The 72,089-nt window shown below is 36.6% G+C and overlaps 1 long non-coding RNA gene across 1 annotated transcript; it reads right to left on the bottom strand.

Moving 5' to 3' along the window:
* Nucleotides 1-40,646: 40,646 nt before the first annotated feature.
* On the bottom strand, nucleotides 40,647-70,962 carry LOC145996921 (uncharacterized). The gene is made up of 4 exons (XR_014442832.1): nucleotides 70,727-70,962; nucleotides 52,098-52,216; nucleotides 46,207-46,284; nucleotides 40,647-41,697 (listed from the first exon to the last, which is right to left on the bottom strand). It is a non-coding gene; the product is annotated as an uncharacterized LOC145996921 (long non-coding RNA).
* Nucleotides 70,963-72,089: the final 1,127 nt, after the last annotated feature.

Genomic DNA, 72,089 nt, shown 5'->3' with positions numbered 1-72,089 from the left:
GAACTGTCTTACTGATCGCTTTTTGGAAGAGATCCCCGGAACTGTCTTAGTGATCGGCTTTGGGGAGAGGAATACCTAGAACTGTCTTAGTGATCGGCTTTGGGAAGATAATCCCTAGAATTGTCTTGGTGATCGGCTTTGGGAAGAGATATCTCCAAGAACTGTCTTAGTGATCGTCTTTGGGAAGAGAAATCTCCAGAATTGTCTTTGCGATCGGCTTTGGGAAGAGATATCCCCAAAACTGTCTTAGAGATCGCCTTTTAGAAGAGAAATCTAACGAACTGCCATAGTGATCGATTTGGGATGAGAAATCCCTAGAACTGCCTTAGTGATCACCTTTGGGAAAATAAATCCCCAGAACTGACTTAGTGATCGCCATTGTGAATAGACTTTCAACCTTCAATTTTATGTTAACAAATATTTCAAATATTCTCAGGGCATTTAAATTGTAAATTCAGAAATATTTGGAGTAAAATTTAATTACATAATCACCAAATACTGCATTTAGTATTTTAATTTATTTAGAAGGCAAAAATAAGAAGGGCTCTTACAAAAATACGATTTTTTTACTAATCCGTTATTACTTGACAGTTTCTAATATCGAAAAACACAAGTTAATCTTAAATATATAATATATATATCTTAAGATTTGATTTCAAAAATATACAATTGAAATCGGACCTTTGGTTTAAGAGATATAGTATTTTATTCTAAAGTCAACATCCGCCATGTTGGAGTGGGCTTTATTTCTGTTGAAATGGCATTCATGTTTCTATTTGTTTTGGTGTTCTTACACACCTATATAAATGTGGAATTAAGGGAAAATTAGTACCCCGAAATTATATCGAATTCTTGATTTTGGTCACTTTGTCCATAGACTAATTTGCCTATTTCTTACGCTGCGTTCGTAAAATGTCGGCCGTTCGAAACACTGACAATGAAGAAAATCGTTCAAAATATTAACGTCACAGTCTCTTTGTAAAAAGAAGCATACGTTCTTCTTTATTTTAGTTTACTTTGGGATTTCACACACTTCTTGCACACCCAGAGAAAACGCCACTGTATAGCATGTGTCATGTGTATGTGTGCTTATTTGTTTATTAGTTTCTTAAAATTTCCTTAGATAAACTATAATCATTCATAATCTTACACATTATTTACTACAAACTAACTCAGTTTTCGTCTTTATATTTTAAACTTGGACTTTTTTATTTAAAAAGCTTCATATATCTAAATGCTATGTAGTTCCAGGCAACAGCTTAAATACTTATATCCTTTATGGGAAAAGTAGGAAATTCATTAATGTTTCATTGCAAATTTCATAGTTGCTTGTTTATGGAATATTATATTTCTTACAATATACTACTTGGATTATCCATTTTGTCCTCTAAATATGTCAGAAATCAAAGAAATGATTTTCATTCCATCTGGCGGTGATTATCAAATTTAAGAATTAACGCTGTGCTTTGAATTTTATATATCGCCGGCTGAATACTGTTTTGTCGTGTGCTCAGTGGCGTAAATAACACCCGCGGTGGGCAGGCTTCGGTCGCGCAATTAGAATGAAAAATTAATCTTGTTTCCAAGTTGACATCTACAGTTTAGTCTATCCACGTTGTCCAGGTGATACTGGTTGCCTGTGTCACACCGAACAGTTGACAAAATAAAAATGCTAATATGTCACGTACCGAAGCGGCATATCTGGTTGTCAGGCGACGTGAACTATCAACAATAATAAAATGTTTGTTCAAGTCTTGTAGAGCATTCCAAATCCCCATAAATAAAATTTTATCAGTATTCAGCCGGCGATATTGAGACACTGGACAAATTTTGTATCATCCTAGTGGAATCCGCTAGGGGCGCTGGTGTCTGTGGAATGGTAGAGTCCCTGGATGTATGTCTTGACGTCTTATACGAGTACTCGCGACCGCCATTTTGTGGGTGAAAATCCTTGGTTGGCCTTTCAAATAGCAGGGCATCACGAAACTTTAATTTTTTTAATTGTCTTGAATGTAATGGCCAAATTTTGGGTATTACTTCAAAGTAGAAGAAATAATAAATATGTAAATATTTAAAAAATAATGCTTACAATTTTTTTGTTAAACGTGTGTGAAGTTACACAAAGGGTTACTCGCTCTCCGATACACATTACACGTAATTACATGTACGGAGACCTGGAAATTCGATGTTTCACACACACAGAATGAATTGAAATACGGTCTAGGAACTTTTTCCGGATGAATTTAAATACGGTTCAGGTACCTTTACTCTGGCTGAATTTAAATTCGCTCCAGGAATCTTTCTTGCTAATGAATTGAAATGCCGTCCAGGGACCCTTTTTCAATGAAACAATAGGTAGCTTGAACCGAATTTAAATTGTGCGAGAAAAAAGTTCCTACAGCGGGAACCCAATATAACCCATTATAATTTATATTATATATATATATTTCCTGGACTTTTTACAATGCTTTATCTACCAAGAGACTATAAACTGTCTTTGCCCCTTCCAGTTTTGGCACCTTGCCCTCCTAGTTTTGGAAACCAATCGCCGCCACTGAGCCAAATGTGCCTGTGACTAGATCGTAAATAAGTGGCCCTTACACTTCGAAATATACAATTTTCGACAACATATTACAATATTACGGACGCACAAATCACAATCAACATTCTTTGTCTTAAATAAAGCAATATTAGATATATTTGCTATCACAAGTTCCACATTCATGCCAATCAAATAGGCTCACAAATTCTCAAAGGTCGTATTTCTCGCTGGTTGAACTACAGGTGGTTGAACACATATTTTGCACTAACATGTAATTGAGTTTTGTATTACATAGAAATTCACAAATGTACGTTCAATTGACTAGGAAATAATCATTTTAATTTTGCCATCATAATTATTATTTTTACTTTGAAATAAAGAAACTTACAGTAATTCTTTTCTTGCACTACCAGAATCAGCTGTTTGTAGACGACGCCATATTGCAGGTAAATCTCAGCTCTCCATAAGGAGAATGGATCGCGAGTACTTGTATATGACGTCAAGTTATACATCCAGGGACTCTATGGAATGGACACTAAGACTTCATAGCGTGCATTCGTAGTAAAGAGAGTTTCTTTGTTACAACGTGTGATTGCTCTCAATATAACATTTGTAATGCTAATTTACGAGTCGCATTTCAAAAGAAAGGGTCGATTGATTATATCAAAGAAGAAAAGAAGTGTACCAACACTGCATTATTGGTTACAAACGCCTACATATCTACTTCATTTTTGAACATAGTCACTACTATTTTCCAAGCATTTTTGGTAACGTTGAATAAGATTTTTCATACTCTCTCCATAGAAGTTCACCGTCAGGGAGTTCAGCCAATGCAACACTACCGTTTTCAACACGTCAGTTTATCAAATCGTTCAGACACATGTCACTTTATGAGGGGCAGAAAGAGATGATAGTTACCAGGTACAATGTTCGGACTATACTGGGAGTGATTCAAAATTTCCTCTCCGAACTTCTCAACCGTCTAGAGTGTGTGTGGTTTAGCATTGTCATGGATAAAAACCGTTCCTGACCACAGCATTGCACGTCGTTGATTTTGTATGGCACTTCCTCATCTGATAGTGTTTCACAGTACGATGTGATTGCATTTTCCGTCTCCATGAAATTCACCAAAATAACACCTTGTTGCTGGCAGAAAACGGCTGCCATGACTTCTCGTGCAGATGGAATTTGCTTGAACATTTTTGTCTTTGGTGAGTGTGACATCATTACTGTACTTTTCTTTCACTCATTATACTCTCACCAAACATTTTACACAATTCCCGGTGAATTTCAGCTGCATTATTACCTTTGGCGTTAGGAAATCGAATCACAGACAGCATTTCTCAACTGGTGGGATTGTGTAATACCATTGTAACACGCTCAAACTCACAGGTAATTTACAGCGAAAATATTATTGTTGGGTCACTAAGGGACCAGTTGATATTTCTGCGCAAGGGGGAACCGATAACTGTTGCCAGTCACTTTTTATAAATAATGCGCCTTATGTTCAGAGGTCACCTTAAAATAATAAAGAAAATTTTGAACTGTGCAAATGTAGTTATCTTGTAGCTCAGATGAATAATACATGAGAGTACGTAAGTTATGATTTATCTCTTTTACCTTAACGTGATAATTACCGCGAAATTAAAACCATGTAAACTATATTACAGAAATAGGTTAATTTGTCTATTTAATATTAAATTTTAAAGAAATTCACATGAAAAGAACAGATTTTATATATACTATATATAATTACATCAGTGCCTATGTTATCTGCATTTTAACGAAGGCGGAAGTCAACATTTCGACTTCTAGAGTTCGAAAAGTCCCCGCACATAAAGTTTGAGAATTTTTTGCTGATAATTTATTGAACTTGTCAACGTAATGAATACATATATTTGTTAACCATATCTTAAAACACACAAAAAATAATTTGTAAACCAAATGTGAGTAACACTGCAATCTCTGAGGTCGGTAACACACTTACAAACAGGGTTGTTAAAGGTCCAGGAATATTAAATAAATTCAATTCCTGTCCAGGAGAGAAAATCAGGAAGCGTAAATGGGTTCTGGACCGTAAGGAACCTTTTTATATGTAGAGTATTTCAATTCGGTCCAAGAACCTTTTTTCCGGATGAATTCAAATACGGTCTAGGAACCTTTTTTCCGGGTGAATTTAAATACGTTCCTGGAACCTTTTTTTCAAGATCAATTAAAATACGGTGCAGGAACATTTTTTTCAATGTAACAATACGCAACTTGGACCGAATTTAATAATGCGAGAGAAAAGCTTCCGTTCCTGCAGCGGATCCCAATAGAACCCATCATAATTTATGGGGTCGTGGACCTTTAACAACCCTGCTTACAAGACGGCAAACCACTTTCCGTGCGTTGAAATACACAGAAAGAATATTGAAACTAAATTTGAAACATAGACTGCACTTTTACCTGGTGCCTGATCATCCAAAAATGGCCTTCTCCACTTCATCACGCACTTTTCATACGACTTTATTAAACTAAAGATACCTATGCTTCAAACAAAGCAATTCGCTGTGCGCGCGTCAAGGCAAAGGCATTGTAGACGAACTGTGATTCTACGTCTCACACCGAGGACTGCTCTAAATCGTATCACGCCAAAGACGTGATTCGAACCAGGGACCCCTGGCGTCATAACTCAATAGTCTAATCACTTCGCCAAGGGCTCCGGCTGAAGCGCTGGAAGTAGCTTCTTACGAGCATATTACACCTTCAGCGAATCTTTAAACACCGCTGACACGGGAATCGACAGGAAATCAAATGAAGCAAAGTCAGCTTTATGCAAAAAGTGCCGTTAACGACAGGATAGAACTGCCTCAACGGTTTTAACAATCGAAAATTTGAATCCCCTTTAAATAGATCGCGATAACAGATCTCGCCCAAAGTTATAGTCCCAAAGTTATAGAGTTGTCTCCGAGTGATAGATTAAATATCGGTGCTACGCTAGAGTTAGAAGCGGGGAATTGGCTCCATAAAGACTTTTCATTTCAGGACCGTGCCTTATCTATCAAATCAGGGGAGACGATCATCTCTACAGGATTCTACAGGTAAACGAACATCCTTCCTATTGTTATCATGACCCCGCCCTGTCCAGTCAATAGAAGTGTTAAACATTGAATGTCGTTCATGTTCTCCTTATTTCACAGCGGTAATTCCCCTTACATATAAAAGGCACCTCTCGTAGAGGCGAGTTTCCTTAGGCTGGTACAGCTTAAATTCGATCCCGAAAACCCAGTGTGCGGTTTTATACATGAACTCGTTCTTCAAGGTCATACCAATTCTAACTGACAAGCTTACGAACTCAACCAGATGAATGCACTAGTAACAAGATTAGACATGGTCAAATATAGATGAAAAATAAATAGGAGGAGGATGAATAAATGTAGTTAATGTAGAAAAACAGTAAATTTGGAAAGGAAGATGTATGAATATTTATCTTTAATAATCTATACACGGACTTTTGTACATAATTAATATATAAATGTTTAGAAGAGCCCACGAAAGGAAAAAAAATAGAAGTAGATCTGTTATTGTTTTACGTACCATCGCTTCCATTCTAGGAATGAAAATCTTGTTTTGGCACCCTACATCGCTGCACCAGCTTGGATAGCGCTTTACAACCGTTGCACCAAGATGGCGCTTGTCAGTCGACACCCCCAAGGAAGATTTGATTGATTTGGTGTTTTAAGTCCACTTTGTGAAGAATAAGGGTTATCGGGACCGAACCTTCAGCTTAAAGTGGGATCCGAACCCCTATGTGCCTCCACCGGGTGTCGAACCCTTGATTACAAGGCGACGACGCTACTACTGCGCCATCGGGGAGGTCCTTCCCAAGGAAGAAAACAGCAGCTTAACTAGGAAAAAGTTAGATGCCAAGTTATTGTTGAGAAGTCGAGTCGTTTCGTAAGACGTCGTAGATATATATACAGAACTTAATAACAATATAAATATTTAAAACTTATGTTTCTAGATAAATGTATCTAATATAAAAATAATATAGTATTAAAGCTATCCCTTTATGTGGTCCTTGTCTATAGGCCACGATTTTCTTTTGCAAGCCGACTTTCCCAGGCATCACGTGTGTGTTTTCATCCATTGGGAGAAGTCTTGGAGACAGCCGTGCTAGGTTCAATCCTCTGTCCTTTAGGGTATTATTCTCCTAAAAAGAGAACTCTACTTGAGATCAAATTGTGGTATATAGAAGGTAACGCAACAAAAGATAGGATTAATTTTGATAAAAATTGAGCAATTCACTAGATTATAACGTTGAATTGTAGACATTTTCCGAAGGAAATTTTAATGAGAGATTTCGAAAATGAACTTACGTAATCAAAGATTAGAATTTTTATGTTAATGTATCTTATCAATATAGAAGGTGAATTAAATGCTTATTATTCTATGTTCATGTATAGTTCAGGATTGGAGGATTTGTATTGTAAAAATACAATATTTTACCACCATCTAAAGAGAGCCATCTATTGGTGGAATAATGGAACTACACATTTAATAGTGAAATTAAGACAGTTAATATATTTCTATTTTCTGAAAAAGCTACACGTGATGGGTAAAAACGAATTTCATTTTTGGAATCAGCATGCTGAAATTATTGAGAGACAACAGTCATCTGTGAGTCATCCAAACCCATGCAGGCCGGTGTTATGTATATTTGTGTCAGTTTTGGATTCTGTGTGTACAATATGATGATGTTGTTTATGGGTTCTACCATCTGGATAATAACAAGTTATCATTACTTAATTCATGAAGGCTACTTTTATCAATGAAGAGATTAAATATCTCTTCTTTTCAACCATTGTATTAGTCACCTAACAACTTTCCTTTCAGGTTTTGAAATTTTAACTAGTACCAATTACACTCAGTATAAATATCGTCTTAAATATCATCCTTCTCATATTCTGTTGTGCATGAAAAACTTTCTTTTAGTTGTTCCTCAAATATCATTATGTTTTCGGCAATATTTCACGTATTAGAATTGTAAATACGATCAAAAGCAACCAAGCCAACCGAGTTATGTCTACCCCTAAACTCCGCTCGAATTCCCTCACAGTCTGTTTCAACCCAAAATGTCGGTCAGAAATTTACACCTGCCGCCTTATATGTAGTGATAGAATTGTTATCATTACACCTACACACTTGGAACCAACGCCAGTCGAAAGAAAAATCCTCTTAGAATGTAATGATAACGAACAAATTGGTCTTTTCTTTGCTGCTGTTATTACACAGAGCGTTCGAAAAGTGCCCGCACTCATACTTGAATAAGAATCTACTAAGACTTTACTATTTGCTCTAGTGCTACCATCTGTCATCACATTTCGGAAACTTCCCTTTTTTTTATGGATTGTTGCCCGACCCTGTGGCCGAGCGGTTAGCACATCGCGCTGCGAACGCCAAGGGTCCCGGGTTCGAATCCTGGTCGGGCTTGGTTGTTTGTGAATGTCCATTCATCAATTTCATCCTTTCATCACTCATCCTCATCTTCGCAAATTAGCCAAGAGACACAAAACGCGAAGTAAAATAAACTAAATCAATCAATCAATCAATTTATGGATTGTTTCTAACACGGTATACCATGTCAAATCATCCAGAATTTTGTGAAAATGTCACCCACCATCTCCGATTTTGATGAAATTCGGTATACTTATAGAACTTTTGTTGCTGATTACAAAAATGACAACTTTTTTAGATTGGTCAAGGGGTTCAGAAGTTACGCGTTTTTAAAAATCTCCGTGTACCACTTGCGGCTCCGCTTTGAATGACACGCATTAGGTTATAAATGATAGTATCTTCTCTCAGGGTTGCCGTAGAAACTTCAAGTTTGTTTTCTTTTGCTCAGAATAGGATAAGCTTTCATTTAAATCAGGTTTCAGATCATTCTATCAATAATCATGTAGTATTTTATGTATAGTTTCATGTATTTTTTTAGAAAAATAAATAACTAACTTCAAGAGGAAATTTCTTGCAATGCCCCCCCCCTTCAATTTCCCCCAAATTTTATATGCAGGTAGCTCAGTGTGTATACTAATGGTTGATGGAAAAATTGGGATGGGCGGTTCAGAGACAGGGTGATAAAAAAATCATTTGCATTAAAAGTTAATCATATACAAAATGCTTATGGATTTAGCAAAAAGTCTGAAGTACAATATGCTTTGAGGTATAATATTCAAAATTTCTGTTCACTATGTGTGAAGGTAAGCATATGCATAACCTGGCGGGGGCAAAGGGAAGCATTTGCCCCCTCCAAAATTTATAGATTAATTAAAATTTACAAATAATAATTGCAGTGGAATCCCGATTTCAAGTTCCTCGATTTCACATTTTCCTGCATTTTACATTCAATATTGGTGGTCCCAACATAGCAATTTGCTAAGAAATTTTCCTCGGTTTTACATTTTCTCGCGTTTAAATTTTTTCAGCTTGGTCCACTGAACAACGTAAAATCGAAGTTTCACTGTATCTAAGTTAGTTGCAACTGTCTTCAATTTCTTTAAAAAATATAATCATCATCATTAGCATTCTCAAGTTTAGAAAATTTTCTTCGAGAACATTATTTTTGTGCATTTTATCTCAATATGGATTTCTTTTTGCTACTCTTCACGGGGAAGTAAAAATTAATAATACACATTTGTGCTGATTGAAGTTTTTCCAAATGGAGCTTTTTATGACACTTACCACAGAAAATCTCCTTGTGATGGGGTGGTTGGAACACTTAGAAAGCTTGTATTGACATCTACAGTATCAAATAACAAGTGCAGCAATGAAGTACCAATTCCTTAGAAATAATATTAGAAGCATAAATTTCTTATTAATCACGTAAGGTGAAATGACAACAACCCGTAGTACAATGTGTCAGCGATTGCAATTCCACCCAAAAAAATAATCGAGGAACGGCGCAGGCTCTCGGATTCGCTTTTACAATAGCACCAGGAAGATTAAGTATGCACTGTTTTGAGCTTAGGCTACAGGTTATTTACAGTGTTCGGTAAGTTACTTTTTACAAGTAACCGAGTTACATTCACTTATTTAAAAAGTAACTCAGTTATAGTTACTGGTACTTTGAAAGTAACTGTGAGTTACTTTACAGTTACTGTGGAAGAAACTTAGTTAATGATCATTGATTTGTGTATAAATTGCAAATGGTGTTTCTAGTACATAATATGTCTTCATATACTTACATTACTACTGCAAATAAATGATGAAACACAAGAGTCAACTTTGCTTGAACAATTATAATTAAGAAATCATTTGTATGCTGACCACGGTATTTTGAAAATGGTGTCATTGATTCCACTTGCACCTATTTCTTTCTCCTCCATTCAAAGTTCAACAAGATCCAAAGAACCACTACTTCGACAATGATTTTTTCCTAGCTCGACAGTCCACCTAAAACACTGAAGTTTTCGCATACAATTAGATATGAGTTGAAGTAAAGCGTGGATGAAGTTAGCATGCAACAAAGCATAGCTTCCTTGCCAGGCCAGCATTTCCAAGAAAATCCTTTTACGTAGCATCCAAAGAAGATACAGTTATATTTTTTTTACAGTTGGGAACAGAAAATGTGAATGTCATAATTTATAGTGCATGAAATTTTGGCAATGCATAGAGTACAATAGAGTAAATATTATTAGGTACTATCTTCATGGGCGTAACTTGGGAACTACTCGTATCTTTGGTTTGAGAGAATCACAAAGTTTTCCATCACATAAAAATTGTGTCGAAGATTATCTGCTAAATTCATTTGAAAACTCACTATAATTACTCTTTTTTGTTTGTTCCTCAGGTGCCAGGAGGTTAACTTGTAGGTTTTAATTAATCTATAAATTTTGGAGGGGGGAAATGCTTCCCTTTGCCCCCGCCAGGTTACGCATATGCTTACCTTCACACATAGTGAACAGAAATTTTGAATATTATACCTCAAAACATATTGTACTTCAGACTTTGTGCTAAATGCATAAGTATTTTTTATAAGATTAACTTTTAATGCAAATTATTTTTTATCACCCTGTCTCTGAACCGCCCATCCCAATTTTTCCATCAACCATTAGTATACACTCTGAGCTACCTGTACATAAAATTTGGGGGAAATTGAAGCGGGGGGCATTGCACGAAATTTCCTCTTGAAGTTAGTCATTTATTTTTCTAAAAAAAATACATGAAACTATACATAAAATACATGATTATTGATAGACTGATCTGAAACCTTATTTAAATGAAAGCTTACACTATTCTGAGCAAAAGAAAACAAACTTGAAGTTTCTACGGCAAACCTGAGAGAAGATACTATAACACAAGTATGCGACCAATTTGCTTCAGCGAAAGTAATTACATTTTCAGAAAGCTTACCGTCAGTGATGACAGAAATGACATTTCGTTCCTTTTCATCACGTCAGGATTTTTTTTTACGCTTTTTCAATTTCTAACGAAACTGCCTTTTTTGCTAGTATAAGACAATTAGTTAGGATATATCTACTTAGTAATTTGCAGTTAATTTCAATTTTGTTTTAAGAAACTTGGCGTCCAACAATGGCCTGATATTGACTTTCAATAATGCCCTGATATGGGCTTCAACAATGCCCGAGTATTGCTGATACAACAATGTCTACCTATTGTTTCAAAATGCACGTCAAGAAAATACTCATTTCTTCACTGGCGTTTGTTAATTTCATTTGGGAAATGCTGCTCACTTGTTGAACAGTTTTTCTGTCTTGGATTTAACTGCTTTCAGGTGGTCTATATGTGTTTGTGTGTGAGCTTATCGAGGAAACTTAGTTTTGAGATTGTAGTGTGAAGTGGTGCTGAAAAATGTCTCACCGGGCGTGTAGAAATCACCCCGATAGTTTCTGTTACACTTGTGGAAGTTATATGTTGCCAACACAGAGGAGAAATATTACTTCTTTCTGCAAAAAGGCCTACTTGGCATATTTTGGTGTTCGTCTAGGCGATCAAGACAAAGCCTGGGCACCTCATTACATATGTAGAACGTGTTCAGTGAACATGAATCAGTGGGTGAAAGGAAAACGCGCTTCACTGCAGTTTGGTTGTCCAATGGTGTGGTTGGAACCTCGAGATCACACAAGTGATTGTTACTTCTGTTTATGTAACTTGCAAGGCATAAACAAGAAGAACAATAAATTCGTGAAATATCCCAATCTTAGATCAACCATCCTCCCCCTTCCACACAGTGATGAATTGCCAATCCCTGCACCTACGCAGCTGGAGGATAACAGTGGTGAATCAGAAGAGATCTCTGAACACGAACATGATCCTTCATTTCAAACAAGTGGACCTTCTTCTCCTCATCTGTTCACTCAAGGTGAGTTAAACGATTTAGTTAGAGACCTGTATTTAACCAAAATTAGTGCTGAACTTCTTGGATCGCGACTCAAACAAAAGAATTTACTTGCTCCGGATACTACGTTTGCTTGGTACAGACATAGGGAAAATGAACTTGTACATTTTTTTTTCAAATGTGGATAAACTGGTGTACTGCAATAACGTGGTAGGTTTGATTGATGCCCTTGGAGACGAGTATAATGCTGTTGATTGGAGGTTATTTGTTGACAGTTCGGTGAGGAGCATGAAAGCAGTACTGCTTCATAACGGCAACTTGCTGCCCTCAATACCTCTAGGATATTCAGTAGTTTTGAAGGAAACGTACATAAACTTGAGGTTCATGTTGGAAAAGATAAAGTACAACGAGCATAACTGGATTATTGTTTGCTCTGATTTAAAAGTGTTAACAATTGTTCTTGGTCAACAAACTGGTTTTACTAAGTATCCCTGCTTTATGTGTTTCTGGGATAGCAGAGCACGAAATGAACACTGGACGAGAAGACACTGGCCAAGACGTACTGATCTTATACCAGGACAGAAAAATGTTGTGAGTGAATCTTTGATTCCTAGAGATAAAGCTGTCCTTCCTCCACTCCCATATTAAGAACAACTAAATATGCTGACCAAGGCAGTAATTTATTTTATTATAAAACATAAACTAACGTAACGTTTCAACCTTCTAGCAAGGTCTTCTTCAGACTCTGTATCAAGTTGGAAAGTGAAAGTCATCTGCTAGAAAGTTCCTAACAACTTTCTAAATAGTCTGGAGGGAGTAATGTTTGTGTATATATATTACCCTTCTCCTTGTATCTGGTTACTTTTGTACTTGATACAGAGTCTGAAGAAGACCTTGCTAGAAGGTTGAAACGTTACGTTAGTTTATGTTTTATAATAAAATAAATTACTGCCTTGGTCAGCATATTTAGTTGTTCATAATCATGGAAACAAGGCTTAATGGAGTTATAATCCCATATTAAGTTAGGTATCATGAAGCAATTCATAACAAGTCTAAGCCAGCAAAGCAATGTCCTTCAATATCTGAGGTCAAAGTTTCAAAATAAATCTGAAGCCAAAATTCAGGCAGGTGTATTTGATGGCCCACAGATACGCATTCTTATGAAAGACCAACATTTCCCTAAGTGTATGAATGAAGTGGAAAAATCAGCATGGATGTCATTCAAAAGTGTATGTGAAAACTTTCTGGGCAACAAGAAATCAGAAAACTACGAACAGATTGTTGACGAAATGCTACAAAACTTGAAATTGTTAGGGTGCAGAATGAGTGTTAAGTTGCATTTCTTGAATAGCCATATTGATTACTTCCCTGAGAATCTTGATGCAAAAAGTGATGAGCAAGATGAAAGATTCCACAAAGATATCAGAACCATGGAAACAAGATATCAAGGGCGGTGGAATGAGGCCATGATGGCTGATTACTGCTGGTGCCTCAAGAGAGATACTTCTGTCAATTACAGTAGAAGCTCAGTGAAACGGCGCAAAATATCTTCTGTTTGATCTGTTAGGGTTCACTCACACTCTATGAACTTCTCTTTATGATGGTGCACTGACATCAATAACAAAACTTGTATGAAATATGTAATTCCTATGACTGTTGTAATACTTCAGTTTCATTGAAAATACTCCAAACTTGATTAATGTACATTAATTTTAAAACCATATTACAAAAGAAATTGACGTGATAAGAGAAAACTGAAAGCAGATCTGAATTCAGCACACATAAGTTTATGTAAATCAGTTCTTACTTGCAGTGAAGCAGATAAAAAGTTTCAAAATGCATACTTGTGTAATTTATATCCTAATGCGTGTCATTCAAAGCGGAGCCGCAAGTGGCGTACACGGAGATTTTTAAAAACGCGTAATTTCTGAACCCCTTGACCAAACTCAAAAAAGTTGTTATTTTTGTAATGAGCATCAAAAGTTTTATAAGTATACCGAATTTAATCAAAATCGGTGATGGTGGGTTACATGGCCTGGATGATTTGACGTGGAATGACCCTCACTTAATTTTTCCTATAAGGGAGAGATATAGACAACGAAAAAGAGGGAGAAAAGGTGGTGAATAGAAAAATTAGATACACAGACAGTAAACAGAGAAAGAAAGGAAAGGAAGAGTAACAAACGAAGAGAAAAAGGGTTAAAACAGTAAAATTAGAAATTGAGATAGAGAGAGGGAGAGATTAAATTATTGATTTGGTTTATTTGCTTTGCTGTACTGTATTTTTCTGCTAATCACGAAGATGAGCGATAACATGATGAAATTGGTGAAGGGACACTCAGAAAGAACCATTGCAGACTTTCAAAATGTTTCGTGTGGTTCAGGCGAAACATGACACATGAGAGTACGCTGCCCTAAGTTAAATATTTTCTGGCCAGTAGATGGGTACACGTACACTTTCATAGCCGCACAAATTCACAATTTTCATATCATGTGACTTTTATTCTTCCCAATTTCTTCGCGGATAGTAAGTGTTCCGCGGGGCACAGCCTGGGAACCGCTGTTCAAAACCATATGCATCAACAAAACTATCCAAGTGTGCGAAGTGTATGTTAGTACAAAGGGCGTTCAATAAGTTTTGCACTGATGGTTATAATATTTTTATTACTTGCAATATGGTGAAATTTTAGGTGAACATACTTTGATCCTTTGGCTAGAAGACCATGTCACTCAATATAGTCTCCATCTGCTGTGACGCATCAGATGTGTGAGGCTTGGCATTGTCATGATGCAGTTACGACGTGCTCTCCAGACCAAGAGACCGGAGCTGCAAGGTAAGGTCACCAAACTCCATCATGACAATGCCAAACCTCACAAAGCAAAAAATCATGAAAATGGGTTGGGAAGTCGTCCCTCAGCCTCCCTATAGTCCAGACTTGGCTCCTTCGTATTTCTTCCTGTTTGGTCGTCTGGAGGCCCACCAACATTCGACAGTGACAAGGACCTCATTTCTTGTGTGAAACAATGGTGTAAAAGTCAGCCACCTGATTTTTACCAAAGTGCATTCAAGACATGGAAAGAACGTTGGACGAAATGCGTCACAACAGATTGAGGCTACATTGAGTGACATCGTCTTCTAGCCAAAGGATCAAAGTATGTTCACCTAAAATTCCATCATCATATTGCAACTAATAAGAATATTATAACCATCTGTGCAAAATTTATTGAACGCCCTTTGTACATACCTAAGGAGTACCACGGTGAGAGTCTACACCCTTCAACATGCCGTGGGATATATGGGGGGAATGGTTATCACAGCGCGCAACGACGCCAGGGGTCTCGAGTTCGAATCCCGGCCTGAGCATGGGTGTTGTTCTTTGTGACGGTAATCATATCATCACTCACGCTTATCTTGACAGAAGCGGTAGGACATCGAAGTGAAAGAATAAACCAAACCAATCGGCCATTTGTGGAGAAGATGTGATCAACATCACGCTTCGGCCGTCATTACCCTCAGGAGCTGCTTCAGGTATCCGTTTTTTAGAGGCTGGGTGAACCACAGACTCACCTTATGCAGGGAGGTCTGAAATTCAACCCCAATTGGAGTCACTCATCTCGGAAATCGAACCCAGAGGTCCCACTTGGCAGTCAGACGAGCTACTCACTGGATCACAGCACCCCTAAGTGGGTATATTTGTCAAGTAAAATATCCATATCATCTCATTATTTATTCGTTCTTCAATGATACCGGGTGGACACAATTAAATTTCCTCTCCTCAGTGCTCTCTGGAGACCGTTCGAAGCATTGACTGATTTGCTCTATTTTACTTCGCTTTTTGGGCCACTTTTGGCTAATTGGCGAAGATGGGGATGAGTGACGACATGATGAAATTGATGAATGGACACTCACAAACATACATGCCCAGGCCGGGTTTCGAACCGGAACCCCTGGCACAGTAGCGCGATGTGATAACCACTCCGCCACGGGGGCGGCCTTCGAAGCATAGAAGCGCTGAAACTTGGAGTACAGGCTATGGAGATCATGGGGAAGCGAATGGTGATGACAAAAATAATTCAACGTTTCACCACCAGGTGGAAATGTGGCGCTCGAGTAACAGGAACTAGTAATTTGATTTCATATCGGTACAGCAATGTACGCCATATCAATTTGAAAGACCATTGCGGAGTGATCCAGAATGCGAAAAAAGTTGGCAAAAATAGAAATTTTGACTTTTCAGTAAGGGGATAAAACATTACCACTTCTGTAAATAACTAAATGGGGCATGAAACTACCATAAAAAAAATTCTCTAAATTTATTATTTGTTCTTGTTTTCGGGCCTCAAAACGGCGGTTAGTGAAAATGGAATTTTCGGAATATATTTTATTGTTATTTTTAAAACTTCTTGTAGCAATTATTTTTTCGCCGGACTCACAACTTCTTAGTAATGCACAGAAAAAGGACACATATTTGAATTACAATAAAATATAATGTTTTTATTTTTGACTTGAAAATACAAAAGTTGTCTTGAGTTAACATAACATTCGCCGCTATTTTCCGCGACGATTTCTAAAGCAAAGGATACTTTAAAGTATTGTGAAAACGACACAGGAGAAAAGTTTTGCTACTTTTTGCTATTTTTGACAAATTTAGCTTATTTGTGAACGCGTGCTCCGTTGTTAATGGGTCAGCTGGCAACCCTGAATCAAACGTGGTCACGTGTGCGCGCGCTAGTGGAATAGGTCGTCTCTGATTTCGCTATCAGCTGATGCTTAACACTACTTAATATAGAAGTAGTGCAATGTAAAAAAAAACAGCTATTAAAACATCCCCAAGAACCCCTAACACCTTCCAAAACCTTCATCAACACTTTGCCTAAAATTTTCCCCAAAGACTCTCCTATGTAAATATTACCTAGAAGCAAAATTACTTCGTAAATCCTAGTTATAGTTAGCCTCCCCGCAGTGGTAGCGTCGTCGTCTTTGTAATCAAGGGGTCCCAGATTCGATACCCGGTGGAGGCACATTGTGGTTCGGATCCCACTTTAAACTGTAGGTCCAGTCCCAATTAGCCTTAATGTGCATAAAGTGGACTTAAAACGACAAATCAATCAATCAATCAACGTAGTTATAATTACATTAAAGTATTTGATTAACAATATTTTTATTGGGTAAACTGATGGTATTAATTTTGAACATCTTTATTGTATTTGACAATTGATAAAAATGAAGAAAAGATCATGTTTGAATACCAAGCTGAAACGCAGGAGTTCATGTGTGGGTGAAATTTACACAGGCGATGTTTCTATGGCCCTGTGTGAGCAACTAACGAAGCCTCATAGCTGATTCAAGGTCATGACATTAGAAAGTATTTACGGGAAAGGTACTGAGAAGGGTCGCCTCAGGCACAGTCATTGGTAAAGATTAAATAAATATTTTAAAATCTTTTGGGTCATTTTTACCCATTCACGTGTCCTTGCGGGTTAATGGGGATGGTGTGTCATAGAAATCCACGAAACATTATTCCTGAAAAATCTGATGAAGATAGAAATTATCAGATTAATCATTTGTTTCGTTCGTGTTATATTCTATAAATTTTGAAAATATCGCTCAAGATTGTGTTAAGACCTTGTAGTGTTGATGTGTCGTGGTGCTGCAGCAAAGTATTTTAAAAATATGAAAACTGTTGCTGAAAAGAAGATAATTTTTCTTAAAAATAATTTCAGTTGACTTTTAAAAAAATGTTATGTTTGTACTTGCTTTTTCTTCACACTATGCAATCTCAAAAGCAGATTATTAGTTTTGAAGAAAGTAGCGACAGAAATAATAGGTGATATACTGAAGAGCTACACCGGGAAAATTCGTCTAAGGAACTCGCATTCACAATCAAAGTACATTTAAAGTAAGAAAGAAAGATATAGCAACTAGCAAATAAATATTATTTAATGCTTTAAAAGATATTAATTTATCTTGAAAGTGATTTGATAGGAAGTCTGTTTTCCTCGCTTTCAACATTTATTGCGCATAAATTCATTTTAACGATACTTCTCACATTTATTATAATTATTATTGTTATTATTTTATTAGGCCTACTATCATTATAATCCTTAGTTTCATTATTTTTGTTATTTAATCTATTTCTGGAAATGTATTTCGGTTTCCAAGTGTATTGTTAAGTTTTAATGTGGTTTCAAGCGTGCATTGAAATAGGTCAAAATTATACTTTTTCTATAAAAATAAAAATAATCAATCTCATGTCAATTCTGTGGATCCAAAGTGTGATTTTTCCCTTAAAATTGATAATCTTACACATTTTTATTGATTTAGGGGTCAAATAGGGAGCTCCTGATTTTTGCCGAATTTTTTACGCATTCCGGATCACTGTGCATTGGAAAGAATAAGACAGTGTGTCAATTGTTGCAAGAAGCGTTTCCTGGGATGTTGTTCACACTGCACCATATTTCAGCGCCACATTTCGACCTGGTGGTGAAAATTTGAACTATATATTTTTTTAATTGTGGCCATCCAGGTAGTTCTTCCTTTCTCCCCTATTTGGATGATTTTTTCGGTTGTTTGGGTTGTAGTGAAATTAAAGTGGGAAATGTTTGCCATTCCCTGACATGGTAAAACCTCAAATTCTTCACGATATTTCTCCGTGAAGTGATTATTTTTGTATTACTAGAATGAAAACAGATAAATAACTAACACTTCAGCCTTCTTAAACCCGAAGGTTTATGGCTACAGTAACACAAACCATCCATCTGTTCCTATCCTGGACATCCAATCTTTTCCATTCCTACCAATTTCCTTTAGGTATATCTCACGTTATACCTCCCTCTTAACCCCACGATTTCTTTAAGTTACCCTCAGGGTGCTGGATAACACCGATATTTTGAAGGCCTTCCGGGATCGACTCTGAGACCGTTCGCACAAGAGGTACGACCGTTATCTATGAAATTCATATAATATGTTAATGAAACGTGAACGCCTTCTTGAAAAAGCCCAAACGAGAAGAAACTTTAACCTGAAATAGTAAATTTACTAGAAATTCGGCTACTGCTTTACGGTGGTTGGCCTAAAGAACTGTTGGGCCGCGAGGTTTAATTTTGTTTATTTATATTATCCTGAAAAAAATGTCGATAGGTGCCTGCCATACATTCCCATCAAAGGTTAAGATTATTTAAAAATATATAAATACATTACTTTTCATCACTCAGAACTGTGCACGGTTTCAATTGTAAACTCTCTCTCTCTCTCGCTCTCTCAACATTTGTTGAAATAATCTACACAGGGACGCCCGCAGGGAGGGGCCAGGGGTGCAGTTGCCCACCCTGAGATTTCTGGAAAGAGTTAATGCAATTCGAATGGTGAAATTGTAGAGATATTTTATAACAAAGAAATGTTGTTTTCTGTGACTTCTATAAGTTACAGAAACTATTATTATTATTTATTATTATTTGAAGTACGGTTACATTTAAGCTTTCAATATATTTTACACTGATTATCTGACTATAGATTGATTGATTGATTGATTTGGTGTTTTAAGTCCACTTTGTGCACAGTAAGGCTAATCGGGACTGGACCTACAGTTTAAAGTGGGATCCGAACCACTATGTGCCTCCACCGGGTATCGAACCCGGGACCCCTTGATTACAAGGCGACGACGCTACCATTGCGCCATCGGGGAGACCCTTATCTGACTATAGAAAACAGCTTTTTGTCAGTATACAGTTAGGCAAATTGTATATAGCGTAGACAGGGTCGGATTAACCTACGGGCAACTGGGGCAATTGCCCCGGGGCCCCCACCAATAGGAAGCTGTGAAGGGCCTCCACCAAAAAAATATTTTAACCAGCTGGCTATGCTTGTGAAAAATTACATAAGAAGATGTATTTTAAAAATAAAATAAAAAACTTCAATATTGTCGTATGTCTACACTCTTCTGGATCCAATTGTAGCACAGCTCTCAGTCGATCTGTTTGTAGATATCTGAAGCTCAGTATACTTTATACCATGGATTGATTTCGCTGTGGTGTGGAAATAAGGCACACTTATTCAAACAATCAATTCTCAGGTACAATTAAGATAATAAATAATCCTACGAAGTACATAATTTTCTGTCGTTAATAACATCGTATTAGAACTGTGAGTTTTCGTAGTTTTCTCATCACTCGCAGACAGGATTTTTCCCTATGAAACTGTCCAAAGAGGTTCAGTATTCTAAATGAACTTGCAGTGGCAACTCCATCACAAATTACATCTGGAGCTCGAGAGCTTGTGAGCATCTACGAAGAGGATCTGGAACCCTCGCTAGAGAATGAGCTGATACAGTTTGCACACCTAGTAAGCAGTAGCAATGTCAAACATCAGGAAGACATCACAATGGAACTGTCTATGTATAATATTGTATGTAAGGACGCGTTTCGCAGTACATTTTCCAATGTCGAAATTCTCTTTTAGAGTGTAAGTAGTGTGTTTTTTGGTACAACCAGCACCACTTACAAGTGTAGAAAAGGAGAGGCTATTTGATTGAACAGCCCGATTTGCCTATACTTAAAACAAAGCCAAGAGGGGCTTATACCCCAATTCTTCTAGTGTGATATGCTCTGAATTTTTAAGAATTTTGAATTCTAGTGTAGAAAAGGAGAGCCTCAATAATCTGATTTGCCTATACTTAAAACTATGCCAAGTTCCCATATCATTTTATTGTTTATAGTATGTTTTTCTGTCAAAATCCCGGGAATTTTGAATTCAAGTGTAGCCCCCTCAGATTGATTCTGCCATGTATATATTAATATAACGCTCATAGCTCCTGGGTTCTGAGACCCAGTGGAGTATGGTGCATAGTCCCATGGTTTTTATTGTCTTGTAATCAGGAGGCCTCTGGGTTTGAGTCCTGATAAAATGTGAGGCCTCCCCTGATTGCAAAATGTTAATATTGTTGCCTTGTAAACAAGAGGCTCGGGTTTGAGTCCTGATAAAATGTGTAAGATTGAAATACATGTGGCAAAATAATATGTCCACACATGAGATTTTGAGAATAATTATTGCTAGTTGATATACAACTGATAGCTCCCAGATCTGAAACCTGGTAAAAAGTGTTGTACAACAGCATAAAAGAACAAAATTATTTTATATTGGGGATCACCCGAGCCTAGTTATTGCTGTTATAATTGTTTTGGCATAGTTCTGTTTTTTTGGACCAAGAAATTTTATATAAATAAACAACAAAAATGCCAAAACAAAAATATTGCATTCAGTGTAATAAAAATATATCTAGTTCTCATTGGGCCAGGCACCGGCATATTTGCGACCGTAAGAAATGCAGAAAGGCCACAAAAATGTGTCCAAGATGCCACAAAATATTAAGCAAGGCATATTACAAATGGCATAAGTGTAATTCTTATGTACAGTCATCAACATTGCCCTCACAACCATCCAAATCTGGTCTGAAAAGGAAGCATGAAGCACCTGTTAATGCTGGACCTGCAAAGCAGCCACGCTATGCACCACCTATCCATAGCAGTTTTAATGGCCAATTAAGAGATTATCGGTTTGTATCAGAGCCAAGATGTGGTATTGAGAATTTTTTGAACAGTGTAAATCCTGATGTGCAGGCAATTCTAAATGCACAAAATGGCTCTTATAAGCTGTCTCTCAAATTGTTTGCACAATATAAGAAGCCAAATGGCACAAAATTTACACAGCCCCACATAACAGAAACTGTACCGGTATATTCAAATGCAAATTCAGACAAAATAATAAGCAGTTTGATAGATCAATTGAATATTAAACACTCTGAATTTGCAGCAAAAGAGTCTGGATGGAGCCTATGCGGATCTCCACACAAGTTATATATTAATATTTCTGAATTCAGAAATCATATCTGCCATTACCTCTCAATATTAAAAACAAAACAGCCGTGGTTAATATAAAAAAATAATGACCAGAAATGCTTTTTGTGGTGTAATTTAGCTGCTTTGTATCCAGTTTCAAGGAATCCTGAGAGAATAATTTATTATAAGCAACATGAACACAATTTCGATGAGGCAATGGAGGGTTTAGAATATCCAATGTCTGTTCAGAATATTAATAAATTTGAAAAAAAGGCCAGGCACATCAATGGAAAACAATTATCTATTAATGTATTTATTTGTTCTACTGGCCGTGACAATTGCTTGATAGATCCTCTCAGAATCAGTACACTTGATGATGAATCTGCTATTCCGATTGATCTGCTCTTAATTAAAGGGGATGGCACAAATCATTACACTCTGATACATAATCTTGAAGCTTTAGTCAGAACACAACTAGACAAAACTCATAAAATATTCAAGTTGTGCAGAAGATGTTTGTCTGTATTTGATGGTAGAAAAATGGTGAATGGTGTTTGTGAAGAGAATGCAGAAATTGCTAAAAACAAGTTAATTGAGCATCTGAAATACTGTGGGAATCATAAACCTGTTCATATGCTTATGCCTAAGCCAAGTGAAAATGCAAAATTCAAAACATTTGAAGCCTTGTTGGAACACCCAGCATATATAGTCTGTGATTTTGAATCAAATCTCAAACCTCTTGCATTCTGTAGCCCAGATCCTGATGAATCTTCAATTACACCATACCAGCTACATGAACCTTCTAGTTTTTATTATGTGGTTGTACAGGATGGGGTTGTTAGTAAAGAATATTTATACATGGGAGCAGATGCCATCAAAGAATTTGCACAAAGAATAGAAAATGAGTGCCATGACATAGCATCTAATATTTTATTAAAATCAAAACCTATGTTGCCTTTAACAGAGAAACAGATTGAAGATTTCAACAAAGCAGAAAAATGCCCGGTATGTGATTCTGAATTTTCAGATAAAAATATCAAGGTGAAACACCATTCTCATACAGATGGTAAATTCTTAATGGCCCTGTGTAAAAGCTGTAATATTGAGATCCAGAGACCAAAATTTGTCCCCATATTTTGCCATGGAGCATCCAATTATGATTTTCATCATTTGATCAGGTACGAGGGGTTTAACAAGCAGAATTTAAATATTGTAGCAGAAAATGATGAGAAATATATTGCCATTAACAAAAAAATTAAAGTTAATGGTGTTTCTATTCACTTAAGATTTCTTGATTCATACAGAATTTTATCGGCTAGCCTGGCTACACTGGCCACTCAATTATCTGATGATCAATTCAAAATCACATGTGCTTTGTTTCCAAATCAGGACCTGAAATTAATTAGGCGGAAGGGTGTATATCCATATGATTATGTTACAGATTTTTCTAAATTTGATGAGTGTTCTCTGCCACCATAACAAGAGTTTTACAGCAAAATCAGAGCATCTGGAATCACTGATGATGATTATCACCATGCCCAATTGATGTGGAACAATTTAAAATGCCAGACATTTGGTGATTATCACAAGGCATATTTGAAACTTGATGTGACCCTCTTAGCTGATATATTGCAGGCATTCAGAAAATCTTCCATGCAAAATTATAAGCTGGATCCAATGTATTTTTACAGTGCTCCGGGCCTAGCATGGTCTGCAATGTTTTTAAACACTAAAATGCAATTGGATCTGATCCAGGATCAGGACATGTACTTGTTTATGGAGCAATGTATAAGAGGAGGCATGGTGCAATGTTCTCAGAGATATGCCAGAGCAAATAACAAATATATTCCTGATTATGATCCAGCACTGCCATCAAATTATATACTGTATGTAGATGCAAACAGCCTCTATGGTTATGCCATGATGGATAAACTGCCATATGCAGAGCTTGAGTGGGTTGAAGATTTCAATATTGAAGATCTTAAGAATTATGATGACAGTAACTATGGCCTGTTCTTAGAGGTTGATCTGACAATTCCTAATGATTTACACAGCACATTTTCTGATCTGCCCCCAATTCCCGAGGTTAAGTGTTCACCTGGCTCTAAACAGAAGAAATTGATGATGACTCTAGAGCCGAAACAGGATTATGTCATATATTACAAAAACCTCCAGTTCCTGATGAATCATGGTGTTCAAGTGACCAAAGTTGGAAAACTTTTGAGGTTCAGGCACTGAACATGGTTGAAGCCATATATTGATACAAACACAGAGCTTCGAACATCAGCAATAAGCCAATTTGATAAGACCTTGTTTAAATTGATGGTCAATTCAGTGTATGGCAAAACAATTGAAAATGTCAGAAAACATATCGATGTTAAAATAATTACTGACCCCAGCCGGAGCAAAAAATTGATTGCAAAGCCCAACTTCTATTATAGAAGAATTTATGATGAAAATATGGCACTTTTCAACATGAAAAAAACAAATATTAAATTTGATAAGCCTATTTATGTAGGGGCTGTGATATTGGAATTGGCCAAATTACACATGTTAAAATTGTATTATGATGTGTTGAAGCCCTTTTATGGTGATTGTGTAAAATTGATGTACATGGATACAGATAGTTTTGTTCTTGATATTCAAACAGAAGATGTTTATCAAGATATTGCACAGCCTGAATTGTTTAAATATTTTGATACCAGTGAACATTCAAAAATTCAACACCACAACAAAAAGGTGCCTGGCAAGTTAAAATATGAGACACTTGGTGATGTTATTGTGGCATTTGCTGGGTTAAGAGCCAAGATGTACAGTTTTGAAACATGTAGTGGTGTTGTTGCCAAAAAGGCCAAGGGCATTGGCAGAGTGACTGTGGACAAAGAGCTTGAATTTGAGGATTACAAAAATTGTCTCAAATCATGTAGCACAATCAGAACATCAGAATCCAGAATTCAGAGTGTGGATCACTTATTGACTTCAAATATTGTAAGAAAAGTGGCTCTGGACCCACATGATGATAAGAGATGCATTTTGTCATGTGGCATACATACTTTGCCATGGGGGCATAGTGATTTGAAAAGTGGCAATCAATGCCCAATTACAGAGCATGATTTGAAATAAATAAACATGCCTATGAACTTATTTGGGTTCAAAAAACAGGCTATTATGGACCTGCCAACACCACAACCCTCTTCTGATATGATATCTAAACTAAGTGCTTTGTTAATTATTCATCTGAACAGCATACTTACAGATGTTGATGATGAAACAGGTAAAACATTGTACATATTTAACAATAATTTAAATCATTACCAATTACCTGTAGGTGGTCAATTGCAATTTATTACAACCCCTGAGGGTGATGTCAAAATTTCAGTGGGGAGAAATATTTATAGAATTAAGCACTCAAACATGATTTCTGGCACTGTATATACTGTTTCTGCTGGTGACTGCTTATATATTGAGGTCCCTGGATCCTATGACAAGCTTATACCTTTTTTTATAGAATTAAGAATCAGATATTCAATAATAAATAACCACTAAAACAAGAATGCCTAATGATATATTTGGCCATACAAGGCATGAAGATCACAGTGATGAGATTCTGATGCTTGATGTCAGAGTCAAGAAATTAAGAAGTGATTTACAAGCTTTACAAACCACACTCAATGCCAGTCTTCAACTAGAAATTACAAATTTACAATCACAATGCATGGACCCTCTTCTTAAAATTGACTCAGAACTTAAATTATTGCTTCAGAAATATACTGATTTGGCCACATTAGATAATTTTCAAAGTTTAGAAGAAGCTGTAGCAGCTCTTCAAGCCAAATTTAAGACCCAGGCTAACAACTCTGAGCAATTGAAACAACAATTGGAAGAGCAGATAAATAATGTCCAGACACAGCTCCAAACAATTGTCAAAAGCATAAAATCACAAGAAGATTTTGATCTAGTGATTTCCACTCTAAAAGAACAGATTCAATCACTCCAAATACCTAATCTGGACCCTCTGAACAATGCCATAGCCGAGGTTAAAGAAAAAATTGAGACACTTGAAAATTTTATGAACAACTTGCCATCTTCTGATGCTTTGAGTGCAATAACTCGGAGTGTTGCAAATATCAAGCTGCAACTTGAAACATATGAAGATTTCGGAAAAAATCAAAGTACCATAACCCATCTTGAGGGTACAATAGCAGCAGTGCAAAGTGATTTGACAAATGTACAAGAATCTCTAGAATCCCGCTTGCCTGGTATTGTAGACACACTTGTTAGTGTCCAGGAACAGATCACAAAGCTTGAAAACCTCAACACTGAATCTGAACTATCTCATTTTCAACACTTGATCGATGATATCCAAACAAAACTTGAAATTTTACAGCAATCAACACCCACTCAGGCAGATATAGCCCTGCTCCAAAATGCTATGCAAAATGTGGCTGATGCTTCTGAATTAAACAATGTGAAATTGGCACTTGAATCTTTGCAAAATACTGTGTCTAATCTGCCTACATCACAGGAACTTAAAAATATTAAGAGGGCAGTGAATAGGATATTGAAATCAGAAGATATCAAGAATATCCAGACAGAGATCAAACAACTCACTCAGACAGTGGCCACTCTACCAACTAATCAACATATTAATGAACTGCATGCCCTGTTTGAGGATATCAGAAGACAGGTCCATGATCTTACTGCTCAAAATTCAAAATTGGCAGTTATTGAAAATTTGCAACAAATTGTAGCTAATATCAAGCAACAGCTAGGGACCATGGAATCCAATCAAGCAAATGCTCTGTCTGTTTTTGCCACCCAGCTACAAGAAATTGTGCAGCAATACAAGAAACTTGTTGTGGACATAAAAATCAAGCCAGGCCATGATGATGTTGTTAGGACCATCAATGAGCACCTTGAATCTGTAACAAGCAGATTGCTTACAGCAGAAAAAGAAATAACAGGCATAATCGAGAATCCAAAACATACAGTAATTCTTGAATTGTACAGCATCCCCAACAAAGAATATGATTCACCATTTACACCAGGTGGCAAAATATATATGCTGTCCCCTGCACAATTTTATTACCAGTTTCTTGTTGGGGGCACACTGAGACCAATCAAGATCAAATATTGGCTACAACCACAGGCACACCACTACCCTACCTTATCAATAACAAATGCTGAGAACAAAGCAAAAATCACCAGTGTAGAGTTAGAGGATTTTACAGACCCCAATTCATTAGAAACAGCCTATGCTGAAGATGATGGCTCTCTGGAATTTAAAATACAAATAGGGGACAAATTATATTTAGAAAATCCTGTAGTATCAGCTGCTGAACACCCTATAGTTGCAATATTCTTGTTTTTATATTATGTCTAGACAAATTATTGTTGATGAATTACACAGACAAGCCAGACATAATTATAAGAGACTGCCAGTAGTCACAAAAGGCATAGATGATTTATGGCAGAGCGACTTGATTGAAATGGCAAGTGGACAGTTGAAAAACTTAGACAATATCAACAAGGGCTACAAGTATCTACTCACTGTAATAGACACATTTTCAAAATTTGCCTGGGCTGTGCCACTCAAATCCAAGACTGGAAAATGTGTTACAGAAGCCATCAGGACAATCATCAATCAGAGTGGAAGATCACCGCGCTATTTGCAAACAGATAAAGGCAAAGAATTTTATAATTCTGTGTTCCAACAATTTATTAAAAGCCAGTCAATAAAACATTATTCGAGTTACAGTGATCTCAAAGCCTCAATTGTAGAGAGATTCAACAAAACCCTAAAAAATCTTATGTATAAACAATTTACACTTCAAGGTAATTATAAATGGATTAATATTCTTCCAGAACTTCTACATAAATATAACAACTCGGTCCATTCTACAATCAACATGAAACCCTCTGAAGTAACTCCATCTGATGAGCAAAAATTGATCAGGACTGTTTATTATCCTAGATACCAGCCAACAACAAGAAAGGCCAAATACAAGGTGGGTGATCAAGTAAGAATCAGCAAATATAAGCACTTATTCAAAAGAGGCTTTACAAGAAACTGGAGCACTGAATTATTTACAGTGGTTCAAGTTAAACCTGGGTCCCTTAACACATATATAATAAAAGACCACCGAGGAGAAATTCTCAAAGGCAGATTCTATGAAGAAGAACTCAGCAAAACTAAACAGCCTGACACATATCTCATAGAAAAAATCATCCGCAGAAAAGGCAACAAGTTATTTGTCAAATGGCTAGGACTTCCAGAACACAGCTGGATCAATGCAGACAAAATAATAATATGAGCACCTGGGATGTTATAAAAAGGCTGCCAGAACCTGAACAGCAGATTAAGAGAAATGGCAAGTTGCTGCCTGAAAATATTAGATGTCTTATTGTTGGGCCATCAGCTTGTGGTAAAACTACACTAATGATTGATAATTTTTTATTGGCACCCAACTGGTTAGACTGGAAAAACAGGCACTTGTATGTCTTCTCTAAGAGCTTGGAACAATTAAAATATCAGCAGCTGATGAAGCTATATGATGGATTGGATAGAGCCACTTTTGAACCAGATGTTAAGCCACTCCATGAATGTCTCGATAATTCTGTTGTTGTGTTTGATGACATTATACTGGATAATCAAAACAAAGTTAGAAATTTCTTTACACAGGGCCGACACAAAAACATTGATTGCTTCTACCTTGCACAGACTTTTTCAAAAATACCCAAGCAGCTGATCCGAGACAACAGCAATTTTATATGTGTGTTTCATCAAGACCATACCAACCTCAAACACATACATGATGAATATATAGGTGGGGACTTGAGCTACAATAATTTTTCCAAGTTTTGCAGTAGGTGCTGGAACCAGGACAGTTATGGGTTTGTCACAATTGATGTGACAAGAAAAGCCAATAGTGGCAAATACAGAAATAAAATCAACAATTTTCTAGACATTGAAACATATATAAATAACCATGAAAAGGCCAATCATTGATGATCTTAAATTAAGAGATTATCTTGTAAAAAGATTTAAGGGATGGAAATCACAGAACCGAGGAATTTATGAACAACACAAACAAACAGAACAGCCTATTATTGATGCTATTAGTGAATTAGGTAAAAATATCAAAACTGTTACAAAATTTGATCACAGAGCTTGTACCTGTAGCTGCTAGGAACATATTAGATTATCCAATCACCCCACTTTCCAGTATTCATACACCTAGTCCTGTTGCTCCTCGAAGAATTGAAGCTACTCAGGATCCTATTGAATTGGGTCTTCTTGCTCAAAAATATTTAAGCACACCTAAAGACAACAAAGATGAGGTCTTTGGCTTATATGCTGACACAGAGCGTGATGGTAGCATCATACATAGAATTGGCAATTTCAGAGTAACATTTATGGGAGATGATATAATTGTTTATTCAGAATCTCATCTTGGACAAAGAGGTGGTTTTGTTAAATATCCCGGCACACCTGGGTTGTGGGAACTGATGACTAGAAAAAGGCCTGGCAGCTATACAGATCAAGATTATGAACATTACAAAGAAATATTAATAAAATCAGATGCTCTATACCAGAACAATGATCCCACACAAAAAAGAGTCAAGTCTAGCAGTGGAGCAAAATACAACAATTTAATCAAGCCCATATGGTCACAAATTAAAACAGGCAGTGGAATCAAACAATACAACACCCTGCCTAAAGAATTTGTGTGGGTTGATGATGTCAGGAAACTTGTAGATAGGTTATTGGTGATAGCTGGGGAGGAAAATGCTGGCAACCACAATTTTTACAATGAAAAGGTTGGAATTATGGACATGATAAGCACCAAATTGTCTAATTTTATAGTGAATGACACTAAGGGGATTGGATATCTTATAAAAATTAGTAATACTCTACCACCTAAATTTTGGAATATTTCTGAGGGCCGGGGGTTGGTTAATGACATTATAAACAAGCTGCCATTTGAATTACATATTCCAGGCTATCAGTATTGTGCTCCCGGTACAAAATTGGACCATAAACAGAGGGGACCCTGGTGTTAATCCCCTAGATGCTGCTTGTAGAGACCATGCCATAGCATACAACACACATTCTGATCTTGACAAGAGACATGTTGCAGACAAGAAATTAGAAGAGGCTGCATTTGGTAGATTTGTAAGCAAAGATGCTTCTTTGAGTGAGAGAATAGCAGCATTGGGGACCACCATAGCTATGAACACCAAACAAAAACTGGGGTGGGGGCTGTGAATATGTATATAATAAACCTACAATGAAGGCCAAGGGTGTTATGTATCAAATACCTTATGCAGGTCTTAAATCTCTTAAAACTATTGATAGTCTTTTAACCAAAAAGCAGCGGAAGAAAAAAAAATTCTTGTCTTGCAAAGGGCCATGGTATGAAATTGTTGCTTAGTACACCCCAATTAAAAAAATTACAACAATCTAGAAATAAATCACATGTGGGGGGTTTCATATTTACTATCCCGGCCATCTTAGCTGCTCTCGGGGCTGTTGGGAGCTTGGCTGTGGGATCAGCTGCCATAGCAAAAACAGTAATAGATGCCAAGAAGAATAAGGCAGAATTAGATGAATTGAAGCGCCATAACCTGGCCATGGAGAAACAAGGCAAAGGTGTTAAGAGAGCCATGAATAAGTTTAAAAAAAAACAAGAGCCGCTTACAAACCAAGATATTGAAGCTTTAATCAAGCCACTGGGCATCAAAAATTTTAGAGGTGTGTACATGTCTGATTCTTTACCAGAACAACCACTCAACAAAGAGTGTGGCATTGTTAATTTGGATAAGTACAAAAATCAGGGCACTCACTGGATCTGTTATCTTAAATATTTAAAAGATGAGGCATTTGTGTTTGATTCATTTGGAGGTGTTCCACCTGAAAATTTAATAAAATACCTAAAATCACCTAATCTTTATTACAATAATGCCCGTGTTCAAAATTTCAAAGATGTTAATTGTGGACATTTGTGTTTATCTGTTCTCAGATATATGTCTCAAATAAATAAACCATCAATTTAAAATTTTCAAAAAGCCTTGTGGTATCTGAAACATCATGGGGGTATTCCATCTCACCAGCCAAAATTCAATATTGAAACTCAAATTGCATGATGACATAGTGTATCCCAAAACAATAGCTCTCAGAGCATTTTATGGCATGTACTTGATCCCTAATATTACACACCACAACAACAAAATTGCAGTAGGGGATCAAAAAATTGTCATCACTCCAGGGCAGTATAATCTGTCCACTCTAAATGCTCAATTACCCAGAGGTATAGTATTAACTCAAAATTCTGTCACTCACAGAGTAGAGATTGTATCTGCTACAGAAACAGTGGATCTGGGTACTATAGGAGAGCTGTTAGGCTTTAAGAACAACACAAAACTTGAACCGGCCATCAAACACACTGCTATTAATATACCTAAATTCTTAGCCATAGAGACTCTGAATATTCACTGTAATGTGGCTGAGGGTATGATCACCAAATCAAATGGCATAGGCACTCACAAACAAACTGGCATCATTGCAACATTCAAACCTAATTCTGAATTTATGGAGCCCATCATCTACACTCCATCCCCAACATTATATTTTCCTGTGTGCCATAATAGAATAGATAACATTGAATTGATGGTCACTAATGAAAAAGAAGAATTAGTTGATTTTGCTGGAGCCACAACAACTGCAATCATAGAGATTAATATTTAAGTAAAAATACATACAAGAAAAAATGGAAAATATTGAGAGTTATGAGCTACAATCATTCCCCCCAAACAGGAGGACATTTGCAAATTTAAATCAACCCAACACAGAAATTGAGGTTGATCTTGATGTAGGGGATGGCTTTATACACCCCCACAGAGCAGATCTATACATCAAATTTGATGTTGTAAAGCTCGATGGAACAGATTATCCGGCAAATTCAAATATAAGATTGGTGGACAATTTTGTGCCGCATCTGTTCTCTGAAATTGAGATCAGAAAGCATGGCGTTGTTATAAACAGAGTAGATTATCCCGGCATTACCTCCACAGCTTTGGCCACACTAAAATTATCCAAGACCGAGGCTTCTTACTACAAAATAGGTGGATTTGAGGCTGGTGATAAAATTATATCTAAGAGCCACACAGTGCTGTTCCCTATGCGCCTGTTGCCAGGATTCTTCTCAGATTACAAAGATATTATGTGGAAGGGTGGTTTAAGAATCACATTTAGAAGAGCTGCCAATGATAATAATGCTTTGATGAGGTACAGTGCAAATATTCTACAGGGGAAGCTCTGCCCAATACCCTACCTGATGAAGGCAAATGCATTATTCAGACTATGGAGCTAAGAATCCCGGTTGTTGAGTATGAAGCCAGTTATGCTCTTAAATACAAAGCAGATATAATAAAAAATCCATAAATTCCTTTACAATTTTATACATATCAATGTGTACAGAAGCCCGCAACTGGTACTTATTATGAGTTTGATGCTACAAATTCATTCTCCAGTATACAATACGACATGCCGGATTTTGTGGTGGTATTGTTTCAGACTGGAAGACACAATAATCAGGAAAAAAATTCAAGTAGATTTGATAACTGCAACATCAAGAACATATATCTTAAAAATGGCAGAAATGAGGTATTCCCTAGAGAAAATTATAATTTAGACATGTCCAAGGATATGGTCTTAATGGTAACAAACTGCAGCGGAGAAAGATCTTTCTCAAAAATGAAATTAGTGAAAAACAGGCTTCGTGGTGCCATGGGACAGGATCGCTTATCCAATCTTTGTTTATTAAGCATTGAACATGAACTTCTTCGTGAATTGGACTTCGATGATATAGTAGAGGAATTGAGGACTAAAAGTGGTAAACGTTGTAAGTGCCAAAAGCGAAAGTGTTGGGAAATCGCATCGTTCCGCACATCAGCCCGTAAGAACGTACAAACTAATGACCTCTTTACACGCCCTTTGAACTACTTAGAGGGCTACCAGCCACATTTCACGTTTACCACATTATAAAGCATGACACACTTCACAGTGCTGAATATGCAGCGGCAAGATACAGTTACAGCGTGGGTAATTGCATTCCAGAATGATCGTGAACATGGAGAGACGTAATTTTAAAGTAACATTGTTACCGTCGACTGCGGGAAAGTGGAGAAAACGACTGCTTACATCAAGCTGTTGTTTAAGTCCATTACCGTGCACACGGCCCTCAAGAACTTGGAACATCAGAGGCCTTAATGGAAAAGAAGTTGAAATAGTAAAAGAAATTAAGAACACCAAAGTAAAATATTTAGCCCTAACTGAAACCAAGAAAAAAGGAAATGGAGAAATTGAGTTAGATGACGGATATGTACTGATATATAGTGGAGTACCGAGAATGGAAAGAGTTAGAGGAGGGGTGGCACTTCTGATCCACGAAGAAAAGAAAAACAATATAATAGATTGGGAATTCAATTAAGAACATTGCAATCTGGAAATAATATTTTGGGGTAAGACACCCCTAGGGGTGAGGTGGGAAGGGGTGATATGTAAAAATAATCGAGAACCACCGATATTAAATTCCGCACGTACAGACAATTTTGTTTTCTTAGTCCATTGTCTAGTATGTTTGTTTTGTCTTGTATAGTAGTTGTGGTGTGTAGTTTGTTTATGTTTATATTGTGTAGTAGTTGTGGTGTGTTTGTATTTATATTGTGTTATAGTTGTGATGTGTTTGTGTGTGTCTTGTGTTGTAGTTGTGCTGTCTAGTATGTTTGTTTTGTCTTGCGTAGTAGTTGTGCTGTCTAGTATGTTTGTTTTGTCTTGCGTAGTAGTTGTGGTGTGTAGTTTGTTTATGTTTATATTGTGTAGTAGTTGTGGTGTGTTTGTGTTTATATTGTGTTATAGTTGTGATGTGTTTGTGTGTGTCTTGTGTAGTAGTTGTACTGTCTAATGTGTCTGTGTTCGTCTTGTGTAGTAATTGTGCTGTCTAATGTGTTTGTGTTTGTCTTGTGTAGTAGTAGTTCCTCCATTCATATTGGGGGTTAGGCGTAGAGCTGACAACTCTGCACTGTAAAAAAAATGTCAAGAAACAGCAATATAAGGCCATGGATGTTCCCAAGGTAAAATATTCCGGAGGTAAAATAGTCCCCCGTTCGGATCTCCGGGTGGGGACTACTTTGGGAGGTCCCTGGACTAAGGATAAGATCTACGTTAGGAATAAGGATATTAAATTAGGCACCTGGAATGTTCTGAGCCTTTACCGGCCTGGGGCATTTCAGTGTACAGTTAATGAGATAGTTAAGTATAAATTAGATGTAGTAGCTGTCCAGGAAGTTAGGTGGCCAGGAGAAGGGAATTGTAAAACTAAAAATTATACTTTTTTCTATGGTGGTACTGAAAATCATAATTTTGGAACAGGCTTTTTCATAAATAATAGAATTATCTCGGCTCTTAAAACAGTAGAATTTATTAATGATAGGATATCATATTCAGTTTTACAGGGTAGGTGGTGTAAAATTATTTTAATAAACATACATGCACCAACGGAAGATAAAGATGATAATCCTAAAGATGATTTTTATACAGAGTTAGAACAGGTCTTTGATAAATTTTCTCAGTATGATATGAAAATTCTGTTAGGTGACTGTAATGCACAGATTGGCAAAGAAGAGACATTTAAACCCACGATTGGTAAAGAAAGTCTTCATGAATTAAGTAATGATAATGGTATAAGATTGATTACTTTTGCAACCTCAAAGAATTTAATTGTGAAAAGTACCACTTTTAAACATAAAGATATCCATAAATATACCTGGTCTTCTCCAGATGGTAAAACTCATAATCGGATAGATCATATTCTCATTGATAAGAGAAGGCATACTAGTATAATTGACGTTCGTACACATAGAGGTGCTGACTGTGCCAGTGACCATTATTTAGTAATTGCTAAATTAAGAGAAAGACTCTCAGTGATAAATCATAAGCAACAAAATCTAAAAGTTATAAAATTTGATACAGGAAAGTTTACTGATGAAAGAATTAAGAAAGATTACCAAATTAAACTGTCAAATAGATTTTATGTTTTGCAGGATATAAAATATGATGAAAATATAAACGAAACAGACGTAAATAAGAATTGGGAGCATATACGTAATGCAATAGAATCAGCAGCTAAAGAAAGTATAGGATACCATAAACCGAGAAAAAGTAAGCCATGGTTTGATAATGAATGTCATAATCTAATAGAAATAAGAAATCAGGCTAGACTTAGGTGGTTAAATAACTCTGATGATACAAATCTAAACAATTATAATAGAATAAAGCGAGAAGTTAACCGCACGTTTAGAAGTAAAAAAAGAGATTACTTGAAAAGCAAAATTAACGAAATTGAAACAAACAGCAAAAATAAAAATATCAGAGATTTATATAAAGGTGTAAATGAGTTTAGAAAGGGGTGGCAACCTAAAGTAAACTTGATAAAAGATAAAGACGGTGATTTTCTAGCTGACCCAAGCGATATTCTAAATAGATGGAAGAACTACTTTAATGACCTTTTAAATGTCCATGTAGGAGATAAATCAGAAGTAAATGAAGTCCAAACAGCAGAACCTTTAGTTCTAGAACCTAACTTGACTGAAGTTAAAGATGCTATTAAAAGGCTAAAGAATAACAAAGCACCTGGCATTGATTTAATACCAGCTGAGTTAATTAAATATGGTGGAAATTCATTAATATGTCAAATTCATAAATTAATTTGTTTAATATGGAATAAAGAAGAAATCCCTCAACAGTGGAAAGAATCCATAATTGTTCCTGTGTTTAAAAAAGGTGATAAAATGAACTGCAATAATTACCGTGGAATTTCTCTACTCTCAACAACATATAAAATATTGTCTAACATTCTTTTAACAAGACTAACCCCATATGCTAATGAAATTATACGTGATTATCAATGTGGATTTAAACGTAACAGATCAACTACAGATCAAATTTTTCACATCAGACAGACACTTGAAAAAAAGTGGGAATATAATCAAAATGTCCATCAGCTATTCATTGATTTCAAAAAAGCATATGATTCGGTCAAAAGAGATAAATTATATAATATATTAGTAGAGTTTGGAATACCTAAGAAGCTTGTTAGTATGATAAAAATATGCACCAGTGAAACAGAGAGTAAAATTCGCGTGGGTATTAATATGTCTGACAAATTTACAATTCATGATGGGTTAAAACAAGGAGATGCATTATCTCCATTGCTCTTTAATTTTGCCTTAGAATATGCTGTAAGGAAGGTAAAAGAAACTAAAGAAGGACTAAAATTAAAAGGTGTGACTCAGTTGTTAGCATATGCAGATGATGTAGACTTACTGGGGGATGATGTGAATACAATTAAGAATAATGCTAAAATATTTTTCAAAACTGCTAAAGAGATAGGTTTGGAAGTTAACAAAGAGAAAACTAAATATATGCTTACAGGCCGAAACCAAGTGTTAGGTAATAATCAAAATCTAATTATTGATAACAACTCGTTTGAACCAGTTTCCAAATTCAAATACTTAGGAGTAATATTAACAAATGAAAATTATATTAAAGAGGAAATAAAAAGTAGGCTTAATTCAGGAAATGCATGTTACTTCTCTCTTCATAAACTTTTGTCTTCTCGTTTAATATCTAAGAAACTAAAAGTTAAAATATACAAAACAGTAATTTTGCCTGTAGTATTATATGGATGTGAAACTTGGTCCCTTACCATGAAAGAGGAACATAAATTGAGAGTATTTGAAAATAAGATCCTTAGGAAAATATTTGGACCTAAAAGGGATGAGGAGACAGGTGAGTGGAGAAGGTTACATAATTTAGAACTACATAATTTGTATTCATGTCCAGATATTATTAGAATAATTAAATCAAGAAGACTTAGGTGGGCAGGCCATGTGGCACGAATGGGAGAGGAAAGAGGAGTTTACAGGATTCTTGTTGGGAAACCTGATGGTAAGAGACCTGTAGGAAGGCCAAGACGAAGATGGAGGGATAACGTTGAGATGGACCTAAGGGAAATCGGTAGGGATGGAAAAGAGTATATAGAACTTGCTCAAGATAGGGAAAGATTGAAGGCCTGTGTTGCTGCAGCCATGAACCTTCGGGTTTAAGAAGGCTAGGGAGTTAGTTAGTTAGTTAGACACACTTCACAGTTTAACGTGGAAAACGGTGTTTGAATTATTGTGGCAATTACAGCGTTTACCAATTTTAGTCTTCAATTTTCGACGAGAAAGGCAAGAAAAGTGTGTCTACTACAGTATAAATGTTAAGCCTTTGGGAATTTTCTTGAAGAAAGTGTAGTTACCACAATTTCCACAATGATCCTTGTCAGTAATTGTCCAGTGGGTGGACCGTACAGATGTAGTGACATATTTACTCTTAATTGTAAATAATATCATTTATAATAAATTATGTACGTAAGTACAATCTACTGCTCAGTTCTCTGTTTCCGTCTGAACCCCCTTAGTATTTACTATATATTGTAGTTACGGTGTTCACTCTTCCTAATATACTGTAGACATTTAGACGCAGAATTTTACTTCTGCTATAGTGCTACAATTTTCGTCCTGTAACTTTAATTTACTGCGCTTTTCTCCCTGCAAACCTATCTGCGATATGTTCTATTGTGAATGACTACTGATTCTACGTAAAATCAGGTCCCATTTCAACTGCTGAAAATTGGTGGTTAACATATTGAGGTAATAAAGCTCCTAGTAAAAAAAATAATAAAAGAAATGGAGGGGCCCCCACAAAACATTTTGCCCAGGGGCCTCCACAAACCTTGATACGGCCCTGAGCCTAGATATGAGGCGTTGCGGATACGAAGGGCGAACTCAACAAACCTGCATTGTGAGGGAAATGCGTTTCAAATTGTCAAGCACAGTGCGAACTCCACAAAAAACTTTGGAAATCACACATGAAACATTCCGATCTACTGTAACCAAGTTTTTGTGGAGTTCACACTGTGTTTGACAACTTAAAACGCATTTCCCTCACAATGCACGTTTGTTGAGTTCGCCCTTCGTATCCGCAACGCCTCATATACAGAATATGGAAATTACAAATCTATGTATATTTTCTTTAAGAAAAAAGAACATGACAAGTAGTACTAATAGTAATAACAACAACAACAAATAATAGCAACACTATAAGCAGTAATAATAAAATAATAACTAACTAACTAACTAACTCTCTAGCCTTCTTAAACCCGAAGGTTCATGGCTGCAGCAACACAGGCCTTCCATCTGTCCCTATCCTGAGCAAGATCTATATACTCTTTTCCATCCCTACCGATTTCCTTTAGGTCCATCTCAACGTTGTCCCTCCATCTTCGTCTTGGCTTTCCTACAGGTCTCTTACCATCAGGTTTCCCAACAAAATCCTGTAAACTCCTCTTTCCTCTCCCATTCGTACCACATGGCCTGCCCACCTAAGTCTTCTTGAATTTATCATTTTAATAATATCTGAACATGAATACAAATTATGTAGTTCTAAATTATGTAACCTTCTGCACTCACCTGTCTCCTCATCCCTTTTAGGTCCAAATATTTTCCTAAAGATTTTATTTTCAAATACTCTCAATTTATGTTCCTCTTTCAATGTAAGGGACCAAGTTTCACATCCATATAATACTACAGGCAAAATTACTGTTTTGTATATTTCAATTTTTAGTTTCTTATATATTAAACGAGAAGACAAAAGTTTATGAAGAGAAAAGTAACATGCATTTCCTGAATATAATTTTCATTTGTTAATATTACTCCTAAGTATTTGAATTTGGAAACTGGATCAAACTAGTTGTTATCAATAATTAGATTTTGATTATTACCTAACACTTGGTTTCGGCCTGTAAGCATATATTTAGTTTTCTCTTTGCTAACTTCCAAACCTATCTCTTTAGCTGCTTTGAAAAATATTTTAGCATTATTCTTAATTGTATTTATATCGTCCCCAAATAAGTCTACATCATCTGCATGCTAACAACTGAGTCACAAAGTATAATTTTAGTCCTTCGTTAGTTTCTATTACCTTCCTAACAACATACCTATTCTAAGGCAAAATTAAAGAGCAATGGATATAATGCATCTGCTTGTTTTAACCCATCATGAATTGTACATTTGTCAGACACATTATTACCCACAAGAATTTTACTTTCTGTTTCACTGATGCATACGTTTATCATATTAACAAGCTACTTAGGTATTCCAAACTCTACTAATATATTATATAATTTCTCTCTTTTGACAGAATCATATGCTTTTTTTAAATCAATGAATAGCTGATGGACATTTTGATTATATTCCCACTTTTTCTCAAGTGTCTGTCTGATGTGAAAAAATTGATCTCTGGTTGATCCATTAAGTTTAAATCCACATTGATAATCACGTATAATTTCATTAGCATATGGGGTTAGTCTTGTTAAAATAATGTTAAATAATATTTTAGATGTTGTTGAAAGTAGATAAATTCCACGGTAATTATTGCAGTTCATTTTATCACCTTTTTTAAACACAGGAACAATTATGGATTCTTTCCACTGTTGAGGGATTTCTTCTTTATTCCATATTAAACAAATTAATTTATGAATTTGACATATTAACGAATTTCCACCATATTTAACTAACTCAGCTGGTATTAAATCAATGCCAGGTGCTTTGTTATTCTTTAGCCTTTTAATAGCATCTTTAACTTCAGTCAAGTTAGGTTCTGGAACTAAAGGTTCTGCTGTGTGTACTTCATTTACTCCTGATTTATCTCCTACATGAACATTTGAAAGGTTATTAAAGTAGTTCTTCCATCTATTTAGAATATCGCTTGGGTCAGCTAGAAAATCACCATCTTTATATTTTATCAGGTTTACTTTAGGTTGCCACCCCTTTCTAAATTCATTTACACCTTTATATAAATCTCTGATATTTTTGTTTTTGCTGATTTTTTTCAATTTCGTTAATTTTGCTTTTCAAGTAATCTCTCTTTTTACTTCTAAACGTGCGGTTAACTTCTCGCTTTATTCTATTATAATTGCTTAGATTTGTATCATCAGAGTTATTTAACCACCTAACTCTAGCCTGATTTCTTATTTCTATTAGATTATGACATTCATTATCAAACCATGGCTTAATTCCTCTTGGTTTATGGTATCCTAGCTGCTGATTCTATTGCATTACATATGTGCTCCCAATTCTTATTTATGTCTGTTTCATTTATATTTTCATCATCACTTAAATCCTGCCAAACATCAAATCTATTTGACAGTTTAATTTGGTAATCTTTCTTAATTATTTCATCAGCAAATTTTCCTGTTTTCAATTTTAGAACTTTTAGATTTTGTTGCTGATTATTTATCACTGCGAGTTTTTCTCTTCATTTAGCAATTACTAAATAATGCTCACTGGCACAATCAGCACCTCTATGTGAACGAACGTCAATTATACTAGTATGCCTTCTCTTATCAATGAGAATATGATCCATCTGATTATGAGTTTTACCATCTGGAGAAGACCAGGTATATTTATGGATATCTTTATGTTTAAAAGTGGTACTTTTCAAAATTAAATTCTTTGAGGTTGTAAAAGTAATCAATCTTATACCATTACCATTACTTAATTCATGAAGACTTTATTTACCAATCGTGCGTTTAAAATAATAATAATAATAATAATAATAATAATAATAATAATAATAATAATAATAATAAATAAAAAGTTTCTATGACTCTTCCCCCTCTCCCGAGAAAAATCCAGCCGGCGCCCTTGAGCAATCATAATCTCCCCTAAAAGTTTCCACTTTCACTAGTTGTCACTACTTAAAAGCTTGGTATTGTAAGTAGTGACAACTAGTCACCATATTCGAATATATGAATCACTAGGAACTAATATAAAAATTAATTTATTTTTATAGTTCTTACATAAACAAAGTGAAACAAGCATCACAAGATGCACAAAACACATAATAATGATTTAAAATGCGATTACATTGTAACTACATTTCAATAATTCCTGACAATTAAAAACAGTTGGTTATGTACAATTTTTCATACATCGAACATTAAAATGACGCTTTTCCGAAAATGTGCACATTGTGTATCGTTCTTCACAAATGTGTTTGACGTTTGGTGTAACCAGAAACAATGGCTTTCTCCAAGGCAGATGAATGTAAGGTGAGTCAGTGAAGTACAGTTAACGGGCATTGGATGATTAACAATGACGTCATTTGGATCTTTGGAAAATCTAGGTTCGAGCAAAACCACGTCTTTTCCTAGATCCACAAGGAGGCATGTAAACAGTGCTAGTAATTGCGTTTGAAATCATTAACATACTCACAGAGGAAGTTGCTACCTTGTGCCTTAAGTATATGATTGACTCACTTTTTTTGCATCTGCTTTGGGCACGCCCTACCAAGCTTCGAATGTTAAGTATTAATGAGTGCTGCACACTTTCAACTGAAAGTTCATGTCGATATGTATCATAGATGTTTCGAAATGTACATGATGTTTAAGTAACAGCTGACTAACATTGCCAACGGCTATTTCCGAGTCCTTCGTTGCGTAAACAAATGATGTAAAAACTACTCTTGCACCAGGAGCTATTAAAGACCATTGCAGAGTGTAAAAGAACTAGGTATTATGCTGGAAGACATGTGGGCTTGACCTATTTTCACACACGGAGGCGCTGCAATTCACAGTGCTACTGTTTTTTTTCTTTAAATAAACAAAAAAGCGAACATGCTGGTAGAACCAACCACATAACAGTGCATCAACAAACAAGAAAAACAACGTGTTGAAAATAAAAGCTTCGTGTCATCGGACGGAGAGCATGTTTCTTCTCATTGTCCTTCTTCACTGTTTTCCCGCCTTCTCTGGCCTATCGAGTTAAGAGGATTCGTCAGCAAGGTGTTGACCGACTTCAAGATTTGGATTGGAATCTGAAAGGAAGGAAAAGTGATTTCATTATTGCGTGGATTTTTTTAGCGAAATGTAATTGGCACAAGTAGGCAAGGCACGTGTCAGAAATACATTTCTAATGAAAATGTTGAGAATATAATTGTTTTATAGCCGTTATATTGGAAAATTAAACATAATTAACTTGTGTTCGTATGGCAAAACATTTCATACAAACTGAACAAATGGCGTCTGATGAGCTATTCAACGTCTCAGGTTTTACACTTACCAAACTCACAGGCAAAGACCACAGACCATTTTGACATTTAAATACCACTAATTTGGAAACACAATTATTTAATAAATTCAGTACTTAGAGTATCTTTCTGTAAATAACAATTTCAGCATTTATTAATTTTGTTGTAATGTGTAAAATTAAATTGATTTGTTAAAATAAGTTTTTTAAAATTTCACTGAGATAATGTGTATTGCAACACCTATAATATTTTATGAAAACTTTACCTAGACTATTGAACTCAATAGGAAACACTTTCAAAATATTGCTGAGATGTTAACATTATGGAATTGTATTCAAAATATGTCGATTTTAATTCCTGGTGGAGGAACATTCCACTGACTCAAATTTCATTGTGAACTTCAAATAAATTTCCAATTAGTTCATTTCGCATAAATTTGGATTAAAGAAACTCCTTTTAATTTTAAGTCTTAGTTCCTGAAAATGCTCATTGTTGTCTATTAATATGAAATGATACGTACCCCCCCACCCCAACTTGAAATTTCAAAAAGGGAATTATTCCCAACTTACGACTATTCTAAAGACGTCGAGCTTTTTATATGGGAAAAGCCGAAAAATATATAACAGCTATAATTAAGAAACAAACGTACGGGGTGTTCCAAAATTATCTTTACAACTTTGATCTTTTGGAGAAATCAAAACGGTAATTTATTTGCACTTGCATTCCAGAATACATATCGTGCGCGCTGCTGCAGTGTCGCCATTGTGCTTTATGCGATTGTGGCTCTGCATAGTGAGAGAACGGCGAACTTCTAGGTCATGCAATAAAATTATTTGAGTTTCTCTTTCGTCTAGTACCACTCGCATTTCATTATAATTTCATAACCTTTTAGCAATAATGAATTGAAATATGGAGGTTTGAACGGAACACGCTGTACTACCAACCAAATATTCTCATATGGAGTTATTCTGTAGGATCAACAAACTGTGGAACTTGCTGTTCGATATACAGGGTGTTGCAAAATACCTGTTACAACGCTTGGGAGGTGGTTCGACAAGTAAAAACGAGGAAAAAATGTCATGTGAAAAAATGTCGAAATCGGCACCGTTTGCGAGTGACAGGCGTGCGAAAATCGCCTCACACCATGCGTAAAGTACAATAACTCAAGAAGGAAGAAAGATATCAATGTCGGAATAAAAGAATACAAACAAAATCGTGCCTGACGAATACAATGGTGCAGCAATTGAGGCCCAGTGTAAATTGCGCAAGGTGACTCTCAAAGAAAGTGGGGAATCCCGATGGAAAATATAGGAAATTTACTACTATTTTCTACATAATGTTGAGATCGGAATGTAGGCAGTAAAAAATGACGACGTATGTCCACATGTCCCACTACTGCTGGGACACCGTCCCACACTCGGGAAATAGGAAATTCACTCGAAAATGACGCTATGCCGTCAAATTACGCTCAGATTGATTTCAGCTAATTGGTACAGAAAGCTCCACTAGAGGCGCTGTGAGTGTAGGTCACCTGTTACGTATTAGTGTTGGTGGATACTACGTAGAGACTGTAGTCGACCGTTGTTTTTCCTGTCTTGTTCTGCGTCTCGCAGCGTGGAGTTTAGTCTGGCGTGTGTGTATGGTTGAATTGCGCTAAGGAATACTGTACGTAGAGTACGTATTCCCGTGTTCTTTCTCGGTTTGCAACAACTGCGTGGACACCTGTGTGACATTACGTGGGTGCTAATCACGGTAGTTGTGATCCGTCACTCGGAGGGAAAGTGCCCCTGTTTCTGGGCAGTTCTCGAACAAGACAATGGTGGAGTACTCTACCCACGAGCTTGCTGATATGCATCTCGTTTATGGAGAGGCAAACCGAAACAGCCGTGAAGCACGTCGTTTGTATCACGAACGTTTTCCCAATAGGCGATTACCAGCACATGCACTCTTTCAAAGACTTGATGCTCGACTGCGTGAAACTGGATCTCTACTACCCCGTAGGTGGGATTGTGGAAGACCCCGCACTGTGCGCACTGTGCAATTTGAAGAGGACGTGTTGGACGCGATACGAGACCGTCCTGACACCAGCACACGTGTCATTGCTCGTACTCAACAAACCCACCATAGCAATGTGTTCCGCGTTCTTCGAGAGGAGGGATTGCACCCATACAAATTGCATAAGGTGCACCACATACTGCCCACGGACTTTCCCCTACGCATGGATTTCTGCCAATGGTACGTGCAACAAACTCTTTCCATTCCAGAGTTCCCAACAATAGTTTTGTGGACCGATGAGGCAATGTTCACCAGGGACGGCATGTTCAATAGCCACAACACACACGTCTGGGATATGGACAATCCGCATGCAATCATTGTGCGCCATCATCAACATAGGTTCGCAGTGAATGTGTGGTGTGGCGTAGTAGGTGACCACTTGATAGGCCCGTACATTTTGCCATCTACTTTGTGTGGTGGGAATTATCGGGTGTTTCTACATGACGTATTACCTGAACTTTTGGAAAACGTGCCACTGGCAGGTAGACAACGTATCTGGTTTCAACACGACGGCGCCCCCGCACATTTCGACCGGGGAGCCAGAGCCTTACTCAACGATATTTTCGGCGATCGTTGGATTGGCAGGGGTGGACCTTTACCGTGGCCACCTCGTTCCCCCGACCTCACACCACTGGATTTCTTTGTGTGGGGAGAAATGAAAAGGCTCGTGTATGAAACCCCTGTGGAAAGTGCTGAGGATCTCGTTGCTCGTGTTAGTGCCGCTGCTGGGACAATTGGTGACATGCCAGAGGTATTTGCACGTACCAGACAATCAGTGCTTCGCCGATGTCATCTTTGTCTTGAAGTCAATGGCGGACATTTTCAACAACGTCTCTGAGTATACCGGTGTTTGTGTGAGCCCCTATCAGCACCACATAGTGTCCTTTAGTGAAAGGTACGAGTGAAGATGCTGGATATCGCTGTACTTCATACCGTCGATCTGCATGTGCGGAGGTTGTGCGCTTCTCAGTGGAATCCCTTCCAGATGTGCTGTGCCTGGAAATGTTACATGCCATTGTGTGCGTTTTCTCGCCATTCTCCGTCTTCATTCCTTCGAGGATTACCCATTTTCTTTGGGGAGCTCTCTTGTAGTATATGTACAGATTAACGACATGTGGCCATTCTTTAACTTTTGTTTTTCGTACTGCAAAGTAGTGTGTCAACATTAAGGGATTGAAAACTTTTTTTTATGATTTTCCAGTATTTTTTTCCATTTGGGATGGTGTCCCAGCAGTAGTGAGACATGCGACAAATTGGTTTCTTTTCTTCGAACCGCAATGTGAACCGTGTACAACAGGAGATTTGCAGTTATTTTCCTATTTCCCGGGTGTGGGACGGTGTCCCAGCAGTAGTGGGACATGTGGACATACGTCGCCATTTTTTACTGGCTACATTCCGATCTCAACATTATGTAGAAGATAGTAGTAAATTTCTTGTATTTTCCATCAGGGGATTCCCCACTTTCTTTGAGAGTCCCCTTGCGCAATTTACACTGGGCCTCAATTGATGCACCATTGTATTCACCAGGTACGATTTTGTTTGTATTATTTTATTCCGACATTGATATATTTCTTCCTTCTTGAGTTATTGTACTTTACACATGGTGTGAGGCGATTTTCGCACGCCTGTCACTCGAAAACGGTGCCGATTTCGACATTTTTTCACATGACATTTTTTCCTTGTTTTTACTTGTAGAATCACCTCCCAAGCGTTGTAACAGGTATTTTGCAACACCCTGTACAAGATAAAGATTAATCATTCTTATCATGTTCCGTTTCAGTTTTACTAAGGGAAAATTGTACAGATAACTTTAGAAAGCTCTGTATTTTAAAGTATACAAAAGTACTGGCTCATAATACGATTTTCTCTTTCAGACTTAAAAGTGGAAGGGTACTTTAGACTTTAAAAAATTATAACAGGTTTAAATTTCATTAGAATTGTTTCTTTTAAAATTAGCCATTGACGCTAGTGCATCTCAAGAAGATTTATTTAACATGAATCCTGAATGAATATGATGTCAAATGATGACAACATTGTGTATTGCAGTTTACTAACAGATAAACTCTACCGTTCTTTAACAGGGCCTTTTCATTGATCTATTGAGCTAGCATTTAGTACATGAACGATTAGATTTCAGGAGAAACCTTTGAAACTATTACAATTCAATTTGAAAATTTTAATTGATTTGTTGCACGTCCTAAAATATAATGAGCTGATGATCTTAATTTTAAATACACTTACTTGAAAAATGTCATTAATAAATCTGGACAAAACTTGTGTTCCTATTGGTTGATCACTGTTCGAGGAATCTGTCGAAGTCTGTAAGAAAACAAAGTAAAATTGTGTACAATCATTGCGAAACAATAGGAGCACAAATACGTGTAAACCTTGTTATGTAGAATCTTATTCCAGAAAATTAATATTATAGGTCTAAATTGTAGATGTTCAATTTATTTATGACTTTCCACGATGTTGGTTTATGATTTTGTGAATGAAAATTTCAATTCTTGTTATTGCAATTCTTTCTGCAGCAGGATGTGACTTGACAAATTTTAGTGGAACAAGGGCCTCCTCGATGGCGCAGTGGTAGCGTCGTCGCCTTGTAATCAAGGGGTCCTGCGTTCGATACCCGGTGGAGGCATATGGTGTTTCGGATACCACTTTAAACTGTAGGTCCATTCCCGATTATGTCTTTTTATGCCTTACTGTGTATAAAGTGGACTTAAAACACCAATTCAATAAATCAGTGGAACGAAATGTAAAGTTATGTAAATTCCTTCACCCTTTCAAAACCGTTTAAGTAATTTCTTCCTTTATCACAATCATAATGGTTGAGTGGATGAAAAGGCTTTGACTCCACCAGTTAAAACAATACCTTAATAAATAAATAAATCATAAACAAATTCAATTTTTATACTGTAGACAATCAAATTTTCTTAGAGGGCATGGATTTTGGTAACAATTCTTTCCCTTTCATATTCCAACTTGGAGGTGACGTTCACACACTCTTCAAACATAAGTAACACGGCCATATTATAGAATAATTTTAATACAAAACATCTCATAATAATTTTGCCAAAAATTTCATAATAATTTTGCAACAAAATGAATTAAGTATAGAGATTGATGTAGAGAATGCTTATATCCTTGGACCATAAGAATACTGCAATATTCAACAATAATTAGGCATTGTTGAAAAACTACAGCTGTAGCTGTGCAACTACAAAAATAATCATTTTTATTTTTAATGTGATGTGCATGATATGGCAAGGTAAGTATTAGGCTTAAAGTATTGATGATAGTATTTTAACAATTACTTGGTAAAGCAATATGCATGTTAAGCTATCATGAGGGCATATTACAAGTATTGTACACTTTCATGACCTGCATGTGTTCATGTTGTTGGGCTCTTATCATCTGTAAGTATTATTTTGTCTTCTCTTTGTTTCTACCTGTTCTGATGCATTTGAAAAATATCAGTACGCGTCCCCCTCCCCACCGATGGAATAGTATAAATGTCGGCTTGTAAGCAAGGGCTCCGGGTTCGAAACAGGTGGAGGAACATAGTGCTGATCCCACTTTCATCTGTAGGTCCAGTCCCGATTAGCCTTTCTGTGCCTAATGTGGAATTAGAAACAAACTCAAAGAAACAAATACGGGGTGAGTTGAGAATGTTTTTATGTTTTAATTTCTGCAGCTCTTAAATATTGCTATCGTACTATTGATGAAATGCTACGAGCAATACCTGTAGTTTCCCCGACCACTGAGAATTTTTATTACACCATGATGCTAAAACTTGTAAAGTTATTGCTTGTGTTTTTCGAAGCGTGTCAGTATTGTCAATTCACCCCGTATATGGGGTGAGTTGACTATATGTGCGGGGTCAGTTGACAGTATGAGTAATTCTACCCCATACATAGTTTGGAATATTTATTTCAAACAATATACTGCCTTAAAAATTACGGATTACAAAAATGTTTTCAAGTGAGCAGTATAACATGAGATATAAATGTTCCAAACTTTTTTTAAAAAAAAGTTTACAAAAGTGTTTACTAAATTCTTTACCCAGTGTTTATTTTTATTCTTATATCACAAATACAAATGCAATATACTGTCCTATAACCCTAATATAATATATATTATTACAAACAATGTGTCTATATGCTAAGATGTTTATGATGAAAAAATTAATTCAAGAAGAATTTTCTCAATACGCCTACAGTATTGTCAACTAGCCCCTTCCTTCCTATTGTCAACTCATCCCGATAGCCATATTGGACTTTCTGGTCATGCCGCTGCTAAACATTGCAGTTTCACAAAGTATCCGAATGTAGTATCGGTACAATTTACCATAGTCTTCTGGATAGCCTTAGCATAAACTATGTGCTTACTTACTTTCAAAACGTATAAGAAAGAATATAGAGTTGAGAAAATTTACTTCGCAAGTAAGAATTGATGTTATTTGTCATGCAATAGAAACATTGTGAACAAGACACTCAACTTCCTAGTTGTGAGTTGGTTCTAGAGATGACACATATTCACAGTAACCTGCAATGTTGCCAACTATTGACTGGTGGGAATAAAATTGACTTTGTCAACTCGCCCCTATGGGCAACTCCCCCCGGTCTCCCCTACTGTTAGTTCGTGGTTCACTGCATTGCAAGTTAGGAGCACAAGATTACAACAATTATTGAAAGGCGAAGACAACTTGTTAAATAGGTATATTTTCTTCCTTATTATTTTAACATGAGGCGTGCCTGACTATAAACACAACCCCGACAAAAATACATACATTCATTTTCATTTCTGAAATTATTATTAAAACATTAGTATTTAAGGATGTGCCGTAAAGTACAATAACCACTATCAAAACCTAGGAGTTTATAATAACATTTTCCATTTAACTGACATAACGAGAAATATTTTGGATTTCGTTTTATCTGCTTTATATCTTTCTAATTGTTTATTTGAAATTTATATTTCTTCCCTTTTATATGGACATATAATTGATTTCAAATTATAAAATTTGAGTGGTCCCCCATCTATCTTAGAAATAAAGTATTACTTCTTTCATTTATAGGAGAAACAACTGAACAAAGTGTTATTGAACTTGAAGCTTTACAGGTGGCTGTTTATGACCAGCATACATTATACATTTATAGGGAAGGCATGGCATCAAAACAAGATGGGTACATAGAGGTGAACCAATCAAGGATATTAAATATTTACTGGCTGATAAGAAACGTTGCTATCTGAAGTTTGGCACACGTATTCACACAGTTAATCTTTCGGAAATTGTGTAGAATAACCTCACGATATTTTTATACAGTTACAAACTTAGTTCTAAGTTAAGAAGAAAATATATAAATCACTTGAAAGATATAAAACTGACTTAACAAAAAATGCACCTTACAGATCTTATGGTTCTAAGGCAAAGTTTGTTCTAAGTTCACGTCATGCTCACATGGGCTAATCGGTACTGAACCCACAGGCTAAAGTGAGCTCCCTACTGGGGGATCGAACAAGTAATCCATTGATTGAAGGCCGCGTGGCTTCTGCTTACAAGAATATTTGTCCATGTTACAAAAATTAGTTTTTGCAAAAATATACACTGATGTGGCAGTTATTATACTAATCGGTGTGATTTAGGTGTTCCATTTTTTTGTCGGTGACTGCATAAAAACTGATAAATTATTATTATTAAAGAGACTGATTCTTCATTTTCAACCTGCAAAGTAATTTGTTATGTTAGGTTGCATGATGTGGTGCTTGGATTTGTAGTTTTTGCTAATCGCAGGTTCAAAATTCAGAATATACCATGATCCGTTACGTTGTACATTTTGTTAACGGGTTCAATGTGCATAGTTGCCAGGTCTGGCGTACAGTGGCGCCAATTAGCCATTGCGGCGTTCCTGGCAGTTGGTTCTCCGGCGCAGGGCTGTAAGGTACAAATGGCCTTGCGTCCCTCTTCCAACTGAAATAAAGAGGCCCTCGCAGATGGTAGAGACGTTGACGTTCGTTGTGAGGCTTTGAACTAACAACTACCTGTACCAATACAAAAACATCATCTCATCAGTTGGAGATTTAGGACCAAGGGCCAGAGCTGTAGTCGAGGTGATACGCCGAATTTATTTGTTTGTGTCAATTATTATTATACATATATTATATGCACAAATGGGCATTTGCCTGCAGTGGGAAGTTTTATAAATAAATAAATACTCATTAGTAGGGCTCGGAAGTTGATGCCTAATTAATCTCAAACAATGGCCTAGAGAATGACCTTAAAATTATAAAAATGACCTAAAAATAATTATCACTTTTAAAATAAAAGCTTGTTTTTTTTCATAAATTTCAAGAGAGTAGTTGAATCAGTCAACGTCTGTTGTTTGGTGTTTTAAACAACTGAAGCAAAGGGGAAAGTGATTAAGTGCTAATATAGTTTTCTTTATTTTCACTTCAAGGTTTTTTCTGTGTAAGTCATTCATTCACATGCTTTCAGATTGGGCCTTGCACGGTACAGTCAGTAGTCGGTCAGCATCTGAAAATACATGTGTGTTTCGCATGAGTAAAGCCACAGATTAAAGCGATTTAGTGGCCAACAAGGGAACCTCAAAATAGGCTTCACTCAAAATATTTTAAGTGCTGGAGGAAAAATAAATGTAGGCTACCAAAATTGATTATTTCATCCCCTGCCAAACATTTCAGTTAAAAATAATATTGTGCATTTCCATTGACCGTATTTTCGATTAGTGGAGAGCATGCTACAAGGACCATGTCAGGAATGCATAAATTATGCTAGCAAATGCATTTAAAATTCACGACGGAACAGAGGAGAAGAAGAATAAACCTCAAAAATAAAGAAAAATGCAATAGAAATGACAGAAAAATGACCTGAATGCCAAAAAGGCCGAAAAATTGAAAAAACTAAAAATGATTGTTTGATTGGCTCTATTTTACTACGTCTTTTGTTTCACTTTTGGCTAATTTGCGAAGATGGGGATGAGTCATGATATGATGAAATTGATGAATGGACACTCACAAACATCCATGCCCAGGCCGGGATTCGAACCCGTTACCCCTAGCGTCGTAGCGCGATTTGCTAACCACTCCGTCACGGGGGCCTGGTTCGAATCCAACTTTAAAGTGTTGGATCAGTCTCGATTAGCCTATTTGCGCATAAAGTGGACTTAAAACACCAAATCAATCAATTAACGCTTACTTCAGCCATTGAATAATTTATAGAATTTAGTATATGCAGTAAATTGATATTGTTAAGCATTGACAAAACCTCAATGAATGAGGCTTTCAAGTGCAGAAAAGCCGGTGCAATTATTTCGTACAGTTCGGATGTTATACACGATCAAAGTTTGGATTGCGCGACTTTTGAAACACTCTGAACGATTCGCTATCGTGTATCAGTTGTATTATGATATTTCCTAATAGGCATTCCCACTGTGCTGGCAGTACGTTCTGAGGTCAACTTTTATTTATTAATTTGGTGCATATGAAGTGTTATTAGATTAATATTGTTATTAGGTTATACTGTTTAGAAATGAAGAGGTCTGACTGCCCCGCCGGACACTCGAGTTCGATTCCTGGTATGATGTTTCATGTTGGAATATTTCCAGCAATATTACTGCATGGGCTCTGGGGTTCAGCCAGCCTCCAACAAATGGATACTTGGGGGTAAAAAGGCGTAGTGTTGATCACATCACATCCACATCCCCCTTAGAAGCCTTCACCCCGCTTCTACCTGTTATTTATTTTACTATTTTAGAAATATGTGCAGCTATCATAGATTGTATTTGTAGGAATTTAAAACAAGAATAAACAAAACAGTGTAATGTATCATATAAATTAATATAAATTATTCTAGCTTGAAATTATCTATAATTTGGTTATTTTACCTCCCGGCTTCGTTACTACCTGCATAGGTTAATCGCGGCTATGAAGGTAAATGATGCTTAGCCGAAATAGACGAAAGACCAATTATAATGAGAGGTCAGTGGGTTATCCGAGATTCGAACCTAGGATTTCTGGCTTCAGAGCTCGCTATGTATCTAAATGTAGCCACGGTGTATTTATGATTAATAAGGGTAAAATTTCAAGAAATATTAAAATGTATAATTTACCTGGTTTTGTTTCGTTGTCGACGCCGAACTGCTTGTCATGTCTTCCTCTGGGGTGGGAATGGCAGCGGCTATCATGATTAGGCTGATGGCAAGGCAGAAGAGGGTAAGCTTCATTTTGTCTGCAATTGAAGGAAGAAAGTAAGACTAACGTTAACCCAAAATGAAACCATATATGTTAGTAATACTGTAATTTGCTTCGTAATATTACTGCACTATCAAAACGTTGTCGAGCGTGGGTGATTCAATCAACTTCTTGCATGTCATTCTGTAAATTCAAGCCACATTTTCGAACTTGTAAAGAAAAACACACTTGACATTTCAAACAAATATACAAAACTGCGTTTACACTCGAAATTTATTCACCTTCTAATGAATCAGTCAAACCAACAACGTTGCTAACCAACCGTTATGCCGACAGAGATGATCGAAGCATTTAATTCTAAAAAAAAAATGGCTTATAGAATTGGCACGTTTTATGAGCAGATGGAAGACTTTTCTTCACCGTGAAAGTTCACATTCGAGGCAAGACGTATAATAGAAAGAAATATGATTAATTGTTTTGCTGTATCTGTACCACTTGTTTTTTGTTGGAAAGAACATTGATCTTTTAACCGATTCAATCCACAGGTCAGTCAACATTCAAAGTTCAGTTCACTTGTTATTGAGCAGTAGCTATCTTAATTACATCACAAAATAAGAAAAGAATAAAATGTAATGTATTCGAATTTTGATATATGTATTGTCATTATAGTCACTTATTCTAGATTTCCATAATGTTTTGAAAGGTTTGTTTATCATTTATTTCATTGAAACAGTTAGTTATATTTAGAGCGCTATCTATGTGCAGTTTTGATTGCGTTGGCGTTTTAAGTCCACTTTATGCACAGCAAGGATAATCGGGACTGGATATACATTTTAAAGTGGAATCCGAACCACTATGTGCCTCCGCCGGGTACCGATTACAAGGCGACGACACTGCCCTCGAGTAGGCCCTGATTTTGTGCAGTTATTCGCTGTTGCATTATATCATTTGTCTGGTATTTGCTTTTGCGTCGAATGCAATTACCACTAGCTTATTCCTCAAGTAGGGTTGGATATGGACAACACGAATATTTATCTTGACGGCAGTTGGAATTCTTGGTTGCTTTGCATTACGGTGGTCAACTGTTGTTGTTACATGTGCAAAGTTATGAATTGCATTTGTTGACATTGAAATATTAAGGCGCGTCCCCACTATGCCAGCTGGCAAGGAAGCACGTAAAAATCGTTCTGCTTTGACGAACTCAACAGACGTCCCCACAGGACTGCGGTGGAGACGAGCATCAGTCTGGATCGACGGTTGCTGGCAGCACGCGTGAATTACTCCGTGAAAATGCATGAAAAGCGCGGTTGGCAAAATTTGTTTTTTTTAAAAAGAAACAAATAAAACAGTTTTTTTGTTTTAAACATGTTTTAATCCAAAACAAAGAAAAACATGTGTTAAACAAATGAGGTGTACAAAATAATTCTCAAAAGACTTATTTTCTAAGAATGATGATTGATAAGAAATCTGTCATTCATCCAAGGAATGACTGTGTCTAGTAAACACTTGATTAACTTCTTAAAATACCTATTTACGCTACTCTTAAATCTTGCATGTAAGCAGTTCGAGAAGGATAAACTATCTACGTGCTAGCTACTCTGTTTTCCGAAATACATTCATGCAAAAAAAATACTAACATTAAGAACGGAGGTTGGCCGCGGTGGCTCAGTCGGTAACGCGTCTGACTACCATGCTAAAGGTCCCGGATTCGATCCCCGGCCGGTTCAAATCCGGGAACTTTTCTAACGATGGAAGCGGCCCCGGCGCCCACCCAGCGTCGAATATCATGGATACCTGGAGGAAACCCTGGGGGGTAAAGGCGATCAGGGGGTGATGCTGATCACATCACCCCCACTCACGACCGGATCAAGAAAGCGTGGGGCGTTACCCCCACACCCCCTATATGCCTTAATGGCGTGGTGCTATGCACAGGGGAGCACTTTACCATTTTTGTCAAGTGCGGAACAAATCTGTTTCATCCCATACTATTCCATTTTATAAATGTTTTACACAACACTTGTACAAAAAATGAAAAGACAAAGTTACAAATCATGCAAATAACCAGAGTATCAAATATCAAGTATGTGTTTTAAACAAGCCTATAAAAACGTTACAACACTCTGCTTAAATTGTTTTAAACATTTGTAAAAAAAGAACAGTGTCGTGATTTAAAGGTTTAAAATAAGTTATATGTTACATATATACATACAGTATATATGTTTGCTGTTTTCTTTAAACCTTCCAACCTATCCACATATGCATTATTAGACGTAAGCGGAATTGTAAGTTAGGAACTGTTAGGTTAGCAGGGAGAGGTTGAGAGCTCTTCTCAACTACTTTTAGTGACTGTTAGGAGCGTGCCCCGCAACATACCCAAAATTATGCATAGTGTGATTAGCTAGATACTACTTGGTGCATTACATTTATTTGTTGAACAAAGTAGACAATTAAAAGTTCACATGTAATCCATGACATAAACAAGGTATGACTATCATAGACCAATTCTTATCAGTTATAATTGTATTCATAAACTTAGTTTCTTAGCTTTTATGTTAAACTTTGGAGAAAAATCTCTATCTTGCATATTACACGGACAGATTGAAATCAACAACATTTATCTTTCAGTAATATAAAAGACACTAGGGTATAATTATTTTTGTACCATTTCTCGTTGTTATATATTTCTATCGTAAGAGCGAGTGACATGTACCGTGCATTTTGATCACTAGAGTGAATTTCACTGGGTCTCACGTTACTTCAATTCAACATTAAAGATGGTATCGAGACTTTGCAGTCTCGGTCTCGTCGCGTTGTAAATGTCTGTCTCGTTCTCAGTCTCAAAACGCAAGTCTCGTTATCGTCTCGAGTCTCGAAATATATGGGACAAACAAGATATTCACCGTGTTGCCACACAAATGTTCACAGTGTATTCGAAGGTCATCAAGGTAAACAACTTTCCTTTATAACATATTTTCGACTCCTCGTTTCTATGCTACGAGCCCTCTAAGACGTGACAGTGACTTGAATATATGTACCCACCAGTGTGTGAACTAACGTGGGTATGCCGGGGATTTCTCCCCCACAAAATAAATTCTGAAATAAAAGAAAATTATTATTTTAATTCCTGAAAAGGAATTTTTCTCAAAGAAAATGCGATTGAACGCACATAACAGTTCGTAGCTAAGGAACAAACACAATGGAAAAAATCATTCGTGTTCATTAACGGTTAGGGTGACCATACGTCCCGTTTTGACCGGGACAGTCCCGTTTCAGAGGCGTGTCCCGGTCGTCACGTCCATATTATTAAAAAGCCACTATTTTTCCCGTTTTATAAAAGTCTAAGAGTTATCTTGAAAACCAAGTCTAAATTTGAGACACATTTGTATTGTTTTGTATGCGATCCGTTATTTGTAGAGTACGAAAGCATGCAGTTTACTTACGAAATTGCAACAAAATTTAAAGTTCCTGCGTCTTGACACAAGCTCAAAAGAAAAATCTGCAGTTGTGTGTCTGATATGTGGGGTAAGGTTTTCGGAAAAATTTACAAACGGTTGTTAAGAATAAAGCTTCTCTAAAAAAGATAGGTTCTGTTAAATACTTCTGGCTTTACTCGACTTCAGCGTAGGACTAACATGAAAGATTGATCAGAAAGGACGAGAAGCTCATGTAAGTCATACCGAGATTATAATAATTAATACTTTCTGACAACGGCAGGTCATATTTAATTTATTGTTTACTAGCTGATTGCCCGGGTATTCATTTATCCCAATCTTCTATTAGACAGGATAATAATGAATTCTAACTATAGTGTAAAATGAACTTGGAGTTGAACGGCATTGGGAGTGTCACTATTCATCTCAGCGGCCCCGTAAACTATGGATTCCACACTAATATCGGTCGTTTTACATGTCACCCCCTTCCCACCCCCTCCCCTAGGGTTGCCAGGGGTGTCTTGGAGTTGAACGGCATTGAGGGTGTCACTATTCATCTTAGCGACAACGAAAACTATGGATTCCACACCAATATCGGTCATTTTATGAAATACTTCATTTTCTTCACGTTGAACCCACTCAACTATCCTCAAATTCGATCAAACAGTACCCACAGCTAGGTATTTCCACTTCGAGCACTGGCCAGCACATATCCAGTGCTTCTCTCTGGTCCTACACACTATCACTAGGTTAATGGCAATATACGTAGAGAAGATTGGGAAAGATTCAACTTCAGCAGCCCAAAGTTAGTAATATTTTAATAGTTATAGACCGGTAATAATAATAATAATAGTAGTAATAATTATTACATGATGTTAATTATTATATTTATAAAAGGGTTATGTAGTCCTATTAAACAGTTTAAAATTTATCAAAAATATATTTCCTTTTAAACAGTCAATGTGCACATATAAACAACAACATTGTTATTCTTAATTACATTTATTGTAGGAGCACATTTATATTTCTATTTGAACTTTTGAGAAATCTATTAAAATATGCATGAATTTTCACTTTTTAGACTACATACAATTAATTATTACCAATTACATCATATTTTTTCGCCATAAATTCCGAAACATGCTTAGGTTTTGAAGAAAATAGCATTATTGTAACTGAAGAATATGTGACCATCGTTTGTAAAATAACCATAAATAAAATGTTCAAAATTCGTCCAAATAATTTAATGAAATGATGATGTAATTATGTGATTATGTAATTAATGCAAAATGTTTACTAAGCCAATGACCCGTTAAACTGTCACTTTATATATACGGCCAGGGTTAGGCTCGCTTTCTACATTCGCTCGATCGGCGAGCATTAAGAAAATAATACTTTGTTTAACACCTGACAAGTCTCTATGACCTTGGATTTGAACTTTATTTTATTCTATTTTGTTTCATCATACGCTAATTAATTATATAATCAATGCGCGTACGTTGCACAACCAGGTGTTCCCAACATGCAGATATATCCTGCGGAAGCCCCGTACAAGGCGTTGCCACCGGGGGGACGGAAATTGGGGCAACTTTCTTAAGAGAGACTCGTCAAGCACCTTTCTCTTAATATGCAGTGTCCCATTGACACTTAAGTGGATGAAATAAGTATTTTAATTGACCAGTCTATCAGTAATATATCCGCAACTTCTGGAATATTCTGTGTTCCCTGCCTACTTAACGTGCAGTCGCATTAATTAGTAATCTCCTACTTTACTTTTTTATACAGCATTCTTGTCCACAATCGGTCTAACTGTTCACATTTTTATGCAGCATTCTTGTCCACAAGAACTGTGCCTTGGACAAAAATATTTATAAAGAAGAAATTTCATGAACTACCAAGTTAGACGTATGCACAACTTTCCAGGTGATTAGCAATTTCGATCATGTTGTGTAGCACAGGGTCAACGAAGTTAGTAAAAAGTTGTGTATGTTGATACACTTGTAGGTTGAATTGTAACTTCTGTAAATATGCTGTATAAAGAAATAAATTGACGGAGTACTAATTGAGGTGAGTGTACACGGTAAAGATTAAATGGAATTTAGTTGGCTCACATTAATTTTTAAAAAGTATGAAAACAATATTATTGGTACATGAGAATGGGATTGAGTTTTTGTTTGAAATTTACTTTATGCCCAGATACAAAAATCGGGACAGGACCTACAGTTTAGAGTATGATCCCAACCACTATATAATATCCACCGGGTATCAAACCCGAGACCCCTAGATTGCAAGTCGACTACGTTAACACTAAGCCACCGCGAGGTAAAGTTGGGGGAGGGGGTAGATGTAGAGTATCAATCTTAGCCAATTTTCTTTTTGGAGGTGGTGTGATAGTCACCACGCATCGGTTGCCCCTCTAGGGTTGCCCCCAGGTACTCACTTACTCGAGTCTGGGTGAACACCAGAGCCGCTTTACGCAGGTACAGCCTCGGAAAAATCCGACCTCAGATCAACCACCCTGGGAATCAAACCCGAATCATCCGCGTGACAGTATGATGGCATACCGAATTGATTAGTCAGATGTAAAGAGAACGGCATTCCCCAGCTACACTTGCCTACCGTGGAAACGTTTTTCAGGTTTAGCGTTTCTGAAAGGTATGGAGACATTTTCTAATGGTCATCGGCAAAAATGAAGGTCATTTTCTTCGCTTTGTTTTGGTACTTTCGGCTAATCTAGGTGATTCGATTAAATGGAATAATTGAGGCTAAGATAGATTGATCATGCCAATGCTAGGACTCGAACCTAGAACTTCTGTGGCGTGAAGAAATAGCAATATAAAGGCAATCTACAGTGTGGGTAAAAAAAAAAGTCGAATCCCCGAGAGAATGTACTGAATCCGTCACTGTCGCAACGACACTTCACTTTGCCTTCTTGTAATGGCGTTTCCCGTTTTTTACGACTCTGCATTAGCAACTCGTTAAGCAGATCATTTCACACAACACATTCCTCCGGCCCCTCTGGGCGTGTGTGTGTAAAGAGCGTGTGAGTAAGCGGAAACCTGCAGCTCTGTCTCTCGCCCAGTCCTTGCTTGAGGTGAAAGACCCAGTCAGCAAGGCTCTGTGCAATCGGCCCACTTACGTGTGCCAAATCATGCATCGCAACTCTGTCGACATCATGTGGGCGATACATTAGTCTAATGAGAACATGCATCTCTTCTCTCTCTCTCTCTCTCTCTCTCTCTCTCTCATTCTCTTTCTGTCTTTCTTCCATTCTGCCTCTCTTTCTCTCTTTCTGTTTCCTTTCCTTTCTGTCTCACTTTCGTTATCACTCTCTCTCTTTAATTTTCTCTTCTTTTCTTTCTGTTTAACTCTCTCTATCATTCTCTTTCATTCTCACACGTTCTTTATTTCTCTTTCTGTCTCTCTCTCTTCTTCTCTTTATTTCTCTTCGTTCCTCTTTCTCTTCATCCTCTGTCTCTCAATTAATCTCTTTCTTTCTCTATTTCTTTGTTTCCCTTTCTTATTCTCTTTCCATTTCATTGTTTTCGTTTCTTATTCCCTCTACTTCTTTGTTTTCCTTTCTTATTCTCTCTTATTTCTTTTTCCTTTCTTATTCTCTCTCTATTTGTCTTTTCGTCTTTTTCTTGTTCTCTTTTCTTCTTTCTATCCCTCTCTGCTTCTCTTCCTCGTTCTCTCTTTTTGTATCTCCTCTCTCTCTCTCTCCCACTCTCTCTCCCCATATCTATCTGTATCTCTATTTCATTCTTTCCATATATTGCAAACATAATATTAACGTGATCACGAAAGTTTTCATAATTGTGAAAAATGATTAAATAAATAGATAAAAATATGATGGAACTATGATGCCGCACTGTCGTTACGTATTGTACGTACTTGCCCGCATATTGTTAAAACAAATCTAAAATAATTCTTTACTGTCCCATAATTATTATCAATCATCTTTCTGTATACTAATTGCTTCAGCAGTTTTATATTTATGTTAAAATGAGAATGCATTGTGTACTTAGAGCGTACGTGTCCCCCACCACTCCACCCGAGAAGTATATACTTTAATTTGCACACTAGTTTATATTATCATCCCAACACTAACTTCTACATGTATTTTATATTCATAGATGGCAGAACTGAATCCATTTTATTGCTTTGGTTAAATATAAACAAAAGTGTAAGATATTAATGATTACTTTATAAATTTATTTCAATGTAATTTATTCTTGAAAGAAGAGATCGAAAATATTGTATAGTTACAATCTTGTCTCTTCCAATAAGAAAAAAAGAAAATGAACATTTTAATTCTTATGAATTTAGCAAATTTTAAAAAATGAATTTTAATTAGAATGAAATGAATTAAAATATGCTCTTCTTGTGCATTATACAACTTTCAAGTCTTCATCATGTATAAAAATAACATTCAAGTACTGCATGGTAGGGGCGTGTCTACGGTATGGCAGGCAGGCCTGATGCACTAGCTCCAATATCGAGCAGTTTCTCTCAGTCCATTTTTTTTTATTAAAATAATAATAATAATTTCATGATCTACAAAATGTTAATTTCTAACATGGCATGAAAATTTAGACTTTTGAAGTAACGATGGAAGAATTTTGAAAATATTTCTTAGAATTTACATAATTGTCGATATAAATTGCATATAAATATGTAGTGAGTATGTATTATGGTATTGTGTGATGGTGTGTTGGTGTGTATGTGTGTAGCAAAACTTGTCTTCTCTCTGGGCTACATATTTTTTTTTATTATAATTGCTAGACTGACTCTTTATTGTAAGATGATGAGCATTATTTAATCTTAATGAAATATGTAGAGCTGGACTGCTGTAGTTAGTTGGTAGGGTGAATGACAGGCGCGTATATTCTAGGATAGCCAGGCTATATCCGAATCCAAAAATAAAATACAGAAAATAATAGATTAGCAAATGTGACTGATGCATCACTCTCACATAACGACTGCGACGGAAAATGATAGTTTATGGTCGTCCTAGACGCCCGCATAAAGATTCTTTCCCAATCACTTTCATGACACGGTGCAATATACACGGGTGAACACACACACACACACACACACATAATCGTATATATGTATATATGCATCAGTGTATCATTATTTGGAAGTAACAGTGACATTTTTGATGAATTCTAATTGTAACTAGCTACCTTTAAAAATAACTCTAAGTGTATTATTTTTGTAATAGAAGCAACGGTATAAACAGTAACTATTTACACTTACTTTACGGCATTACAATTGTAAACTTAAAACTTTGTAAAGTGGGGCAAAAGCTAAAGTTGGCAAATCTTTTTGCAACTATGTCTCTTCTCTGGATGCGAAGGTGAAAACTTTTTTCGTGGAATCGCCTGGCAGTGGTACATCAACGAGTTGAAGGGGGTACGCGATCAGTTTTGAAGAGAAATATCGAGCATGTCCACACGACAACAATTTTGCTGCAGGCGTGTACAATTTTGTCACTCACACTCTTATCTTTGTTTCATGTGTTTTGAAATAAAATACTAGTTAAAAACCTATAATAGACTAAATTTGGAGCCGAATCTCCGCTTGAAAGTTTCAAGTGCACAACCAGACATCAAGAAACTGTGTCAGGCTATGCAGACATATCCTTCTCCCTAAACACTGAGGATTTACAATATAAACTCCAAAATTGTGTTTGTCAGTTTGTTTAAAACATTTTTTTTGTTATTTACTTTTTTCAATAAGTCTGGAAAAATATATGAAAATTAAAGTGGTTTATATACTTCTTAGCATACATGTGTGTCCACATGTTTATATTTGTAACTAAACATAACGATTGAAAACCTAGGAACACCCAATGAAATAATAAATGTAGGATTCTAATGTTTATTTGTTTAACATTTTCCCACAACACGAATGTTATTTTGCTCTATTGCAGACAGATGCCTCAAACATATAAAAAGTGCCCCACCAATCAGATAGCCACAAAGAATTCCCCAATATCCACAATTCGGGAAAATCCTATGGTGGGGGTACATTAGACGTTTAGTTACGACTAAAGGGTGCAATGAGAAGAAAGTTGGAGAACCTTTGGACCTAACGCAAGGAAACTGTTTCTTTGCATGCTAAATTTCGATCATCCTCGCAATTAGTCATTTCATATCTCGCGCGAAGACTTTAGTTTTTTTGAGTGGATTGCTGTAAATTATTATTTGGAGGGTAATAATCGCCCTCGAATGATGCCATTGTTTCATAATAGGAAGTGTTTAAGGTATATACAAGAAAAATAAAACGAATGCCCACGTGTGAATGCGAATGTTCAAGCACAACGTATAACTGGTTTGTTGCAGCTCATGTGAAGACTTTGTTGATGTATCAGAAACGTAACTAAACAAATGTAAGTCTTCATATATTTTTTGTGTTATAGTTAAAAATCATTGCTTACACGCAAGAAAATATTAAGCAGCAAGTAACTGTAAAATTATCACAATTTATTTTTGAAGTAGAGTCGACTTTGTACCTTCTCAAACTGAAAACTTTCCTGAAATAATATTCCTCACATTCAGTGCCATCTGTTGACGTTGTGTGTATTTACAAAATCCTTGAAGTTTTCTAATGTTCTGCATCCGTTGAAAGAGAAAGCACTTTTACCTCATCTTTTCCGTTTTTAGATGTGCATTTTCTTGCGCAAAAGGTAGGAAGGAAGTACTCGGAGCTGATTCTAGCTTTCCACCACTTTCACCGTAGCATCACGCGAAGCCAAAATAACATAAGTTAAAATTCACAGTTAGCACTAGCTGAAACATGTTGCCGTAGACATTTCTTCATTTCGTTTCTCACTTTTAACTTCGGCAGTCGAGCACAATGGTGCGTAAATTGTAACTTCTTCTTCTTCTCTTCCTTACGAGCCGGTCACGTGTCTCGCCTGACTTTCTGTTGTTTATTTTCGATACATTGTTGTGTTACGTGAATTTACGCTGGGAACTTCCACGGAAATCTTTTTACATTGCCGTTAAAATGACACAGCAGAAGTCGTTCAGCTACTAAAATGTGCATACAATTATTGATCATTATAGTTTGTTTTGTTTGTGAGAAAAACAAGCGAATAATAATAAAAAAGCGTTGGGAACTTCTTAGTTTGAAACTAAAATAAGTCTATAGGAGTCTCTTACATGGATTTGTGAGGGACCTACTAACTTCTTCACTTTTATGCATTAGTGTACAGGACAAATAGAATTTAGTTTTGCGCCCTTATGGACAGGGTTGTTAAACGTCCAGGAATTTTAAATAAATTCAATTCCGGTCCAGGAGGGAAAATCAACAAGCATAAATGAGTTCTGGGCCGAAAAGAACTTTTTTATCTGTAACGTACGTATTTCAATTCGGTCCAGGAACCTTTTTCCGGTTCAATTTAAATAAGGTCCAAGTCCAATAAGCAACTTGGACCGAATTTAAATTCTGCGAGAAAAAATAATTTATGTATTCCTGGACCTTTAACAACACTGCTTATGGATATTAAATGGTATTTGTGTTTGTATTTTGTATTTTTGTTACATTAAGTCGATTTTCTCCAGCTACGAATTCTTGTGACACTGAGCACGAGAGATGATTAGATGAATTTGAAACAGGAACACAAAGAACACTAGGCTGGTAATCGAGCATCGAAACTTGAGTGGCGAGATTGAAAGACGATCACACCGCGCTGTTCCCCCTAGCCGGCAGATGGCTCTGAATTAGGTGAGGGGCTATTAGAAAGAAAATGGGGTAATAAAGCAAATGTATACGTAAAATTAGTTCAACATGTTCACATACTTAATAAAAAATGCAGTTTCTAATAAGTGTGTCTATTTTTTGTATTACCCCATTTTCATCCGGAGTAAGTGATAATAGCCGCATCTGGAACTCATTTGTAACAAATACTTTTCAATAGTAATCAGCTGAGTAAAGTGAAAAACAGCTCGCGAGCAACTGGCAAATGAAAGGCTTTTAAAATATATGCAAGGGGAAAAAGTTTCCAATTTACAGGGTGTATCATAAGTAAAGCGGAACTGACACAGTTGAAAGTACACGATAATAGAACAAGAAAGTCTCAGTAAACATTGGTCTGCAAACGAGCCGTTTTAGAGTGTGCGAATGTGTGGTTACAAGCCGCCACTGACTTCATTGTTTGTAAACGTCGTCCTAGTTGGTAAAATGCTAATAATGTGTGGTTAGAAGGCGTCACCGATTGCATTTTGTAAACACCGAGTGCTTTACTCCTTGCTCGTACCGATGTTTGCTCTTTGTTTACAAACCAGAACATTTCCGACAGGTGGCGTTGTAATCAAACAGGATGGATACATTCAGTACACAGTCTAATCGTACTGTGGGAGTCACATCAGTTGTGCTATACTGTGTAGTGAAAATTGAACCTATCGCATCCAGATGAAAGGACAACACTTTGAACACCTCCTTTAACAGGTACGAGTGTACAGTAATTGTAACATGTAACATACTATCGTAGTACTGTATTCATTGTGCAAAGTAAGTAGTATGTTCAATAAAGCAATGATATCTCGAATGACTTTTCTTACTGTATTATTAGCATTTTACCAACTTGGACGAGGTTTACAAACAATGAAGTCAGTGGCGGCTTGTAACCACACATTCGCAATTATCTCGAAACTGGCTCGTTTGCAAACCCATGTTTGCTGAGACTTTTTTGCTTCTATTATCGTGTGTCAGTTTGCGCTATAACTTATGATACACCCTGTATATACCAGTTCCTAAGGACGAAAATGAAATAAGAAGAGGGTAAGGAATAAACCTAATAAGAGAAAGCAATGAAAGAGTAAAAGATATAAAAATAAGGGAGAGGAAAAAGAGAAAACCGAGGAGCAAAGAAACAAAGAAAGAGTGATAAGTAAAGAGTAATCCTGGAAGAGAAGTGAGACACGAAATTACTGAAATGAATGATCATACACATCGTTAAGTCAGAGTCCAGGGCGGTACTGGCTCTCCAAAACTTCAAATTTGTCACCCAATTTTTTCCTGTTTTACAGGAAAATGCAATATTAAAATAACTTAAAATTAATTATTTTTTTAAATATATAATTGTAAAGCACAATCCGTCCAATCTCTCTTTGTTTTTCGATTTTACTTGGGATTTATGTCTATCTAGTGAACAATTCGTTAGAGCTCTCGCCTTTGGTGTGAGCGGTCCCGAGTTCGATCCACCGAGGGTGCTCGGTGACTTCTTTCTTTACTCGTAAGATGTAGATGTACTTGACTATATACCGTAATGTTGTGCCTGTTAAAGATATTCAAGAAATGTTTAGTGTGATTTTTGTTAAAAATTTCGTAAAGGTTGAACCTTGCTTATCCTCTAATTCGTGTGTGTGTCAAACTAAGTAGATATGCAGTTTTAGTTTCCTCTTTCTGAAAATTCATACATTATATAATGAATATTATTAATTTGTAGAAAGCAATATGTAATGTATAATGCATGCTAATATTTTTATACTTATACATATGCATACAAACACACACACACACAAATTTGCCCTCTCTCCAAACACACCAACCTAGCTACCTTTCTGAGAAAGAGAATAAGATGTGTATGAAAAAGCAAGTGGAGACTATAAGAATGTTAGAAATATAAATGGACAAAGTAAATAAAATTACAGACAATGAAACAATCAAAGAAATTGTTTTGCAATACCTGAGTATAAATGAAAACAACCTTTGACGCTCTGTGTTGCCGTCCAGGAAGCAAACGTAATATATTGCTACAAATATTTTTTTTCAATCATTAAATATGAATATATATAGAGACTCACAGGGTACTAAAAATGGGATAAGCTTTAAATTAAGGCTTGCAATCACCAGTATACAAAGGGAACACAAATGTGAGATTAAGGTCCTTCCTTGCTCTCGCAACAGCGTTCCAGGAATATCTAATGCATAACTTATTCTCTATCACAATTTCATTCTTACACGCTTCTGGCGACAAAATTTCGCGTTTACAGCTTGTGCTGTGTTACTGTAGGAAAACGAAGTATTGTAGCTTCTGTTTATATAATGTAAAAAGGGCCAGGTTACAGATGTGGATGGCTATGACTAACTGCAATAAATATCGCAGGCCTCGCGGCAGTAATAAACGAAATGTGTATGGGGTGTATCTCCAGGAAGAGATTAAAGGTGCAAAAATATTATGCAATGGCAATATTGAAGAGAAAACTTTATTGTAGATTTATAGTGAGCAGGTTCACTTTCGCTTTTCAGAAGTAATGCACAAGGAGGTCCACTGGCATACGCAGGATTTTTTTGTGGGGGAAGGCTGGAACTATATAGGTGGATAGTCATGGACGTCCGGAAGGGGTGGCAAGGGGGAGCCAATACCACCTTCCTGGAAAATGAGTGACCACTTAAAAATTATATATTTCACACACAATTTAATTTCAGTCACAGAACTTTATGTTAATATTAAATGCGCTGAAGGAACATAATAATTCCAGACTGAAATAGTTATTTTTTGAGGGGGCATCACTATTATAGGGGAAAATATGCCTCCTTTGACCCCCCTGAAAATAAAATACCATTCTTGACCCTCCCTGGAAAAAATCCTGCGGACATCTATGTGGATAGTACACACTGCTTTGTAAGAGGCCTGCATATACAATATGATATCTCGTATTTAAGGGGCGTTTGCCTTTACCCACAGCCAGCTTTATTAAGGCCGGAATCCTGAAATGTGGCAACGCTGTCTCGCCGGCCTAAATATCCAGTTACAGAGCATGGGCGCGAATAGCAAAATTGATGTTGACTCTTAAAGAAACACGGGAATCTGTGTAAAATGTTTTTCTTTTTCCAAATCTGGACAGAATATTGACATTACGATGTAAGTGGAAAACATACATTAACAATAGAGATATAGATTTGCCGTTAAATAACTTGAAATAAGCAGAAAATACAAGGCCAACTTTGCATTTCATACACAGTACGGAACGTTCCAATAATGTGTAGCTTGCCATTATTTTATTTGCTAGCATTTCGGAATGACATTCGAACCTAACAACTAAATATTTAGATGATGGAAGATCTAACACACGCCTTAAAGTTCTAAAAGTAAGACGTACAAAGTAGTTGTGGATGTGATAAACATATAGCCCATCTACTGTATGTACAAGGCTAAAAAAATTATGGGTGCTGGAGACTATGTACTCCCTGCGAGAAAGTGGATAATTTTGCATGGTTTGGAAATTAGAAGGTGTTACATTTACGTTGAAGGAATTAGTGATTTTTTGTTCTGTTTTTGTTAGGTTAGGCAGTTTTATGCTCTAAGATGTTTGTTTGAGTTTGTATTGTTCTCTGAATTCTTGTTTGAGTGTTGTAGTTTAACCCTTGTAGTTAATACAAGTAAACACTTTGCGTGTGGTGCCTCATGCACACACAACGTTTCTCAGCGTGGAATTTGCTTTTTGCGTAAACATGTTTTAAGTCTCTATTTCATGGTTATAGCTCTTCGACGTCGCTAATTTATTTTGCACATGATAATTAAGAATATTAATAACATCAATATTGGATATTTATTATATTCGGTGATTCACCATATGTGAAACGTACGGAATGCTCCGTGAAATACTGGTATGCTGTTCAAAAAATGTAATGTATATTTTTAACAACTTAATAACATACTGCTTTACTTAGGAAAAATAACGTTCAATACACTAGAGAATACAATTTGAGCGAATGAAGTGATTACGGGATGAATAGGCTACATAAAATTATTGCTTTTTTTTACTTTTGGACGTTCATTCTTTAATGTTTCTTCCTAGTAACCGGTTGATGTCACGGTTTACAGGGTTGCCAAATTGAAGGCTCCGGCCTCCCTCGGATTAAAGATAGCCGTGTTTTACCACTCTGTTTTTTCCGGAGTTATTTACTTATTTTATTTCAAAATGTGTATATTCTCAATATTTCGGAGGGGCATGTAGCCCCATCAGTCCCCTCTGCGGGGAGGTCCGTAAGTATGGAAAGGCCCATTTAAAACATACGGCTTGGGAAACATGATCCGAATGTCCCGACACATGGTATAGGAAATTGAGTTTGTTTTAGGTCCACGTTATGCACAAAAAGGGGTTAAGTGTGGATAATGTTTGAAATGTGTCATAGTCGATCCACATTGAATTGCTCGAATCGTAAAAAAATGTAAGTTCAGACATCTTGGAAATTGGTCTGTATATTGGGTATTACATTTAGGTCACTGTAAATCCTCGTGATGATATTTATTCTGTGACGAACCTACGTGCGTACATAAATTAACCTACGTCTACATACCCGACAGAAGCTTAATGTTGACTGGACCTACAGTTGAAAGTGGGATTCGAACCACTATGTGCCTCTACATGGTATCAAACCCGGGAACCCTTGATTACAAGGTGACGACATTTCCACACCGCCATTGGCGAGGACAATATAGGAAAGGCAATAGCCAGTTGGGATATCGCCACAGGCTTAATGTGAAGGCTTGGATGGTTTACAACGACGAAGCAGCTCGTTGAGATATTTGGGTTACTTTCTTCAGACTTCCACGTTGCACCTTGCTCTTACGTAAGTGAAGAATTCCTTCCAGAAAGAACCACGTGGTTTCAATAATTATGAATTCTGTACACGCAGCTCCTGCACGCAGAAAATAAAATGCATCAAATTTATTTTAGGCACTTCAGATGCACACAACCTAGTGTGGTAGTTAATATCTTTGTTTCGTCATTGTTCGAAACATCAGATCCGATGTATTAATACATCAAGAGTAAATTACGCGTTAAGCTGTATCGAAATTCAAAACACACACTGGAATGCATTTTTGTACTCTAATACAAAATATAATGCATCATCTTGTTACGGATATGCAATGACTAAAATTTAATACATCATGCAATTTAAACATTACTTGCTGTATTCCAAAACAGGAAACATTTTTCGAAACGGAAAGATCAGAATGTAGTAATTTCGAGATCTCAAGAATTGAAAATAACATAGTTTTGCTTGGAATCAAGCTCATAAAATATTGCATGCATGAGTAATATTTAAATACTTGACGACTGCGATTGTGCCTCTTTGTGAACTGAACCCGAAACCCTTTCACTCTAAGGCACGTTTGGGGAAATAAAAGTAATGTCCAGAAAGGATAGACATCCAATAGTTTCTGCAAAAGATGCGTATTTATCATAGTCTAAATTTTACACAACGAATCTTCCTTATACCTCTGTTCTCGTATTGTTACTTCAATGTAACATTAAAAAATATTTAATACTTCTTCGATCTTACACAGAAAACTGATTTGTCCGAATTTGAGAGAAAAAAACACGTTTGGTTAAGGTCCTTTGGTGAATATAAAGAAAAAGGGTTGATAGCGTCTTGACCAAAATATCTGATTAAATCTGAACAAATGTGCACGATTACTGAAAGAATTTCGTTCCGGAGAATAATCATTTGCTTGTAGCCTATTTAAACAAACCTTTGGTTCCCACAAACTAATTTTTAGTTATTTCAAAGAACCATTTTTCACTCTTTCTTTCTTTCCTCAAACTTTACCTTTGACCAGTGACATAATGTCACAATATCACAATATTTGAGTTCGTGACTTAAGTCCACTTTATGCACAGTACAGCTAACCAGGACTGGACCTACAGTTTAAAGTGGGATCCGAACCACTATGTGCCTCCACCGCGTATCGAACCCGGGAACCCTTGAAAATATCACAATAGTATTTGATGTTTCATTCCTGAAAGGGGGCGCTAGAGTTGTTTGCCTTCAAAATTCCAAATATAAATTAAGATTAGAATGTGTAAATGATTACAATAATATTTTTAGAGGGTAGAGAACATCTATACTGGGGTTTCACTTAAACAGCCTTGGATTATATTTTCTATAAAGTTACCTACCACCTCTCCTTACCGGGTACCGAGTGTAGAGAGTATTTCAGGTCATTAATGCAATTTCTTTGCTGTTCATGAGTAATCGAATGTATTTCTGGAGAACCTTGACAACTGCATGAACACTTCTGGCATTGGAAAGCCGTTGCAATGCCATCATGCAGGAAATCAGGTTGCCTTATTTGAAAAGAAGAGGTGTCAAGGTGAGCAGTAGAATGCAAGAAACAATATTGTCCCTGTTACATACTGAATAGAATATCAACATTTGCCACTCCTTTTCCTTCCACCATATATGTCATTCTAGGTTTAAGCCACATCAGTAATTCGGTGCAACCACTGCAGGTTACGGGTTTGAGTCCTTGCCAGGGTGAGGATGTTTTCAGTTTTGAGTGTCCTTTGATCGCTGTTGCGATTAGCCAGAAAAGAAAGGACGCAAAAGACATGCAATACAAATTCAAGGTTTAACTGCAATTCAAATTATAATTGCTAATTCATTTGTTGCAAACTGCGAATCTGTGCAGCGCGGTTGCATACATTTAGCATAAAATTCCATTTTTGAGAGTTCCTTGCATCGAAACGAGGAGTCATACATATCTGAATGACCTCCACGCGCTGTAAAAGTTTGTGCAGTGACACGCGCCATTTCGAGACTCAAGATGAGACCGATACGAGAACAAGAACGAGACGGACCTCCACGTTTGTCTCATCTTCTTGTTTTCATTTAGTTATTTTGCGTCACTTTTCTTCCACTTTTGGTTAATAGCGACGATGAGGATGAGTGATAATTAGATAAAAATGATGAAGGGACAATGATAAAGATGCCGGGCCTCGAACTCGGGAACTTTGACGGAGAGATCGTAAGTCGACAATTTAACTCAGTCATCGAGCCGACTCGACACCATCCCGGGGGTGTAAGACACTCAAATGTGAACCTTCCTTCCACATTCTACATCCCGGGCTAAATTTTGCAAAGTAACGAAGCTCTGTCGTCTCACACTTAGGATAATTCTGTGTGTGTGGGGGGGGGGGGGGCTTGTGTTTTGTTGTCCCTATATGTTTCATCCATCTCATCTTCATGAATAGCAAAAAGTGGAAGAAAAGCGAAGTATAATTAACTAATTCAATCGGCACCATCCCTAAAGGAATCCAAAGGCTGATCCGTTACTTACAGTCTAAAGCACGTCACTGTTGCCAACTTACCTCGATTAGTTCAGCAGCTTCTAAACAAGCAGAGATCCTAGACGGCACAACCTTCTCCTTCAGAGCAGAGATTGTCAATAAGCGAGAGTCCTTTCACTTTTTCGACCAGCGACTAGCGTACGATGCCTGTGGCGCTTTCACCTCAAAACATTTAACCTCGCAGACTTATAAAAACTCTCGTTCAATCAGACGGTGGAGAGTGTTAGCCAATCGCAGCCGTTCTCAGTATTGCACAGGTTATGCAGACGACGCTATGTTTTAAAAGTACTAGTTCCGATGACTCATGATCATCTGGTGTTCCCCGATGTATCGATAACAAATTATCGTATGTCAAATTTTCAGCCTTGAACCGTACTCTGATAAGATGAATCACGAGAATAAATAATAACAATTTTTGATTACTTTTTTTGAGTATGTACTGATAACAATTTTTAGTCATAGGCTCCTTTGTGACTAGACGTTACGTCACGTTTTTCGTGTGTGTTGAGGGGTATTGTATCATTATTGCAAAGATCAGTCAATCACGAATTGACTTCACAGTTGAACCTCCCCGATGGCGTAGTGGTAACGTCGTCGCCATGTAATCAAGGGGTCCCGGGTTTGATACAATATGGAGACACACATTGGTTCAGATTCTACTTGAAACTGTAGGTCAAGTCCTGATTAGGCTATCTACTAACCCAAAGTAACGTCTTTCAAGTGGTCACCTTGTGATGCTACACAGTATTGAAGTCTTACCGAGAGACAAATTGAGAATTTTGGGAAGGATCTCTTGAAGTATGTGATTTTAAACTTCAGAAAAACAACCATGCTGGTTTTATTTCTGCCATTTTAAAACCGTCAACTAATTATACTCATCCCTGTATTATGCATTTGTTATTTTGTTATTAAGCATCGCTTTTCGTACACTTTTTGGCTAATCGCAACGATGAGGAAGACTGGAAATTCGATGAAATTGCTGAAGCGACACTCACACTAGCCTAAGGGAGAATTCACACCGAAGCGACAAGCCACAGGCGACACATAGCTTGAGGATTTCACCAACCGAACGCGGGCTTCTGCCGCCTATCATGCCGCTACGGTATGAAAAGTTGCTGCTGATTGGCTCATATCTAAGCGACACGTGTCTCCTGTCTCTTGTCGCTTCGGCTTGAATTCTTCCTAAGTGTGCAGACGCTTTAAATGTGGCTACGACGATTAACACAAGGAGCAAGGAAAACGACATTAAATAAGCAGAAGTGCAAAACAAAATTTAAAAAAACAATAGAATCACTAAACCCTGAAAATCACGTGCAGTCTTGAGCATTGAGTCCCATCGCAGCTGTTCCTTGGCTTTCGACACCGTAATCTGCTACTTCTTCTC

Source organism: Lepisma saccharinum, chromosome 13 (genome assembly GCF_977018435.1).
Source record: "Lepisma saccharinum chromosome 13, izLepSacc3.1, whole genome shotgun sequence".
In the NCBI taxonomy this organism is placed as follows: Eukaryota; Metazoa; Arthropoda; class Insecta; order Zygentoma; family Lepismatidae; genus Lepisma; species Lepisma saccharinum.
The sequence above is the reverse complement of the archived record's forward strand: the minus strand, read 5'-3'. Positions and strand labels throughout refer to the sequence as shown.